The sequence below is a fragment of the Motacilla alba genome, chromosome 2 (assembly GCF_015832195.1).
Source record: "Motacilla alba alba isolate MOTALB_02 chromosome 2, Motacilla_alba_V1.0_pri, whole genome shotgun sequence".
Lineage (NCBI taxonomy): Eukaryota > Metazoa > Chordata > Aves > Passeriformes > Motacillidae > Motacilla > Motacilla alba.
This window is the reverse complement of record NC_052017.1, coordinates 150194235-150262474: the sequence shown is the minus strand read 5'-3', so window position 1 is coordinate 150262474 and position 68240 is coordinate 150194235. Positions and strand designations below refer to the sequence as shown.

The 68240-nt window shown below is 48.2% G+C and overlaps 5 protein-coding genes across 6 annotated transcripts; all 5 read left to right on the top strand.

The window, feature by feature from the left end:
- Positions 1-8476: 8476 nt before the first annotated feature.
- LOC119697471 (lymphocyte antigen 6E-like) lies at positions 8477-12734 on the top strand. The gene is made up of 3 exons (XM_038128277.1): positions 8477-8590; positions 11062-11181; positions 11981-12734. Exons 1-3 carry the CDS (start codon positions 8539-8541, stop codon positions 12187-12189), a joined length of 381 nt encoding a protein of 126 aa, XP_037984205.1. The 5' UTR covers positions 8477-8538; the 3' UTR covers positions 12190-12734.
- A 2038-nt stretch (positions 12735-14772) lies between these two features.
- LOC119698197 (lymphocyte antigen 6E-like) lies at positions 14773-21077 on the top strand. The gene is made up of 3 exons (XM_038129843.1): positions 14773-15980; positions 19676-19795; positions 20461-21077. Exons 1-3 carry the CDS (start codon positions 15929-15931, stop codon positions 20667-20669), a joined length of 381 nt encoding a protein of 126 aa, XP_037985771.1. The 5' UTR covers positions 14773-15928; the 3' UTR covers positions 20670-21077.
- Positions 21078-25831: 4754 nt separating this feature from the next.
- LOC119698386 (lymphocyte antigen 6E-like) lies at positions 25832-31683 on the top strand. Its single transcript, XM_038130236.1, has 3 exons — positions 25832-25883; positions 29876-29995; positions 31472-31683. The coding sequence occupies exons 1-3, from the start codon at positions 25832-25834 to the stop codon at positions 31681-31683; spliced, it is 384 nt and encodes a 127-aa protein (XP_037986164.1).
- A 9629-nt stretch (positions 31684-41312) lies between these two features.
- Positions 41313-47729, top strand: LOC119697682 (lymphocyte antigen 6E). Its single transcript, XM_038128734.1, has 3 exons — positions 41313-41470; positions 45720-45839; positions 46954-47729. Exons 1-3 carry the CDS (start codon positions 41419-41421, stop codon positions 47160-47162), a joined length of 381 nt encoding a protein of 126 aa, XP_037984662.1. The 5' UTR covers positions 41313-41418; the 3' UTR covers positions 47163-47729.
- Positions 47730-58827: 11098 nt separating this feature from the next.
- On the top strand, positions 58828-65697 carry LOC119698339 (ly6/PLAUR domain-containing protein 2-like). Of its 2 annotated transcripts, XM_038130111.1 has the most exons (4): positions 58828-58904; positions 60601-60756; positions 64227-64346; positions 64952-65697. In XM_038130111.1, exons 2-4 carry the CDS (start codon positions 60705-60707, stop codon positions 65161-65163), a joined length of 384 nt encoding a protein of 127 aa, XP_037986039.1. In that variant the 5' UTR covers positions 58828-58904; positions 60601-60704; the 3' UTR covers positions 65164-65697. The 2 variants fall into 2 exon arrangements, with proteins under 2 accessions (XP_037986039.1, XP_037986038.1); XM_038130110.1 differs by lacking the exon at positions 58828-58904 and having other exon boundaries at positions 60523-60756.
- Positions 65698-68240: the final 2543 nt, after the last annotated feature.

Genomic DNA, 68240 nt, shown 5'->3' with positions numbered 1-68240 from the left:
CCCAGAGAATCCCAGAATGGTTTGGGTTGGAAGGGACCTTAAAACTCATCCCATTCCACTCCCTGCCATGGGCAGGGACACTTTCTAGTATCCCAGGCTGCTCCAGACCCCATCCAACCTGGCTTTGAACACTTACAGGGACAGGGAAGCCACAGCTCCTCTGGGAATTCCATTCCAGGGCCTCACTACCCTCACAGGGAAGAATTTCTTCCCAATATCTGATCTAAATCTCTCCACTTTTAGTTAAAAAATGTTTCTCTTTTCCCTATGCTTGTAATTCAAAGCTTTTCCTGGACACGTGGTCCTTGCTGCAGGGTTGGATTACCTGCAGACAGATGCTCTTCCCAAGGTTTGCTGTCTGCTCTGGGGCTGACAGGTTCAGAGGAAGCAGAGCTTGGTGGTTTTCTACACATAACCACATTTCATTCCCCAAAATACCCCCAGCCCCCAAGGTTTGGCGGCGGAAACACAGAAGCTTCCCCTGGATGCAGTCCTGCTTCCAAGGAAACTGGCAGGAGTGGTGTTCCACAACTCCCAGGCATTCCCAAAATGTCCTTTTCTCTTCTCTGCAGCAAGAGGGAGCTGGGTTGGAGGCTGTCCCATCAGTGTCCCCACAGATCGTGTCACCTCCCGCCCCGAATCCTCCACCCTAAATTTGGCACTGCAGGAATGGGAAGAAGCAAACACGTGAGAAAGGTCCTGAGGTTAAATCCTACAGGGAGAGGCTCCAAACAGGCAGATAAACAGCACAGGGCAGGGGATGTCCCCCAGCTGTGAGGACACGTGTCGCAGTGTGCTTGTGGCACCCTTCCCTCCCCAAAACATCCAAATCTGTCTCCTGGGCACGGACTGGGAGGAGTTCCTTGGCACGGGAGTGGGAAAATGCCAAGTTTTTGACTGATTTACTGGTGCAGAAGTTGATTCACAGCTCTTCTTCATTATCAGACAACTCTGTGAACCTGCTCAGGATCCCTGAGTGGCTGAGAAACCCAGAGGAAGCAATTCCTGAGGATTCCTGAGGATTGCTGGGGTGGCGTGCTGCATCCTCCTCTTCCCTGGGCACGCTTCCCCTGGGGAATGGGATGGATCAGATGGGGTGGGCAGGAGCAATCCCACCATCAGGACCAGGTGCCACCTGTCAGCGAGGACAGAGGGGATGTCACGGCTGGATTTTGGCTCTGGAAGTGCCACCAGAGGCACTTGGTGCTGTGGAGGAGAGGAGATTCCCAGGATGTCGCTGTGAAAGCCATTCCCAGGGAACAAGGACAGGAGGCTTTTGGCCTTCAGGTGCTCAGCCAATCCCAAATTTGTTTCTGTTGGCACTTCCTTCATCCCATCTCCCTTTCAGCTTGAAGGAAAGTGGATTTTCTTCCACGTGGGGAGTCAGGGAGCAAAACCTGGGCCTGATGCCAAGAAATGTCATTCCAGAGTGTTGTTCCAGAAATGGAAGGATAAGTTTCTGGAAATTTTCATGGACCTTTATCTCCACTGGAGATCCTCTTTCCTTCCTCCTCCTCTGCTCCTTGAGCCATAATTGGGCTGCAAAGCAAAGCTGGAGGGAGGCTGAGGAACCAAAACCACCACTCTCCCATGACTGTGACTTTGGGAACAAAAGTCAGCTTTACGGCTCTGGAAATTCTTTGCTGAAACATTTTAAAGTCCCCTCAAGACCTGGTTGTGCTTTCCCTGGCAGTTTAATGATTTGGGAATGAGTCAAACCTGGGACACAATCAGCACAGGGCGAGTTGTTCCTACTGTGCCCTTTCCTTGGCATGCAGGTGGTGCCTGCGAAGCCAGGGTGGATTTTGAACCCTTCTGTTGTTCCCTGGATCATGTGGGTGGATTTTGATTCCCATGCCCCTCCCAGGCTGCCATCCATGAGGTTTCCAAGCCCTTGTTTGTCCGCTGGGCTCAGAGGGGATCATCTGCCAGTAGATGGATTTGATTTTGGCACTTGAGCTGCCCTCACCAAACCCCAGGGCTGGTGGGAAGAAGCCAAACCCAGCAGAAATGTGCAGGGATGCACCTGAGCTGGACTAATTCCTTCCCCTCCTTCTGTCCCACCCCGACAAAACCATTCCCTGCCTTCCCAAAATAATAATAATAATTAAAAAAACCCAAACCCAAACAACAACACAGCCTTGAATTTTTGTCCAGCCCTCCTGGGAAAATGCCCATCATCTCTCCCAGTGAAGGACACGATGGAGTTCTCAGATAGGACTGTTTGTTTCTGTGCCCTGGTGGCCACACCCGTGGGGTTGGGATGGTTTCAGCCAGGATTTTTCCTGGCTCCGGAGCTCCTCCGCCAGCGTGGGCTCTCCCTGGGGACAGCCTTGCTGTCCCTGGCCGTGGCTGGGGAGGTTTCAGCAGGGCCATTACACGAGGCGTGACAAGTTTCTGGACGTAACAAGGACCAGCCCAAGCTCGGGTTCTCACCACCCAACCAGGCTTTTGACGCTGTGGCAGTGGGAGTGGGGCAGGAGAGAAACCGGAGCATCCGGATCTTCCCACACGTGGGCTGAGTTTTTCCACTCTCTTTGAGTTTTCCTGCTCTCAGTTGGGATCTACTCATGGAAAAAACCCGGCTCAGAGAAGGTGAAATAAATTAAGAATAGTGATAGGGTGAGGGGGAATGGATTAAAACTGGAAAAGGGTGGATTTAGATGGGATATTGGGAAGGAATTCTTCCCTGGGAGGGTGATGAGGTCCTGGCACAGGTTTCCCAGAGAAGCTGTGGATGCCCCATCCCTGGAAGTGTCCAAGGTCAGATTGGAGGGGGCTTGGAGCAACCTGGGATAGTGGAAGGTGTCTCTGCCCATGGCAGTGAGCTGGAATTCAATGATCTTTAAGTTCCCTTAAAATCCAAAAATAATTCCATGATCCCATGAAGAACAGACAGATTTTCGGTGGAGCTCATCCCACATTTTCCACAGATAAAAATGAAATTATTCATCTCATTTGATCCCCAGCTTTCACCCAACCTTGGAAATTCCAGCTCTTGTCTCCAGTGCAGAGGATCACTTCCATGTCTGGAACATCCATCATGGAAGAGATGAGTCAAGAACCCAAAGCACATGAAAATGGGCAGACATGGAAAATGTTGGTTCTTGTTGAAGATGACCCAAAATGCAGCAGACTGCAGAAGCTGTCTTGGAGGCCCTGGAAACACCTGGGGATGCCCTCAAAATGCCACCACAGCCTTGTCACACCAGCCTGGCAGGTTTCAGTGACACCCTGGATCTTGAAGCTCAATTTAAAACCACCCACAAAATAAACACAGAACCCCCACAGTGCTCACAGAGGTGTTGTGAAGAAAAACACAGCAGGTGCCACCAACTTGTCTTCCTCAAACGCCGGCCAAAATATTCCGTGGCAAAGATTTTGGTCGTCTTTTTGTAAATATTTGTCCTGGCATGGTTGAGATCTATCACAGGCCAAGACTTACAAAGAGGGATCAGAGCTTGTCAGGGCCTGTGGGATCATGTGGTACAGGGGACAATCCCATTTTAGCTCCTGCATGTTGACTCCTCGTGTTATGAAACAGGATCAGGAGGGTTTGACTTGGACAAGGGGAAATTCCCACTTTCAGTGAAAAAAACAATGGCAGATGTGGGATTTGTCAGGGAGAAGGGTCATTTCTTCCCAAATACGGTTGCAGCCAGTGATCCCCTCCTTGAGGGGGAGTGGAATTAATTATTTTTGGGGAATTCCAAGAGCATGCTGGATTTTTTTCCCCCTCTCTTTTCTTCTTTTGCTCCTATTCCCCACCACCCTCTTCACTGCCCTTTCCCCCTCAGACCCTACAGGTCTCCAACATTCCCATTCCTGGCTGTGGAGATGCCACCACCAAACAACAAACCTGGCTCCAAGGAGGATGATTCACATCCATAACTCCACAAACGGGGTGGTTACATCCCAGTGGCTTCCAAGCAGCAGCCCCATGCCAGGGGACTGTCCAGGCTGGGGTGTGCCCAAGCCATGCTGGTGGCCCGATGGCTTGGGTGGCGCTGGGGCCGGGCTGGTGCCCTGCTTGATGACAGAATCTGGATCTGACCTTTCCATCAGGATTTTGCTGGGGGTGTGGATCATGGAGGTTGACTCTGAGCACGATGGTGCTGTTTGATGTCGCTCCAAGATGATGGGGCTGAAATACCTCTTAGGATCTTGGAGGCTGAGGGAATGTGACGGAATGGCTTCGGTTCCCTGTTGGCTGCAGACCCAAAGTGTTGGAACCCTGGTTCCTGCTGGAATTTTAGTCTTTCTGTGCTGACAGGCACTGACCCATGAGAGAACGCTGCATTTGACCTGAGGGCATGGAGAAGGCTTCCAAAATTGAATTATAGAAGTGGGATTATGGGGGGTGTGGTTTGAACAGCAGTGTAATATCACAGGGTGGAAAACTCAGAGTTTAAGGTTTTAGAATATAGTAATATATATAAAGCAAGATGGAGGTTTTAGGGTGGAGGCTGGTCCTTCTTCTCGCTTTATATGCATTACTATATTCTAAAAACTTAAACCCTAAATTTAAGGTTTTAGACAGAAAGTCTAAAATTCTCAGCAACCAGGGTTCCAACACCAAAGGACTCAAATTCCTCAACTCTTGAGATCAACAAGGAGGCTCCTGGTGCAGATCACAGCTGCTGAGTTGGACGTCACAGAATCATGGAATGGTTTGGTTTGGAAGGGATCTTAAAGACCATCTCATTCCAACCTCAGCTGTGGGCAGGGATGTCTCCCACTACCTCATGGTGCTCCAAGCTCCCTGGCCTTGAAGCCAACCTTGATCACCTGGTATTTCATCCACACATGGTGGATTTGGGCTACTCCTATCCATCCCAGCTTTAAGTTTGGTAGCCTCTGTCATCTGCTGTCAACCATCTAAAGCTACTCCTCATAAGTTTTACTACAATACATCTTTCATAGTTCTATTTCTCTAAAATATCTAGTCTTATTTACAAAACCATCTTTTAAAACTTCCAACTCCATTTCTCTCTCAACAATATCTATCTTATTCTAAACATTTCTAAATCAACATTTCTTATTTTAAAGTTCACATACGAATACATACTGTATAAGCCTTCTACTAAACCCTAAAAATTCTCTACAAACCTATTTCCCACAACCTGACATGGGAATGACCTGAGGAGCTGTGTCCTGCTGCTTGGAGCCTGCCAGAACAGCCGTGCCAGATGTGCTTTGGGAAAGGGAGGAATAGAGCAGGCTGCCTGCAACAGGCCTAAGTGGAAAAGGCAAAATGTCACACTCAGCTTTTCCTTTTTTTTTCCATGTGAAAAAAAAACCCCACAATCTCCCACTTCTGCTTCTTCACCAAGCCCTGTTGCCACTGCAGGCCCGGATGAAGCAACCCCACCTTCCCTGACCCTCCAAGGAAGGAGGAGAGGACACAGCCAGACCAGCCTGGTGTTGTTTGGGGTCAGGCTGGACCTCTTGCACCATCTGCATGACTCAGGGACACGGGGAGCACCCTCCATGTCCTCCACCCTCCCACCTTACCCACGGCCCTCTCCTTCCCTCTTGGCTGCACTTCACAAGCCTGAGCTGAAACAGAGATTCCTCCCTGCAACATTGAGGGGAGCTGAGACTGGAGGCACCCTCCAGAGAGGAAAAAGGGGGGAAGTGTTGACATTGAAACATCCCTGGATCTGGCTGCATCCCATCCCCTCCATCCCCCGGTTGAAACCACGCTTTGTCTGGCTCCAGTTACACAAAAAGGCCTGGCCTTGCACAAGGCATTCCCAAAGTCTGGCACAAACACCCTCTGTGGCTGCCAAGCCCCAAGTGGGTGAAGGTTTCTTTTTCCTAAAACTTCCAGGCCCTGTTAACTGTTTCATTCCCCTTGTGACACCCACTGGGTGACACCCAGCACGTGACACCCACCTGGCCCAGTTTCTGCTGCAGGCCTCACCCTGCTGCCCTCCCCTCACCCTGCTTTTTTCATGTCCCTGGGAAATGGTTTTAACACCTCCCTGCCGTGTTCTCCTGGCACCATTTACACTCCCACTCCCTCAGTTGTCTTTGTCCTGGATTTTCTTCCAGCTCTCTTCACCCCTTGCTTGGAAAAAACTGGATTTTGCTTCCAAAGGCACTGTTCTTTCTGGTGTCATGATGCTGGTTGGAGCCCAGACCCTTTGCAGTGCCCCTGGGCGTGACTGCAATGCCAAGAGGACCCAAGAATAGCAGGGATTTGGGGCCTGGCCAGAGCCTGGGATGCCTCCCAGAGCCTTGGCAGCCTCCCCCGGGGACACAGGGATAGGGGTCGGGTGATGCCCTGAATGCTTTCCCCATCCAGGTCACACAGGAGCCCCAGGGATCAGTTAAACTGGGATTTGGGGAATCCTGCAGCTTCCCAGCCCCTTGAAGAGCTGTTTTTAGCACCTGAACAGGGTCTGCACATAAGAAAATGTAGATTTTGCACACAGGAGGGACTTCCCTCCCATCCCATCTTATTCCTTTCCCTCACTCTGCCTGTCCTTAATTATTTCCCCCCAAGCTTTGTGTGTTTGCCTTGAATTATTTTGCTTTGCACCAATATTTCTCCGCTCCCTGCTTCTCTCTTTCCACTTCTGTCTGAAATATTAATCTTGTTTATTATTATTATTATTATTAACCTCTCCTCTCTCCAATCTATTTAAAAGCTTTCTCACATTCCCACTTCCCACAGCCCATTTCTCACTTGACATTTTTTCTATTCAGCTGCACTTTGTTTTAACAGCCTCATTTATTTACTGCTCATTTATTTGTTTTAATTCCAAAGCTTTTCTTCTTTCTTGTTGCGGGCTGTGTTCAAGCCTTGTTCCCTCTTCCCGCTGAGAAGCTGCATTTTTGTGCTCGATTGGTGCCGAGATGAGCTGGATTTGGGGTGATAATTCATTTTCATTTTGGGATTTTTGATGGGATGAAAGGGAAGGAAGTCTCATTTTCCATTTTTCCAGCTGACTGAGACAACCCTGGTGTTATACGTTAAACAAACATGTGGATTAATACCTGTTTTTTCCCCTCCCTGCTCCAGCAGATCCCGTTTCCTGCCTGATATTTTTCATGCCTGTGTTTATAAAGAATCTTGCTCAGAGAGAATGCTTTTTTCCCCCAGATTATTTCTGAAATATTGTTGCTGCATTATCTGTCACGTGAGCCTTTCACATCTTCGCTAAAAGATGAAATAGTTCAAGATTCCTGCTCAAGGTCAGACCAGAGAATGGAATGAAAAACTTGGAAAACTGGGGGCTCACCCCCTCCACCCTCTGGACGCTGAGACAGAATCACTGAGGGTTGAAGCTGCTGCAGAAAAAAAGGAGGAATTAGGCAAAGGAAAAATGATTAGAAGCAAAAAACTCCTATCCTGGGTCCAGCTTCCCAGGATTTTGCCTGACCGGGGCAGGAACTGGCCTCGCTATTCCTTTTCGGTCCCTCCCAACTCAAAGCATCCCGTGATTCTGTGATTAATTTGGGGAAAACAAAGAGCACCTGGATCTTATTTCTTCTGTTTCCACACCATTTGTGACCTTACAAACCTTGACCCTGAGCTCCCCTTGGTCATTTCTCTCTCCAGAGGGTCCTGCCAAGACTTTTTGGCCACGATTTCTTTTATTTCTCGGTCATTTTCACTGCCGTTTGTAGATTTTTAATTCCTGCAGGTGCCTCCATGCACTTTGTGCCTCTGCTGCAGCCTGAGTCATTTGGCTCCCCTGCACCCTGAGTCAAGAGGTGGTGTGGGAGCAGAAGGAGGGAGCCCAGAAAGACTGGAAAGGTCATGGGGGACTGGAAAAACCTGACGGAGTCCAGAGCTGGTCTCCAGGGAGCAGCAAACATTGTCACCTGGAAACCCTGGATGGTTCTGGAGGACAGGAGAACAAAACAAAAGCATCAAACCCCCATCCCTGCCTGGGCTGTTGGAGCCTCTGAGTGACGTCTCCAGGCAGAAACAGTGGGATCAGGGGTGGAACAGGAGGATCTTTGAGGCCTCTTTCAGCCCAAACCTTTCTATGATTCCCTGGCTGAAGGAATGGTGCTGCTTCCTGCTTAAAGCATTTTGTACAAGGGAGATAATTCTGAATGGCCCTGGAAAATCCAAAAACCTTTCCTTGCCTCCTCTCCCACTTCCCAGAGATATAAAGCTCCCATTCCACGGCAGAGAGAAAGGATGGAGGGTGCCAGCAAGCAAGGTGCCATCCCAGCCGCGCCCTGACTCACTCCAGGTTTTGTGGCTCAGCCCAAAAAAGGGACTCCCACGTTTGGATCAGCTCAATTACTCCACAAATTAGCAATGCAGACGGGAGCAGGCCTCGGAAAAAAAGATTGGATGAGAAAGAGAGGTAAGAAAACATTGCTATCTGCAGCCTCATAATAGGTCCCTACGCACAAACACACCCAGCACTGATCACATCTTGGGTGCTGCCACTGCCCAAACCTCAAATTATTGCAATCAAAGGAAGCCAGGGACGAGGCAGGGCTGGTATAAAACCTTCCTGGGGTGCATCTTCCCACACTGCTCCAGCTCCGAGGGCACGAGGACCAACCATGAAGGCTTTTCTGGTGGCCCTGCTGGCTGCAGTCCTGTGTGCCCAGCAAGGTAAGGAGGCTGGGAGAGCCAGAGGAGAGGAAAAACAAGGAGATAAATGAGGGACAAGAGGGTTTGGCAGCTTTTGTTGCAGCTGCTGAGCTCTTGGCGGGGTATTTTTGGTGTCAGCCACGGCCATAAATATTTTGTGTGGTGGAGCCCTCGCTCCTGGGTGGGTTCCCTGTGACCCGGAGGAGATGAATTCTGGTTTCTCACATCCTCAGATATCCAGCTCCAACCACTCACAGCTGAAGACATGACCTGAAAAATGCTGACAGGAATCAAGCAGGGCTCAGAGTTTTTGCCTTTGGTTTGATTTTTGTTCCTGAATGAAACTCGAGGAGCTGTTGTGGACGAAAGCGTGGCCTGTCTTGGCACCACATCTCCTGCCAGCAGTTCACTTTATTCCCCACAAGTCCAATTAGGTAATGAGGCTGCTGGCAGGTATTTGAAAGCCTCAGAGCTCTTTGCTCCTAAATTGGAAGAGCTGCTAAGTGCCTGGGAGTGTGTTTGGAATGGGATGCAGAGCGCTCTGCTCTTGTCCTCTTTAAAAGGAGGCCCAGCCGTACCTGGAGAATTGTGGGGGAATATCCAGTTGGGAAATCTTGGCTCTGGGCACGGATTTGCCAGCCCGAGGAGCACAATTTGCACCGTGAAGGTTGTTTCTGGCTGCATTTGCAAAACTGCAGCTAATGGAGGGTGGAGGGCAGACGCAGGAAAGGCTTTAGAGCAGCTCTAATGGCTCGAGCTGTCATTGTTTCCTGGCTGGAAGGGATTTTCCTTGGATCACTTAGGGAGCATCAGCACTTTCGGCTGCTCTCAGGCACGTGCTGAGGACTCGGCTCCGTCTGCAGCAGGAAGCGGTTTGGGGATTTGGGCAGAAAAGCAGATCAGGGAGAGCTCCAGGGTCTGTAAATTGCAAGAATCCTCGCCAGGTCTGGGTTTTGCTTTGCCTGCAGAGGGACAGGAGCCCCCAGCTGAGGCTGGGAGACCTCCAGAGGAGAGGTGGGAGGCTGAAAATTCCCAAGTGATGGAGAAATAGTGAGGGATGAAAAGGAGAACTTAAATCCAGTTTGCAACAAGGTTGATTTTACCTCCTGCTACAGAGAACCTCTGAGCTTGCAACACCTGGCACTAGAAAAGAGCAGAGAACCAGAAAATGATAAAAGGGTTTGGATTGGAAAGGACCTTAAAAATCATCCCTGCCACGGGCAGGGACACCTTCCACTGTCCCAGGTTGTTCCAAAGCCAGTCCAACTTTCCTTGAAGCATCTGGGAAGGTTTCAGAGCAAGCCAGTCCTGTGCTGAGACACCCAGAGCTCCCCAGATCACAGAGGGGAGGCCTTTTTTTCTCCTCTTTGGGATAGTTAGAGACTAAAAGGCCTTTCAGTTCTCTTTTAAAACTGCTTCTGTAATTGTTTAACCAAGTGTCATGGGCAGAATCAACCTCAGACGAGAGCTTGAATTGAGAAAAAAACTTTGAAGGGCCACTGGGAGGGGTTTTCTTGCTAAAAACAAGATCAAGTTTGATTGGAAGGGGTGTTCTGTGAAAAAAAAAATTAAAAAATAGCCTTCCTGGGCTGAGAAAGTCAGGAAAAACAGAACCAGGGAAGTCTCAGCCTCATGGAGGCTCCTCGCTGGTTTATAATTTTTGTTCACCTTCAACCAAGAGGTCTTCACTGCTGAAGACAATGGAGCAAGATTTCCTGGGAGCAGCCCAGCTGCTTCTGTCACCCCTGCCCCAAAATGAGGAGCATTTCTTGGAATTTTGGGCAGGAGGGAAACAGTTTCCACCAATTTTGAATCCACCTCTGGGGAACGAGAAGTCACATCTGTGTTCCAATGGACAGCCTGGAAGTTTTACTCAATTTACTTCGGCTGTGCCCAACTTTTATTCTGGCTCGGGGATAGATCTGGCTCGTCACTGAGGAAAAAATATCATGGAGAACACCCTGTTCCAGGTGCCGATAGGAATAATCCATGCATTGTCCAGGGCAGCCTCTCCCAGGGAACTCCCTTTATGGTGGCGCCTCAATTTGGCTCCCAGGGGTGTCACCAGGCATTAATTAATTCATGTCTGGGCAGGGTTTTGCAGATGTAGGGTGAAAATATTTAAAATTGACCTCTAGAATTGGGTCGGTTCCTGCTGTCCTTGCCAGGATTTTGCTATTGGAGGTTGGTTTTCAACAAGGCCAACGTGGATCCTGGGGAGAAGAAAAAAAAAAATCACCTGAAAATGTTGCTCAGGCTGAAAAATGTAAATTTAACCTCTTAAAATCTCCAGTCCAGAAAGAAAACTTGGTTTGCTCTCTACATTTGTTTTCTCAGCTCCACTAATCAAACCCAAACTTATTTCACTTGCTGGGAAAAGTTGTTCACACCACACTTTTCCCCTTGCATTTTCCAAGGCCTTTGGCACTTTTTTCCCCAGGAGGGAATTGCTGGGAATCACTAATCTGTGTTGTGGGTGGTTTTTTTTCCAGCTTCCTCCCTGTTTTGCTATGTCTGTGACAATGAACATTCCAACTGGAACTGCATGAAAACCTACAAGTGTGAGGACCATGAGAAATACTGCACAACCACGTACAGCACTGCTGGATTTGGTGAGTCCCAGAAAAATGGGATTTTTTTTTTTTTTTTCCTTCTAGAGATGTTGGTGGGCAACTTTTTTAAAGGGAATTGATGGAAATTGATGGTTTTGTTGGAAAGAAGTGATGATTTTGAGGTTGAAGTGCCTCAATGTGAATGAGGCGTGATGAGTGTAAATCCTTTGAGGTAGAAGGGACCTCCAGGATCATCTTGTTCCAGGGACACCTCCCACTAGACCAGGTTGCTCCAACCTGGCTTTTGACACTTCCAGGGATGGAGCAGCCACAGTTTCTCTGGAAAACCTGTGCCAGGGCCTCACCACCTTGTGGAAGGACTGGCTGGAGCACCCAAATTTCAGGAGCAGCCTCTTGTTGTTTGATCTGAGATGTTTTGGGATGGAGAACAGAAAAGGGGTGGGTGCTAATAACATGGCTTTAAAAAATGCATTGGAATTGGAATGCATTGAAAAAATGCATTGGGAATGCATTGGAATTGCTGTCCTACAGGAACCACAGAATCATTTAGGTTGGGAAAGACCTCCAAGGTCTTGAGGCCAACCTTTGACTGCCTTACCACCTGGGCAACCAGATCAGAGATTTAGGCTGGTGTGGGTTTCAATCAAGGACTTCCCAGTGTCCCACATTTGATCCAGGTCTTGTGGATTCACACCCAGCCCTGTCAAACCCCCTGAGAGGGGTTTTTTTTTAATTGCTGTGTGGAAAATTAAGGAAGCTGCAAATCCCTCTCCTCTGGTCAGCTCTTCCAACAGAATCCTAAATCCCAGCTCTCCTTTCTTACCCCTTCTCCACCCAGGCAAGGACGTGGGACACCGCATCACCAAGAAATGCTCTGCGGACTGTCCCGAGACCAACGTGAATTTCGGGATGGCCGCTTATTCCACCAAGTGCTGCAGCTACTCCCTGTGCAACTTCAGCGGCGCCAACAGCATCCGGATCAACTACGCCGTGGTCCTGCTGGGAATCCTGGGAAGTTTGATCTGTGTGCTCAGGGTGGGATTGTGATCAGGGCTGGCAGAAGATTGCGACCACCCGAGAAGCCACGAGGTATTCCCCAAGTGAGAAACCTCAGCTGAGTGTTTCCAGCAGCGACCCTGTTGTATTCCAAGACATTGCTTCAGATCCCAACACGACACCTATTTTTTCCCCCCTGTTGTTTTATACTAATTTTTCCCTGGAAAAGCTCTTTTGATAGCACGTGTGTGATAATTGTCAGACAAAATAAAGATTTGTGTTATTCTAGAGTGTGTTTGTTGTATCCACACCAGGACCAGCCTGAGAAATCAGCTCTGCTAAAAGGAATTCCTCTTTTTAGCACTTGGGAGCCTTCTCCAGGCTGCCTTTCCTAACTTTCTTCCATCCAGCAGCTCCAGACACTCCACAGAGCCAGATGGTGCCCTCTAAGGAATGGTGTCAGTGTTTGTGTTGCTCCCATTGCAAACAACAGCAGGAATTGTCTTATAGATGCTGAGACAGGACCAGGAATTTGGTCCTGCAGGAATTTGGACTGGGAAGTTCTCCTGGGATCTCTGCAAGGTGGGTTGCTCCAGCTTTTGAAACAGGTAAAGGTCCCACCCCAAGATGCTCAAGGTAAGGAAAACACTGCTGGAATCTGTCCTCATGGAATGGAGATGCCCGTGCCTGCTTGGAGAAGCTGCCGAGTGATTGCTGCTGATTTTCCTGTGGGAAACGGGCAGGAAGAGCCTGGAAGAGGTGATGTTGTCTGAGCTGACTGGGGAGGTCTCTGCTCCATCCCTTTCCAGGGTTTCTGGTGCATTTCCAGGCTTGGGGATGGTGGGAATGGGATGGAGATCCCCTTCAGCTCTTGGAGGAGCAGAACTACAGCTAAAATAGGTGAATAAAATAATATTGGAGCTGGAGAGTGTGGAAAAGTGCAGCACTGAATTTTGGGGAGGGTCTTTATAGCAGCACCTGGAAAAAAGGCCTCCAGCCCTGTTTTATTTGAAGGGAATCTGGTGCTGGATTTGAGGGGAATCTGGTGTTGGATTTGAGGGAAATCTTGTGCTGGATTTGAGCAGAATTCTGTGACAGATTTGAGAGGAATCCTGCACTGGATTTGATGGGAATCTGGTACTGGATTTGAGGAGAATCTTGGCCAAGATTTAAGAGCAATCCTGTGCTGGATTTGGGAATAATCCTGTGCTGGATTTGAGGGGAATCCTGCTCCACGAGCACTGCAAATTCCATGCAACGGGGAGAAACCGCAGTGCTGGGTGAAGGTTGTAAAAATGGGATTAGGTTTAGTCATCCTATAAAGATCCAATTTCTGGTCAGGAAGGGTGTTCTGGAATTTATTTCAATGGGATAACTGAAGTGGAATTGCTGTAGAATTTCCGAGAGGAATATTTCCCTGGAAACTTGGGGCTTTGCATTTTTTAAAATCACTTTTAATATAAAATCACTTTATGTTAATCACAATCGTTTATGAGACGCTTCTCAAAGCTTTTGGCCAACTTGAAGTTCCACATTTAGTAACAACATCTGAATTTCTCAGCTACTTTTGCATTTCAGCACTTGTTTGATGAAAATTGCATTTTCCCCCCAAAATAAACAATTGCTTGCCCTTCTCACTGACGATTTCAACCAGGTTTAGAACAAGATAAGCAAAACATTCTCCTTCTTTCCTTCTCCACTCCACTGTGTCAAGGGAAATAAATTTTTCCACCTCACCTTCCACTTTCACCTCCAGTTAAATCCCCTGTTACTCCTTACAAAATCGTCCTGAATTTCATGAATTCCAAACTCTTGTAAACCGGGATTTTAACTTCTCCTTTGCCTCAGTTCTTCTCGTGTCGTCTGTGTCCTTCCTGTCCTCATGGGCTCCTTTCATTCTGTCACCTGGTCCTGGTAGGGACAAAATATCAGAGGGCCATATGGATCAGCTGGAAGATTTCAGGAGCATCTCGTGGAAAATCTGTCAGGAATCCTGCAATAAAGCCTTGAAGAAATCCATTCTGTCCCTCTCCAAATCTCAGCAGCTTGCAGGAGACAGGAGATATTTTAGGGTTTGGCATGGATGAGATTTTGAGGGAAGGGGAAAAAAAAAAAAGCAGTGCCTGAGTTGCTATTTCTGAACCTGTCAGGGGACGTTGCTGTAGATAAATCCCAACATGGGCTGGCTCTGGAATGGAACAGCATCTCCTTGGGATTGGAGCCCTCCGGAGAGGCCCCAATAAACATGGATTTACCACTAAAAACTCATTAAATCTATTCTGGTTTGGGGAAAATAAAATATTTTGCAACATTTTGCACTGGCATGGAGGGAGCTTTGTTTTCCTCCTGCTGGGCGCCATGAGGAGGCCGACAGAGCCAAACCTCGCCCTTCCTCGGAGCTTTTCTGGCTAATTGCCACCTCTGGTCCAAATTAGTTTCGTGCTCTGCCCATTGGGAAAGCCAAAATTCCCTTACTCATGCAGGGCTCCAGAGGGACAATGTTTACAAGTCCAGCTTGGAGGTGTTGGAAAAACTGACATCACTTCAGGAACCTGGTGTGTTTTCCCAGTGAGAGGAGGGCTGGAGGTGGGACACGTCAGAAGCCCTAAATATTCCATGGGAGATGGGAATCTGAGCGGGTTGGAGAGAAAGAAAAAGGGGATAAAGCAGATGGAGAGCAGCAAGGGTGCTGGCAGAGGATTTGGGGCAGCTCCTGCAGCTCCGAGGGTCACGTGAGAGGATCCAGCTGGACTTTTCCTGGGATTTTGCCTCTGTTCTGTGACTCGATGGCAGAAAGGCAACAATGGGAGGGAAAAACAACAACAATCCCCAAGAAGGTGGGAAAAGTTCTGATTTTATTCATGGAGATTGGATGAAACATGATATAAAGGAAAAAAAAACCAAAACAAAAGGAGGAATAAAGAGCACAATCTGGGAATCCAATGGAATAATCCTGTCTGGCATTTCACAAATTTTCTTTTTCTGAAGACTTAATGAGTTTAGATCGTTGATCAGCCAGCCCCTCCTTCTCCGTGCTTTAATTGGTTTGTGTTTTTCTCCCTGACTTTTTTTTTAATGAATTTGTGAAAAAATTCCCAGCTTGTTCCATGCCATGGGAGTGGGTGTTATTTCTATTTTTTAACTTATATGGCCATTTTCCTTTGCTCTGTGGAATTCAGTTTTTAATAAGATAACATTTTATCCTCATAAAAAATATCTCAGAAATATTTCTGATTTTGAACTTAAGAAGGAGGCAGAAAATGGTGCCTGGCCCCCTGTGAAAAGCAGTGGAAGGATTCTGCTCTTCTGATCTCACTGTCTTGACAATCCCGGGAGACATTTGGGAGAAGTTTCCATCCCAAATTCAATTTTAAATTTAAATTCCCTCCATTTCCATATGTGACAGGACACGATCTTGGAGGACGCAGCCTGCTCCGAGACCTGGAAAAGAAAACCTTATTCTTTTGCGGGGAAAATTGCTTTGTTTTCGTGTTTTGCTTTTCCCCCACTTCTCCAGAATTAGAAACAGTTGCAGAGTTCACGTCAGCTGGAGCAGCTGCCTTGTGAAACAACCAGGAAAAGGAGAAGTTGTAGGGAAAAACACACCTCCCTCCTGATTTCCAAAAAAACGCCCTTCTCCATACAAGCCCGGGCACGCTGCTCCCAATTATCCATCATCTGACACAGCAGCCTCTGGTTATTATCTCCGGATCAAAGCAAGCACTGCAGAGGTATAAAACCTGCCCTGCCCGAGTCCTGCTTATTTTGGAGGCTCCCAGACCTCTAAAGGATGAAGCTTTTCCTCCTGGTCGTGCTCGGCGTTGCCCTGTGCACGGAAAGTGGTGAGTCCCGAAAGGATTGGGGAACCATCCCAAAGCTGGGGCATGGCTTTGGTATTCCAGGATTTTGCAGTGTGGATGGTGAAGCTGAAGGGTCGGGAAGGAGTTATTCCAGGAGAAGGGGACAGGGGGTTTAACCCCATCTGAAGTTGGAGGGGTGATGAGGAGTGGGGGGGTGAGATTCCCACCTCAGATGATTCCTGCAGACCCAGCCCAGTCCCTGGGATGGCTCAGTGGCAGCTGAGAGCTCTGTGGGAATAGGGATATCCATGAGGAATATCCAGGGCAATATGTGCAGTAAATCTCTGGATTTGACACTAAAGCCTGGTTTGTTTTTTGGGTTTTTTTTTTTTTGTTTGTTTTTTGTTTGTTTGTTTGTTTGTTTTTTTAATTGGCTGTACATCAAACCATCATTTCCTAATTTGACAGAGGTGGTTGAGCCACAAGAAGGTGCAATTCTGGCTCCCAGCCCTTCCTTGTTGCTTCCAGGTGCATCTTTGCTGATCACAGAATCCCTAAGGTTGGAAAAGACCTCTAAGATCGTGAAATCTGATATATTAGGGGAAAAATTCCATCATGGAAAGGGTCCAGGCTGCCCAGGGAAGCGGTGGGTTCACATCTGTGGGAGTGTTCAGAAAAATCCGTGGATGTGTGCTTAGAGCCAGAACCTGGACTCGATGATCTTGGAGGTCTTTCCCAGCCTTAATGATTCCATGATTCCCAGCTGATCCCAGGTTTGGGATGGAGACACAGAGTCCCATTCTCATTCTGATAATTGTCTGGGGGATTTTTTGGGGGAGCGCTGGGAAGCTGCACCTCAATTTTCCTGGCTGGACTCTGCCAAGGACCACACCTTGTGCTCTGGGTCAGGCAGGAAACAGAAGGTGCAGCCTGGAATATCCCTCTGTTTTAGGGGAATGGTTGATATCCTCAGCTCGGGGGGCTTTTGCCTCTTTGCAAATGGAATTTTTCCCTGTAGGATTTGACCTGCAAATTCCTGGCCATTCTGGTCCTGGACTAAGAGATCTTTTTGGCTCCCACTTAATTTGAGGAGGGAAATATTCCTGTTGATGGATTTCACAGGCTTGAAACTTGTAATTGTGCTCAAGCTCAGGATGTTAAGGCAAATAAAAGGATCCTTTCCTGCAGCTTTACTCTCATTTTTTTTTAAAGATCGAGGAATGAGACAGCAAATTCCTTGAGGAATGTTTCTCTTCAGTTAGAGTAGAGGTCCTGGTGAGTGTGGAGACATCCAAAGGCAGGCTGGATTAGCTCAAGGTTTGCATCTGGAAGAATAAAATTCCCTTCCCCTCTCAGCCCTTGTTGCAACAGATACCTCAAGGAATAAAATTAAAATGTTTTTCTGTAGCTTGACCAAAATTGTCCTCCCTGACTTCAGGGTGTGCCAGTTTAGGAGCCAATCCCGGAGTTCTGGATTAATTGGTGAGTCAGAAATGCCTGGAGCACAGAGAGAGGTGGAAAAATTCATCCTGGAGTGGTGCTTCCACTGCCAAGGAGGCTCCCAGGGCAACTGGAATCTGAAATTAGGAGCTTTGGGAGGTTGGGATGAAACAGGATTTGGGCATGTAAGCAGCTCCACCGTTTCCTGCACTGATTCAGGAAGCTTCCCTGGGAATGGGCTTGGATTAAAGATGCTGCATTTATTAAGGATTAAAGTGAGATCTGTGTCTGGAAAATCCAGTTTGGGAACTGAGTGTTTCTGTGAGGAAAGGGTGGTTCCCAGTGGGGTGGAAGTGAAATATCTCATATTATATTCCATAAAACAGAATTTTGCATGAGGAAAGAGAATGGAACCAAACACTTTGGGCAGGGACTATCTAAAGGAGGGTCACAGACTTGAAAAAATAAATTTGGGCCTGAAAGGTCAGGACAAGGCAAGAGCCAGGCAGGACAAATGGAGCTTCTCGAGATGGGAATGGCCATGATAGGAAGCAAATTGAAGAAGTCTGGATATGAAGTCAAAGAGAGCCGGGTGCCAAGTCTGAGGCTTTTGGAATGACCATGGGAATGTTGGGAGGTGGGATCTGAGTTGTCTGGTGGCCTCTGCTCAGTGCTAGTCAGTGAGGAAGAGTGGGGAATGTGAGGGCTGTGGGCAACAAGAGGAAAGGCCATGGGAAAGACGGGAATGTTGGCTGGAGTGGGAGAAGAAGGCAGAGTTTCCACACAGGCAGGGGAAGAATAGAGAGCTAAAAGCAAAGCAGTGATCCTGCGGGCATGGGCTGAGCTGGAGCCAAATCTGGGCTAGCAGAACACTCAAGGAGTCAGATCTGGGCTGGCAGGACACTTAAGGAGCTTGTTCGGGCCAAAAGGACTTGCCCAAAGTCAAACGAGGTTGGGACAAAGCCACAAAGAAACCTGGGCAAGGGCAAGGAGCGAGGAAGATGAAGAGCAAGGAAGGCAAAACTAAAGGACAAAGCTGCTGCAAGGATTAGCTGGGCATTAACTTCCAGTAGCCAGGGATATTCCTGAAATGAGGATGAGTTTAATCCCTGGAGGGTGACACTGCAGCCAGATAAACAGATGAGGAGGAAATTCCCCTTATCATGCAAAGAATCCTTCCCCAAGGATCTCTTTGCTCTCAATGATGCTTCAGCCTCGTGGAGTGCCAGCTGTTCTCATTCACTGATTTCAGCAAAGCACTTTGCAGATGCAGAGTGTTCCAGATGTGCATGTTTTGTGGAGCAAGGAAGTTATTCCCCGTGGATGGCTGGGAAAAGGAATCTGCTGCAGCCAAGGCAGGGATTTGCTGAGTCCGGACTTCCAGAGATCCAAGATTTTCCTCCTGGCACAGGAGAGCTCTGAAAATCAACCCAAATCATAGAAAGGTTTGGGTTGGAAGGGATCTTAAAAACCATCTTGTTTTAGTGTTTGGTATTCAGAGCAAATGCTGGACAGTTGCTGCCTTTGAATGGGGTTTTTTTGTCTTTTTTTTTTTAATTTAGGGGTTTTGGTTTTTTTCTTTTTTTTTTCTTTTTCTTTTTCCATGGCACATGTCCACACCCCATTTAAGACACAATTTAGACAGTGACAGAAATCCTAACTCAAAATTTTCCAGGGTTTTGCTGGATGACCTGAGTGAAAGAACCATTCTGATGCCCACACAGAATAAATCACAGAATCCTGGAATGATCTGGGTTGGAAGGGACCTCAAAGGTCATCCAGTTCCACCTCCCTGCTGTGGGCAGGGACACCTTCCACTATCCTAGGTTGCTCCAAGCCTCTTCCAGCCTGACCTTGGACACTTCCAGGGATGGGCCAGCCACAGATTCCCTGGTCCAGTGTCTCCATACAAGAACCAGTGGCCAAAAACTGAGGCTTGGAGGGGCCAGGCTGGAGAGAAAACCCGAGAGCTTCACACTACAAGTGGTGGGAGATTGGGCTGCTCTTCCCAATAACACAGTGGAGATGCCAGATGGTTTAATGGATTCAAGGAAGAGTCAACCAAACATCCAAAGGGAAGATCCCTGAAGGTTCCTAAATGAACAAACCACAGCTGTGGCAGCAATTTGAGCTTAATCTGGCTTCTGGAGAGTCCTTGCAGCCAAGTTTAACCTATGCAGGAATTTTTTGCCAGTGGCCACTGTGCTTGTCAGATCCTCCATCCATCCACCCTCAGTTTTGTGCTCCTGAGGATATTCCCAGAGGTGCCTGATGGATGTTTTGTGCTTCTTTTGCAGCTTTCTCCCTGACCTGCTTCTCGTGCAAAGATGCAACTTCCAACATCCATTGTCTCAGCACCACCAAATGCTCGGACAACGAGAAGTATTGTCTGACAACCTATTCCACCTCAGGAACTGGTGAGTGTGGAGCTTTCCCAAGGCCCTGAGGACAAGGTGGGGCTCAGGTGGGGCTGATAGCTCATCCTCCTCCCACCAGGGAGTACAATGGAGGAATTAATGAGGATTTTAGCATGCAGAGAACAAATCTTTGGAAGGTGGGAACTCGGCCTGGGTCTGTTGCAACATATCATAAAAGTACTTCTGATTAAACTCAAAAATTAAATACTGCTGATTAAACACTCTCAGGACAGGGAGATGCTGGAATAAAAATAACTATTTTTATTATCCCTGCACAGGCTTCTTGTCTCCGAGCTCAAGTTTATGCCCACGAGGTGGTGCAAATGGAAAGTACCGGGTGCTGTGGAAGCAGCAATCCCGAGGCGTGGTGCCAAAGTCTTGCAATCTCACCTTGTACAAATAAGTCCCAAATTCTTGCCCTCAGCTGGCCCTGAAACCAGCAAAGGATTTGTAAGGCCTGGAGAGGGTGTCCATAGGTCACACATACAAAAATAATGATGGAATGTGATGAAACCCAAGGGAAAACCCAACGGCATCGAGGGCAGAATAACAAATTCCCCACGGGGTTGCACAGCCAGGCTATGACTGAAACTTTAAAAAAAAAAAAAAAAATTTGAGATGAAAAACTGAACTTTTCCTGCTGTTTTCTTTCCCTCCCACTCCAGGCAGTGACCGGAGCCAGCGAATCACCAAGAAATGTTCTGCATTTTGCCCAACAATTGACCTGAACATCGGCATAGCTGGAGTCGCCACCAGCTGCTGCGAGACCTCCTTGTGCAACATCAGTGGGGCCAGCAGCGTGAAAACCAGTTCCACCATCCTCACCCTGGGGGTCCTGGCCAGTCTCGCCTGCATCCTCAGGATGGGTTTTTGAGGGTTTTTTTGGGGGAAAATGAGCTGCTTGGCTTTGCATGGCACGGTTCAAGCTGCGGTCCATCAGGTGGGAATGCTGCCCTGTGCCTCCTACCTGGAAGGTCACCTCCCATCAGGAGGTATTTTTTGCTCTTTCCACGCTCTGATGGCAACACAAAATGATGTTTGGGAGAGAAAGGGGTAGAATGGAGCCCTGCACGTGCAGAATGGCCCCATGTGGCCACCATCTCTCCCACTCCTGGCATTTATAACTCCGTGCATTTTTTGCCTTTCATTTTATCCCCGCCATTCTCTTGTGCCAATTTTTTTTTTCCCCATTTTCCACCCTGTATCATTTTGCTCTGAGAAAGCCTTTAATATTCCAGTTGTTAAACAGAAACTGGGCACAATAAAGTGTTATTTTATTCTATTGTGTGGCTGCGTGGTGTGGCACACTGGGCGTAGCTGCTGGATGTATCCATGTTATGGGATAAAAGCGGAGGCGTTCGCCTGCAAGTTGAATGGGAATAATGCTGAAATATATTAAAATTACTCTGCATTCACTTCAGGAAGCCTCTCCCCAGATTTTATTTTTTCTGCACTGGCAGAAATGGCATTTTTGTGACTCCATTTTGGAATAAACTGAATTCTATTTAACTTCCTTTCAATTCCTCTCCTGGGTCAGCTGCCTGGGAGGAAAGGGCTCTTGAGCTCTCCAGGAAACAGAGGGGACAAGGCAGGGAAGGGATCTGGAGCATTTTTTTAAAAACTGGTATAAGATCTCCCAGTGAAAATTTCTTTAGAAGCGTTAGGATTATTTAGAAAAGGGAGAAAAATATCTTGCACAGTGCTTAAAGGAAAATCGTAGGAAAAGACAGATGGTTTCTGGAAAGAAACCTGGAATTTTTCAGACTCGTCTGTGAAGAAATATTAACACTACAAATAAGCCTTTTATGTTTGCTCATCAAGTTAAAATTGAAGGGACTCATTACCCTGCTCTGACCTTCCTTGTGGATAATCTTAGGAATGAGTTTTTTGCTCCCTCCGACCCTTCCAGGGAGGCTGAGCTGCTTTCTCCTGGGAGGAAGAAGCTCTGTACAAGGATCATCCCAAGGGAGATCTCCCAGGGAAACCAGTTGGGTGCACCTCACCCAGCTGGTTTTCTCTCCTTAGGCTCCTTGCACAGCTCCATGTACTGCTCATTCTGACAGGCATTTTCTGGGATTAGAGGATCAACAGCACTCGGGAACAGACACATCGTTGTTCTTTACAACAGCTGTGCAGAGGAAACCTGGGCTCGTGGCTCCAGCTCATCCCAATCTGCTCTTACCCCTTCCTGTTCACCTTCCTCCCATCCACGTCCAACCCCAGCTCTGCATTCCCTGGTTGTTTTCTCTCCCAGATTTCCTCGTTGGCTTCTTCCTCCAGGCTTACTCTGGCTTTTTCCATCCAAACTCTATTTCCTTGCCTCAACACATTGTTTCCTCCTCAGTGTAAATGCAAGATTGGCCAAGGATACTTTGTTTTTGGCCACGAGTCTCCTCATTTTCCTCATGGATTTTATTGCCTGTCCCAGCTGAGCTGGCTCCATCCATCTGCCCGATTTATTCTTCTCACCTGGCGTCCCTTCCTGCCAAATTCAGGGATAGTCAAGAGACACAGATCCAAAAACCCCAAACAAGCCAATTCTGTGACCTTGGCTGGCCATATTCTGCCCCACACCCCGCTCCTAACATGGTGACAACTGAACTATTTGGAATAGTCTTCGTCCTGTGCTATCCACAAGTTTAGGATTTCTTTGGGACAATGGCCTGGCACAGGGAGAGGCCAAGATGGGGCTGGTACGGCCTCAGGTCTTGTTCTGCTAAGCTTGGGAGTCCAGACCTGCCCTTGGCAGCCAAGTTTAAAATTAAGGTCATGTCTTGAGCTGCCTGAACTTGGCAGGTGCCTCTGTTTTGGGATGGGAAGGATCCTGGCATGGCAGAGGGGATGGAAGCACGTGGGACACCACCCCTGGAGGATTTTATGGCTGTTGCAAGGAGAACTTATAAACAGCCCTGGGAATCCAGAAGTGCCATCCCTAAGGGAGCAGCTCCATCCTGGCTGGCTCCTTCTTGCCTGATTTCCCCCCGACCCCATAGGTTTTTCCCTAGCGCCCAACAAAATGCATCCATGTGCTCCAAAGCTGACCCATGTCCCGAAGCCCTTATCTGGAGGCGGGAGCAGCAACTTCCCCGAGGCACAGGAGGTCCTAAAAACATGAGAGCTCCTGTGGTGAACCCTCCCCTTGGATTGTTGTGTAAGAGGAGACTCTGCCAGCCTTCCCAAGAAATCTTGATTGACACCTCCCACGCAGGTGCTGCTCCCTAATTCCAAATCTTTCCATCACCCTGGGTTTCTGGTGCCTCCCATGGCTGCACGCTCCTCACATGGGAGCGCGGAGCTGCCCCATGAGCAGAGACATCTGTGATGCCTGGAGGGCTTTTGGGAAGGAGATGGGAGTCTCATTCCAGTAGCTGGGATTGATCCTGGGAGGTAACTGCCTCTCTCTCCCTGTGGATTATATAAAACTCATTTTCAGAGCTCTGAGTCACTGCACCAGGACCTGGATCAGCCAAGGAGGCTTTTCCCTGCCTGAATGAGGCATCTGCAGAAGGTGCTTTAACTCTGACCCTTCTTTACCCTCTCTCGAGGTTTTCCCACCATTGGTTTTGAAGGATCTGTGCTGCCTGCTGATCTCCTTGAATAATTCCCCTGCCTTTTCCCCCACAACACGAAATTTCTCCCCCTTTTCCCTGTTTATTTGCCCAGATCCAACACAGTGCCTCAACGCCAAAGCAAGAGCCAGGATGGATGCAAGAGGTCAAAGCAACACCCTCAGTAGGTCTAAAAATCTTCTGGAAGCCATGGAAAGGGACAAAAGCAACCTTTTTTCCAAAGCTGACTGCTGCTTTCTTGTCACAGAGCCAACCCGTGTCTCCAATTTGAGTCCATTGCCAACTCCTGGCTCCAATTTGATCCACTTTAATTTTCCTGCATGGATAATGATAAGATTACTCCAGAGAGGTGACTCAGCTTCCTTGTTTTTGCTTTTTTTTTCCCCCCAGTCTTCCTCAATCTTACTCCTCACTCGGTGTCCCTGCTCCAGGCCCTCTTCCAGGCTGTGATCCTGGGCTGCAGGAGACACCCTCTCCATGCTGGATCCTTGAGTGATGCCTCTGAGTGCTTTTGAGTTTTGTAACCTGCCCTGTTGGGAAATAAATCTCTTTTCCATGCTCTCCGTGCACCGGGAAGAGGGAATGCTCCAGCATTCCAAGGTACCTCAGAACCACAGTACTAAGGAAGACATTCATGTCCTGGAGACCGCTCCCAGAAAACTCAGAAAATTTCCCATTTCCCACCCAAATTTCTCTTCTTAGTACATATTTATTGGATGTGCTGGGAATGTTTTAGCCTCACTGCTCCTTCAAAGTCTAAGTCTAAGTCTAAGTCAAAGTTGACTTGTGCTGATCCTATTCCCAGAAGATTCATGTGGGAATAAAATGGATGTTGGAAAAGTCAACAAAGCCAGGTTGGATGGGGCTTGGAGCAGCCTAGGATAGTGGAAGGCATCCCTGTCCATGCCATGACGTGATTTTTAAGGTCCAAGGTGGTTTTTAAGGTCCCTTCCTACCAACCCAGTCTATGATTCTATGGATATCAACAGGAGCAGGGATATGGAAGGGGAAAGGGATAAACACAACAAGTCTGTGGGATAAATAACACCAAAAATAAGGGGGGGAAAAATGGTTCTTTCACGCTCACAGCAAAATGCCAGCAAGGAGCCACACCCTCTAATGAGGGAGAAAAACCTGTTTATAAAACACTGGGGCAAAGGACCAAGTTGTCCTTTGTGAAGCACAAGGCTCATTTTGGTCATCACCACTGACCTCACCAACCTCCAAAGCCCAGGGAATGTCTGTTTGGACACAGGGCTTGAACAACTCTGGAATTCACCACCTGATGACGTCATTCCAGGAGCAGATCAGGAGGGCCTGAAAAAAAGGGTCAGAAAATCACACGGACCGGGAAATCATCCAGTGTTGGAATGATTCATGTTAGAAACAGACAAAAATACCCCGCTGATGGCTACAAGCAGGGAATTGCCAGTTGAGTTATTCCATAATTGCCAGAAAAAGCGGGGTTTGACAATCTTTTCTTTCTGCTGTCCAGGACTGATCTTGTTTTAGAAGAAGCTCTGTGGACTTGGCAGCTCGAGCTCTTACAAGATGCATCCTGAATGAGGGTCTCTATCCCAGACTGTCAGGAACAGATTTTAAGGAATTCAGAGGAGAGGAACAACACAGAGGAATAAAAGCAAAAGGACTGATTTAAGAGGAGAGATTGAAAAAAATGACACTTTGAGGGATGGCTCTTCCCAGAGCAGAGCTGCAATTCCAGGGTGCCAATTTGTGGGCTTGGAAATGGAGGCCCGATTTCAAGAAACTGTTGGGCGTGGAGAAAAGCAGCTTCTCTAAAGAATCCCTGGATAGCAGCAAAACTTCATTAAATCAAAATTGTACAAGGTATTTGAGGATTACAAGCAGGAAAAAGAGCAGGCAGGGGGATTAACCAGAGGAAAATTGATAAAGAAATGAAGACTGACGTGAAAATTTGAGGAAAATCTTCTGTTTAACCAACCATTAGCTAATTTAATTTAGTGTAAAACACACTGATTTTGAGGTAAACCAGCTTAGGCCTGCTCAGAGGCAGAGTCTGGTGCTGTTGAATAATTAAAGCCAACGAATGGCACAAATCCTGGAGCATCACGTGCTGTCTATGCAAAGGGACTAGAAAAATTCATTCCTAGGACAATCTCCCCGTGCCTTCAGGCCCTGCTTTCATCAGAGCAGGCGGCTGTGGAAGGGAGGAAAGGAAGAAATTCAAAGGAGGAGAGAGCAGATCCCAACTTCCCATCACTCACACGACCGGAAGAGCAAGAAATGTGTGGCTGAAAGGGCTTTTCCCCAAGGTGCCAGCCCATTCCAAGGGCTCTGGTGTGGAAAACTCCCACATGAACATTCCACACCCTCGGGTTGATTTCATGTCCACCTGGAACCTGTAAAACTGCTGCTGTTGTTGGGCCGGGGTATAAAACCTGCCCTCCAAACAGCTTCCTGGTGCTGCTGGGAGGATCTGCTGGAGATGAGGACTCCTCTTGTCACCTTGCTGGCTGCCGTGCTCTGTGTGGAACAAGGTGAGCCTCTCATGCTGATCCTAAAGACAAGGATTAGGGGGAAGACGGTGACAGTTTTCCACGTGGCAAAACTCTAGAGGGCTGTCACCACGTTTGCAGTGTTGTGATGGTGTCACCAATGTCCTTTTGCACTTCAGTCAGTGATTTGATGCAGAAGTGAGAATATCTGATGAATTGATTCTTCTTTCCAGTGCTGGAGGCTCTGGTGGTGCTGGATGCCAGGTTAAATCCGCACTGTGGTCCTTGGGATCTTCCACAAGGAGGCAAGCTGGGATTGATAGAAAGCATAACCAAAATGGGTTTTTTTCCTTAATAATTTCAGTTTTTGAGTATTTTAGAGACTTTTCCGTCCTGCTGCTTCCTCCCTTGTAGTGGTTTGCCACGCGTCTTCCTAGAAAATGCAACACTGGGAATTTCTGTAGATTAAATCAGCAGCAGAGTTGAAAGAACTTTTCATGTTAAAGGCATCCCACTCCCAAGTGTTGTCCTCCTTCTGGGAGTGAGACACACGTGTTGCTCCATCGCTCCTGGCTCACGGGAATGATGACCAGAGTGCCAAAATTCCCCCCACACATCATGGTTTCCCAGAAACCATGATACGAATCTGGTTGAGAAAGAAGCATCTAATTAATCAATTATCACTGATGTATCAACCCCCTACTCCTACATCCTTTGGAATGGTTCTCCAGCGTGCCTGGAAGAGCAGGACCTTCGGCCGGTTTTGGGTGCAGGAAAATGACTATTCAATTAAAAAAAAAAATAAATGTTTAGTGCCCACAATTCCTGATTGAAGCAAAGTAACATGGACAGAAGAGGAGAATTTTCAAAGGCAATGTTCTCAGTGTGACCCAGGATGAATTGGAAAGCTCACAGAGATCCAGTATCACGGGCTCATGGTGGGATTCCTCACCGGTGACGTTTGATATTGGCAGCAGATTCCCAACAGATTTAAGGACAGGCTTTTACACAGCGCATTTCTGTGGCCTAGCCTAGATCCAGAATAAGAGATTTCAGCTTTCTGGCCTAAAACTGGGACATAGGAAAATGTGGAAATTGGCATTTGATCCTTCTCAGGTACCCTGGGTTTCATCCAAGACCCTAATGACCAAATTTTGGTCAAAACTCTTGATGTCTCAGCCAACCAAAGAGGGTCTTTCACCTTTTCAATCCATAAACTCACTGTTTTGTGAGTTTTGTGTCCAGCAGAAATCATAAAAGGTCTCGATCCTCTTCACAGAACCATGCTAAGGGTGGAAAAGACCACTAAGATATTCAAGTCCTTGCTGCAATGTTGGACAAGACCAGGCAGATATTTGCTTAAGGTGTCCCTGAGAGTTTCCAACAAGGAAGATTCCACAGCCTGGAATTGCTCAGAGGCTGTCATCCCTTTAGGAATTTAATTTTAATATCTCTTAGCATCTGTTTTTGTTCTGTTCTCCTGTATTTCCACCACGGGACACATAAAATATTTCATTACTTTCTTCTTTGCTGCGTCTTTTTTTCTTGCATGGAGAAGATTCCTGCAACTTTCTTCAGCATATTCTCATTTTCAACAAACAAACTAAAACCCTTCCAACCTTTTTGACAAGTTCACATTTCCAAGATCTCTGACCTTCCCTCCTCCCTCTCCTCTGGTCCCTCTCCAAGTGCTCTGCATTTTTGGAAGCGCTGCGGAGAGATTTGGGCACCGGGGCTCCAGCTAAGGCCTTGCCAGGGTGGAAAGGCCACTTTGTGTATCTTGCACATGACATTTCTGCCTGTGTCCCCTTGGGTTATGCCTGTTTCCATGGCTGGAATGTGACGCTGTTGGCTCCTGCTGTTGTCACTGTGGTTCTGAATTGTAACTGAACCAAACACTTGTCACCCTGCACTTAAGTGTCTAAGTTTTGTCTATTGTAATTTATTTATCTTTATTTAACTGCATCCAATCTTCTTTTACACTCTTTTGTTGCATCCATCTGTCAAAATCACTTAAAATCATGGGATGGTTCGGGTTGAAAGGGAGCTTTAAGATCATCTCATCCCAACCCCTGCCAGGGGCAGGGACACCTTCCACTATCCCAGGTTGTTCCAAGCCTCATCCAACCTGGCCTTGGACACTTCCAGGGATGGGGCAGCCACAGCTTCTCTGGGAAACCTGTGCCAGGGCCTCACCACCCTCACAGGAAAAAATTCCTTCCGTTGCTCCAGTTGGTTTGACCAATAATCCTTGGGAATCACCCTCTGAGGGTGTTTTCATGCTTGGCTTTGTACCCATTCACTGGAATTTTCAGCAGCTCGTGTTTCCTGGGCTTGATCATTCAAAGGTGTTGCAAAAATTCCTTAAAACCTTCTTGAATCTCCTCTAGTCTGCACATGAAAATTAAACTTCTTTTAGAGGAGAAAAAAACCAAAAAACTCTGCACAGGATCAACAGCTGGGGACTTTTTCCTTTCCTCCTATCAGAAACTTCTCATTTCATGGCGTGACCTCTGCTGTCCTTCCACCTTCTCACTGCCAACTTCTTATCAGGCAAAAGTACACTCACAGGGACGTGTCCTTTAGTTGCTTTTGCCCTTTCCAAAGTGACAGACTGGCCCCAGACTCAGCAGGAACTCAGCAAGCGTTTGCCTTTGTTTCCCTCCAAAAATTAGCTTTGTTTTGAAAGGAACTCAGTCACAAAACCGCACACTTCACTCTGGGTGATTCACAAGCTCTGAACTCAACCACCACTACTAAACCTTTCCATCTGCCCGGCTGGGAAGTGCTCTGCACATATTTCGGGGTGTTTTTTTCTTCTTATGATGCCTCAGGTTTTAGCTTTTATGTTTTTCAGATTCTGTGCTGCTTTAGTGTGTACTTCTGAGCTTCATATTGGGGGATGGTGAGCTCTCTTCACAGAGTAGGGAGACAAAACAATTCCTTCTCTAGCTGGGGATGAAGGACAACTGATCCAAATCTCAGGCCCAAGAGCACAAACAACAGCAGAATGAAGAGAGAAAAACAAGAAGGATGTGACTTCATGGGCTAAAGCTGTGATGGGACAATTAACTCCAATATGCAAATGGACCAGAACTTATAAAAGTTCTCATAAAAGTGAGACCTCATGGCCGGTCATCCATTTTGCGACCATTTTGGTTCATCTTGGGTGTAGCCCTGGCTGGGCTCTTGTGCTGCCCAAGGTGTATCCATTGAGGCCTTCTAATAAATCCCTACTTTATTTTTTAACTCTGTCCAGTCTCTGTTCTAGGTCAGCTTTCACAAGGCATCCCTTCCTTTTTTTTACTACTTTCCAGAGGTATGGCCTACCACGTTCTGGTTTTGAGGGCAGACACAGACATTCTCAGCAGGAAACGCTGTGTGACCTTCCTGCCGTTGCTGCAGATGTTGGAATTATCTCACCAAATCTGCCTTTAGCACTTAAACCAAGCTTTTGGTTAAGATTTTCCTTTCATTCCCGATTTTATGCTGAAAACAGGAGTTTGACAGAGCATCTGAGGGCTCTCACCAGACCTTCTAGAACTGAGGTTAGGCCAGTTCAGCGACGTTCAAGCACAAAAAAAGAGATGTGACAGCAGTCTCTGAGCCAGATGAAAGAGAAGTAGGACACTGGGCATTGTCCACCTCCTCGAGAGGCTACGGGCATCTTTAAATTCTCCCTGCCAAGCCCTGCCCAGGAGAAACCCTGAGCAGTAACTGGCAATTCCCATGGCCGAGCCCGCTATGGCTCAGCAATAATCTCCTTCATGAAAGCCCCCAAATCCTTGAATTCTGCTCACATCTCCTGCTCCCAGGGATTGCAAACAGATCGATAACACTTCGCAGCCTGAGCCAGAGGAGACAGAGAGGGATTTAGCGCTGCTGCCACGGGTCAGGAGATAAAGAAAGTCACTGGTCATTCCCACAAAAGCATTCCTCAGGCCGTAAGGAGGGAAATGGAGATCTCTGCATTGGGGTTTTTGTGGGCTTTTAAACCTTGTAACGTGCTTTTTCCCATTTTTTTTTGGTCCCAGTTTATCCATTCATGTGCTACACCTGCCAAGAACAGGAGTCCAACAAGGACTGTTTGACCATTTCCATGTGTGCCAAGGAGGACAAACACTGTGTGACCATACGGAAGGACGTCGGGACAAGTAGGTTTGGGAACAACACCTTGTTTATTTTGTAGGAGAGCAGTCCCAGGAATGGGATTTCATCCCAGTACGGGAACAACGGGCCTTGATGACCAACTTTTAGGAGACACTGACCTTGTAGATGCTGCAGTGTCCAGACACACTTGATGTTCCTGCTGGAAATTGGGGAAATGATGAGGACACACAGAGCAGCACCAGGGAGTGGATTCACACCTGGAGCTGTGTGTGTTTCACCCCCAGAACTGTTTTGAGAAGTGTTTTGGCCAAACCTCACCGTGGCTGACTCCCTGTGCCAAGCACAACCCTTCAGGTCTGTCCTGGGGGCTCTGTGCCCTCAAAGACTTCCACGTGGTCTTATCCCAAATCTCAGGTCATGCAGAACGTTCCCCCTGTGTTTATGTTGCCAGAAAAACCATCCTGGTGGGAATGGCCCAGCCTGAGCATCACTTCAGGCAGCTGGAGCTGAGAGCCACAGGTGGTAATTCCACGTTAGGATTGACAAAACCTAAAAACATGGAGAAGTCCTGGTTGGACTTGATGATCTTAAAGGCCTTTTCTAACCTTAACAGTTCTAGGATTCTGTGGCACTGTGGCTGCTCCATCCCTGGAAGTGTCCAAGGCCAGGCTGGATGGGCCTCTGAGCAACCTGGTCTGGTGGGAGGTGTCCCTGCCCGTTGGATTACTCCTGGCTTTTATAGAAACAGGGCAACACCTGAGAGGTGTTTTAAAAGATTTTATTCCATCATCAGTCTCATAGAAGGGTGAGACATAAGAGATGTAAAACTCATTGCCATTCTATCAGAAGCCAACCCATTTCCTGGTTACAATACTTTATAAATGTTTATAAATGTTTTTCTGCCTATTGCTTTTGCCACACAATGCTGCTAATACCTCTAACACAAATCACCTATATTTTTACCCTACGTGGTGCTGCTACAATGCATCTTTCACAGTTCTAATTCTCTAAAATACCTTGGTTTTTTGCAAGGCCATAGTTTGAAACTTGTTGAAACTTGTTTCTAGTTCAGTCTCTCTCTCAACAATGTCATCTCTGTTCCACGGCCTTCCTAAGTCAGCACACTTTATCTCAGTGTTTGCATGCAGAAGTCCAAGACTGCATCAGCTTTCAGTCAGGCTTTGAGAATTCATTACAAATCCATTTCTCACATCTCCCCCTCTTTTTTTGGATTGTAAAAACTTTTTGGATGGTCTTATTTATCACTTGTTGTACGTAGTGAAGTATACAAGTATCCAATTCATTACAAATCCACTTCTCAAGTCTGCCCATGGATGATTTTTAAGGTCCCTTCCCAAGCCATTCCATAATTCTATGATTAATTCCATGAAATTTGCCTTGAGGATTAGTACCTGGCCTTCCTTTACTCACCAAAACAGATTTAGCCAGAAAAAATATTTAAACAATTGTTTTTCATCCTCCTTTTTCTCTTCTTTCCCCCACTTTTCTTCCTGCACTAGAGCCCAACAAGCCTAAATATGTCATCTCCAAGATGTGTTCTCCAACGTGTCCAGCAACAGATCAGCAACAAATCCAAAGCTCCCAGAATGTTTCCTGCTGTGAGAAACCCCTGTGCAATGTGAATGGAGTCAGCAGCAGGCAAAGCAGCCACGGAGTGATATCCCTGGGTGTCCTGGCCAGCGTCACTTACATCTTTGCCTACGGATTGTGATAGGTTTGGAAGAGCTCCCCGTGATGGCTGAAATAAAAGTATTGTTCTGGGATAATTTTCCACTCTCAAAGATTCGTGTTTTGTGGCTGAGCTTCCTCCTGGGATTTTTGAGAGAGCCCGGATAAGTCAGGTGCTGAACTCCCATTGATTTCCTGAGCCTGCCTGAATCCAAAGTGTCCCCAGACATCCCACTCACCTAAGAAAACACACAGAAAATGGCCTTTTTGACATGTTCAAGCTTTAAATCATTATTGCTCCAAGGAGATCCTTGAAGGAATAGTTTTGTCTCTTACTTTCAAAGCTCTGTGAGGAATAACATCCCACCCTCCCTGAAACACGGGGAATGGCTCCACAGTTGTGTCAGCACAGGGGATGATCGGTGAATTTGTTCACAGTGAGTTTGGGTTATCAAACATCTGTTTATAAACAAGCAGCTGGAAGTAAAGTTGATTTGTGGCAGTGTTGTGGACTTTTCTCCAGCCTCAGTGGGGAGCAATTTCTGGCTCCTCGGGGTCTTTCCTCCCATTCCCATTTTGAAATGAGCTTCTTTCATCAGAGAAAAGGGGGAAAGGCAGAGAGGGAAAGATGTGGCTGAGAGAGGAAAGGCAGTGGGAAGGTGGGAGGGAGAAGGGAAGGAATGTGGGCAGCCCGCGGAGCTGGGAGTTGCTCTCACACTGCCTCCTCATGGACCTCATCCAGCTGGAAAAGACATCCCCATATCTATTCCCCTCTTCTTCCCCAGGGCCAAAACAACCTCACACAGCTGTCACCAATCCCTGTCATTCAGAGGTTGTGAGAGGCTTTCTACAGACCCACGTTCCTGGCAGAGAAACCATCGATTGTGTTGAGCTTTGTTTGGTTTTGCCCTCCACGCTCTCTGCTCCCTCCTCTCCCCACGGGAGCTGCAGCTGAAGGGAGACAGAAAAGCTCTGTAGGAGGCCTGGGGGGTGTCACAGAGAAGAAGAAGGGCAGCCATCCAGGGACTCACACAAACAGCTCAGAGCTTCTTGGGTCACAGCCCCAGCTGCAAGCTCCCATTCCTGGAAAACAAACAGAAAAAAAAAAAAAAAGAAAAAAAGAGAGAGAAAAGGAAAAGCTGGCAGCATCCCTAGCTCAGCTGTGTCCGGGGAGAAACCAGAGCTGGTCCAAACAATTGAAGGGTGTCGGGGGTTTTTTTGTTGTGTTTGATGGTTAAATGAGATCTTTGCTTTCTCTGAAGCATTGCCCTGGAACTCTGCTGGGTTTTGGTGGCACATGTGGAAGGATGTGGATTTTTGAGGCATTTCACAGTGCCTGGATTTCAGTTTTCCAGGAGAATGAAAGATTCCACATTAACTTCATGTTTTGTGCTGTGAGCTCTGGATCTGGTGACTGGTTTTAAATATTTTGTTTAATGGATGGAGGGGAAATGAAGGAAATTAAGGAGGTGACACCACAGTGGTGGGCAGGGACAAGAGGACACTGACACCCCACTGAGCTGTGCCTGGAGATGACAGATGTCAAAATACCAAATCAACAGCAGAACCTGCTGTTAATTTTCTCTCACCAAAGACAACCTCAAAAGGGAAGGAAAATTAGGATGGAGAAGGGGAAGAACAAGTTTTTAAACCAAAAAGAAGGAAGAGATGTCCAGCTGCTCAGGGCAGGCACTGCTAGGGCTGTGGTGGCTGTGCTGCATCCCAATTCCAGGAGCAATTCCTCCAGGAGCAAGTCCTCCATACCCTGCACAGTTTTTCCCTGCAGGACCTCAGGTGCTTTTAAAAAACTCCAAGAAAGTTGGGCTCCAGGCCAAAGCTGTTATTGTTTTACCACCTGTCATATTGGCAGGAGAACGAGGAGTGGAAGGAGCAATTTGTATCTTGACCAGTTTTGCTGGACACGAGAAAGCAAAATCTTGGTGGAGAGACCATCTGGAGGGGAAGGAACAAGCGGAGGGTTGAGATAAGTCCAGTGAGGGTGTGAGGAACCAGGATGGACACAGTTCAGGAGGGAGAATGAACTTTATCCAGATCTTTTGCAGACCCTTACTCCCAGCTTTTTCCCCAGCTTTCACCACAGCAGTTCAAGTGCTGCCAAGAGGTTAAGTGAGAGTGGTTTCCTACAACTGTCTACAAATTTAAAGCTCCCTTTCTTTCCCTGAAATTTCTGGATGCCAAAGCAGCTGAAGTAGCCAGGATTATACCGACTGATTCTTTGGAGGTGAAGGGATTATGATTAACAGGATTTACTCGTTGTCTTGTCCACCCACCTAGCTCCTGGACTGAAAGCTCCTGGTTGTGGGAGCTGAAGGTCACAGAAAAGTAAATCTGGAGGCGGGAATTCTGGATGGACTTTGTCAGCGCTGAGCCTCTGAGTGGGAAATCGCTGGAACTCTTTCAAATAAAGAAGGAAGAAGGACAATTTAAAACTCTCCTTCTTGATTGGAGGTGAGGAATAGAATGATTATGAGGGCACAGATCCTTTTCCACTCTGGTTCCTCCCCTCCCTGGGCTGGAGGAAGGTACAGGTAGAAGATGAAGGCGGCTCAGCTTTAGGCAAAGCCTAAATCTCCTTTTTTTTCCCATGGGTTCAATCAGTCCCATTTCCCTTTCCCAGTGTGAGGTGTGGGTGCTGGTGCTCTCCAGGCTGAGCTGTCTGGGAGAAGAATTCCAGGTGATTCTTGGAGCCTGAGTGTAGGATTTGTTTTTCCAATGCCACAACTTTGAGCTGCACTTGCAGAGTCAGGAGTTGTGTTTGGGCTTCCACACGTGGAGTAAGAGGGAAAACAGGTGTGGAGACACAACCACATCAAACACAACAGCAAGAACCACTTTGCTGACACAGATATTAATGAGATGAACTAATTAACACATCAAAAGTGAATAAAATTAGTCTTTTCCATATAAATATGCAAATCAGTGAGGGTTGTCAGCCAAAGTGGTGGCCAGGAAAACTGGGAAAAGAAATCCATCACAGCCACCAAACCAAATCCTGTTTCTCCTGCTCCTGTTTCTTTGCAACAGGGAAATTTGGGTGTTTTGGGAGACTGGGTAACAACAAATCACAGACTCACTTAGGTTGGAAAAGACCTCCAAGATCATTGAGTCCAACCTGTGACCAATCCTCACCTTGTCAACCAGATCACAGCACTGAGTGCCACCTCCAAAGCCTTTCCATGAAGAAATGTGGAAATAATCCATTATTATAAAAAAGGGCATAGGGATACACAGAGCAGCCAACCCAGAGTGGGAAAAAAGCTCTGAAATCAATCATCAATCAACAGGCTATCAAGGAAGCAGGGATGATCAGCAAGGATTTTGTGACAGGTGGGTGATATCCCTCCCTGTGACAAGATAAAATCCGTGAGGGTAAAAGTGGTACCTGTCACATAGCTCAGCCTTAATAAAGCTTTTGGCACAGTGTCATGTGCTGGGCTCAGAAGCAAAACCAAGGAAACCCAGTCGGGCTGAAATCACGAGCAAACCACAGCCAGCAATTTGCTGTCAGGCTGGAATGATCCATTAAAAGGCTCCTCTTGGCTCTGGGATGATGCAAAGTTTTAATTGCTGGTTTGGATGATGTATTAGACAATAAATTCACTGAGCTCACGGGTGACGAGCTGAGAGAATCTGCAAACAGGAGAATTCTGGGTGATTCCAGTAAATTTAAGTGGTAGGTTGAGAAAAGAGGGTGCAATTTAGGAAGGACAAGCACAAAAGCTCTCCAGTTAATGTGGCACAAATATGGGATGAGGGAATCTCCCTCGCAGCAATCTGGCAGGAAAAGAAGATGTGCTGGATCACAAGTTTAACACGTGTCAAACTTTGGGAAAAAATGTGAAACAAAGCCTTGCTGGAATTCTGCACTCCATGGAAAAATCTTACACATTGCACTGGGAAGTGTGAAGTGGTGTGTGATGGGAGGAGAACCTTCCAGATCCTCCAAATGGAAGGCTTGGGCTGCTTTGTTCTTCCCACTTTTTGTGTTGGGGTTGGCGCAGCAACAAAGAGGATTTTAGATAGGATCAGAAGGAATTCCTGGCATCCGAAGTAGGGTGAAGAGCTGGAAAACTGCCTCCAGAAGCAGCAGCTTTAGTAACATTATTGGGACTCATCAAAGCATGGAAAAGCTCTGGTCTCAGTGTCTCCTCTGTGTCTCCACTGGGGCTGAATGAACTCATTCCTGGTCATTCCCATTCCTGCCTCTCTCTGTCACCTTTCTGCCATTCCCACATGGAGCTGGTTCCCTCCACCAGAGCAGAATCCGGGTGTTCAGGGCTGGGCTTTGCTTTATCACAGAATCATGGAAAGTTTTGGGTGGGAAGGGACCTAAAAGATCTTGTTCCAACCACTCTGGCCATCGGCAGGGACACTTTCCACGAGATCAGGTGGCTCTAAGACAAAGATTGAACAGCAAAAGTGACCCAAAGCTCTTCCAGTGATGTGGAAAGAACTTCCACGTAGGAACTTTCACTCCAAAGGATGTCCAGCTCCAGCGGTCCCAGGATTTCAGTCAACATTAAAGCAGTGCTGAGGCAAAAAGGGGAGAAAGCTCTGCATAGGAATGATGGTTTCCCCATTTTCCAGCTGATTCCTTACTCAGACAAGTCCTTAAATTCCACACAAAGAATTGGGGGTGCCAGGGGCACAATTTTCCTTGGTCCAGGAGAGGCAGGAACAGGCCCTGGCTCTGTGCCCAGTGCTCACAATAGCTCACCTGGGACCTGCCTGCAGCTCCAGGATGCAGAATTAGATGTTAATCAGCAATTAGATAACGAGCAGACGCTGCTCCTGGGAATGAGAAACCCCCTTCTGCAGTCACAGGAAACTGGAGGAATAAAACTCCCGACAAGATCTTCGGGGAGAAGAGAGAGGAGATTTTATATTTGATAATATAAAAACCTTAGAGAAAGTGGATTTTTCCTTTCACACTCTTCCTTGTGGGTTTCATTGGATCACGAGCAGCAGTGTGGGTGTGCCCAGATCATCTGGCCCGTGTCACTTCTGTGCCACCAGCAGCCAAAAAAGGTGAAAGCCCTGCAATTCTCCTTGTGCCTTTAAGGTTGAGCACAAGGTGAAGGTAAAAGCTGAAAGGCAGAGCAAAAAAACCCCAATTTGGGACTGGCTCTTTACAGCTTTTGGCGAGAAGATGCTGTCTTTGCTCACTTTCTCTTTCGTTTTTCCCCGTTAGGATGAAATTCCTGAATATTCCAGCCCTTTTGTTTACTTTATCTGGGCGTTTTACGGCTCCCACCCTGCTCTTAGTCCTCTGGAGTTTCCTATCCAAGGTCAGCTTGTTCCTTTTCTACTTTTGAATGAACACAGGCGCTCAGCAAATGTGTGCTTTCCTTTCCTTTTACCTTTTGCTCTGCTGGTTCTTCTGGTTTTCTTCCACACCCGGGAACATTCCCATTCCTATTTTTTACACCAAGTTCAACATTTCCACTACAAACCTCCATAAGTCTATCACCTTGCCCACAGCTTCAGCATGTTTTGGTGCTGCCTCCTCGGAGCCTGGTGAATTCCTTGCCTATAGAAAAGTGCATTTTTTGGTGAAAGCAGTAAGGGAAAGGACTGAAAAGCCTCTTCCCACCCCAAAAAACCTGGAGATGAGGCCCCTGTTGCGGGAGAGGAGGAGCCCAGAAAATTTTGCGGGTGGTCCAGAACCTCTGATGGCACAAAAAAGTCCAGGATTGGGAAACATGCTATAAAATGAGTCCAGAGTTCACCCAGGAGATGGAACTAGGCCTGGAGACAGAGATAGACATGATCTAGTTAAGGATTAGTGTTGGAGAAGAGAACAATGAAATCTCCTGAGTTGGAAGATCAAAAGGATCAGCAATTCCAACCCTAAAAGTCACAACCTGAGGCCAGAAACTGATGGAGACAAACCCAGCACACAGCCAAGGTCATCCAGGACATGGCTGGAGGTAGGGACTCTTAATTAAAGGAGGGTCCTGGAGCCACAGGCACAGTCCGAGGAGGGCCCAGCTGAGACTGCTCAGGGAAATGAAAGTTTTTTTGCCTGGGAAACAAGCTCTTCTTAAAGAGTCACAGTTGTTTTCCTGTGAAAAGCCTAAAACAAGCATGGCTGAGGGTGAGTCACTCAGACTTTGGAAGGAGGAAGTGTGAGAATTCTAACACCAGCTGAGCATCACCAGACACCAATCCACTTTCACCTTAGGCTCGGGGAGAAAAGGGAAAAGGAAATGTGGATGTCAGCCAGAAGTGAAAGCTGATCAACCTGACAGCCAGATTCTGACTGCAGGTTGTGGCTCGAGGGGGCAGATGAAGGTTTTATTCCTTTTTCTGTAAGAAAAAATTAAAATGGTGGGGCCCAAATGTCTGGTTGGGCACCTTTATTTCAGGAATTTTCAAGAATCTCGGAGCTAACTGAGAGAAATCCCAGGTTTTTCCCCACAGGATGCAGCAGAGGTGGTAGAGGACAGTGACCTGTTTGGCACCACAGACAGCAAAGAATAACCTGCAGCTTGGTTTGGCCACGGAAAATCTATGTCTGCAGCATCCTTGGGTGCTCCAAATACGATCCTGAGGGTCTCCTGGACAACTCTGATCCAAAGAGATCAGGAGGGACTTCAGGAGGGGAAACATCCAGGGTGGGATGAGGAGGAAGGGCTGGGATATGGAGTCGGGCCTCTCATTCAGCCAGATGCAGCAGGATGGTGGGAGCAGGAATTCCAGGGATCCCAGCTCTAGCATTCCATGGAGTGTTGGGGGGCTGTGCCAGCACCTGGAAAAGGAGGACCTTCATGACCAGAACTATGTTGCAGCAAAGTGCTCTGGACAACGGGAATTCTGGGGATGAGAGGAAGCAGCAAGGATGGAGATGCCGGGTTCCTGCTCTCTCATGTCCTCCCAGTCCTCTGCCAAACTGATTCTCCACGTTTTGGCAGGTGAGGCAGGACTCTGTCACAGAGTAGTTCCAACCCTCTCTGGAAGAAATCTGAACAATTACCAACTCCAGAGCATGATGCAATTACTAGAAAAAAAAAAAAAAAAGGGCTCTGTCCCCTTCCTGTGTCATTGGAGGAAAGCTGTTTGAGCAGTTCTGCTCCACTAACAGGGGAAACTCATTTGCAAATTCCTCTGTGGTTTTGGTGCCTCACGTGCACAGCCGGGCCCGGGAAGTCTCACACAAACCCTGAAATAGAAGCGTGGTGGGGAAAGAACCTCTCTGGTGTCCCACCTGACTCCACAGAAGCTGAGCAAGCTTTTACTGACCCTCAGTTACAAGCTTTAACTCGTCTAGTGCCTGTTCAACATCAAACCCTTGCAGGCCTAGTTCATCTAGGTTTAATTTCTGCACTGTCTCTGCTGCCCTGACCCATCAAGGGTCCTGTCACACTCATCATTTCCTGATTTTAGCTGTACCCATTCCTCCCCAGCGTGCCACAACCATGAAGTATTTACCCCAGCACCAGTTTGCCCTCTGATCCAGCCACTTCCTTATCGCCTTCTCCCTCAAGTGTGCTTTTGTAGCTGTCTCCGCCTTTTCCCAGCACATGCCACATTCCTGGTGCTGGACTCTAACCCTGCTGCCTCTCTTGCTTCACCCTTCTTTTTGTGAAGAAATATTTTTTGGCCTCGCACTCACAATATTAAGCCAGTGGTTCAATAAAGTCCTCCCGTGACCTCCAAACTTGCAAGAAGAGGCTGGAGCACTCGGGGCAGTGTTTTGTGGGCTGGACTAGAACAGAAATCTCTGCCAGCAGTGTTGCTGTGTTGAGTCTGTCCCACACAACAACCTTGGGGGGGGGGGGGGGCTGGGAGATGATCTTAGGCCATAGAATATAAAATATCCTCAGCTGGAAGGGATCCAAAAGGATCATCAAGTTCTCAGAAGGGCTTCCTTCCTTACCTGGTGTAATTCCCATCACGGAAAACTGGTCCTTGGTGGCTCTGGTCACCTCTTCCTTTTGCAGCATCCTGTCATTAGTGCTGTCCCCACCCAGCCAGTCCAGCAGTATCGGGATGACTCCAGATCTCGTGCTGGGTTGTGACCTCTGTGACCCTTAGGTCCTCCCTGTTCCTTCTTATCAGCAGACAGACCCTCCCCAGGAAAAAAAATGGGGCTGATAATGTTAAATTTAAGTGTGAGAGAAATCCTGGAAGCTGTAGATCCTGGGGATGAGGAGAGTGTAACATAAAATCCCAAATCTGGGTTGGGAAAGATCTTAAAGATCATCCAGCTACAGCCTCCTGCTGTGGACAGGGACACCTTCCACTATTCCAGGTTGCTCCAAGCACCATCCAACCTGGCCTGGAACACTTCCAGGGATGGGGCAGCCACAACTTCTCTGGGCAGCCTCTGAAAGGGCCTCCCCACCCTCACAGGGAAGAATTCCTTCCCAATATCCAACCAAAATCTACTTCCTCGGCCTATATAAAACAGGGGCTTTGTAAATGTGCCTGAATTACGTTTCCTCAAGTTACCACAAAGCTGAAACTTCTCATTTTTTTAGTATTTGGTTTGTCCCAACAGCCTGTTACAGTGGAAGATATGAGACCACAGAAACTGCTCAAAAGTCAGTTCCTGCTAGAATACCCGGCAGTGACAAATAAAACTGAGCCACAGGAAAGGAAAGGGAAGCAGGGCTGTGCAGGCATGGGTCTGCTTCCCAAGCAGAGTGCTCTGAATGCCTCCAACAAGACAGGAGCCGGAATTTCTCCTGACAGATGCATTCGCCAAGAAATGCTGACTCTGCAGAATTAAACCCATCTGTGGCACAGACTTTGTCAAGCCTGCTTGTTTCCTGCTGGCTCACCAGCCTTATCCTCCATTCCCAGGCTTTCCTTACAGCCAGTTTCACAGGGGCCCTCCCCCACTGCCCCTCCTGCAGCTCATTTCCTAGAGGATTTAGTTATTTCCATGGGACCTACTGAATTTGGGACACTCCAACATCAGGGGACTTATTTACAGTCTGAAGACTCATCCTGCCAAGCAGCCCGTGCCACCCCAGCTGCTGGGCTCTTCAAGCTTCCCAATCCTGTATGTCTAATCCAATTTAGGCTCTGGTCAACAGATGGGAGAGTGGGCTCTTTATGTGCTTGGATCGTGAGTGGGGGCTGTGCGTGCAGAGGGGTCAGACCTGAAGAGGGGGTGTTGAATGCAGGCACAGGTTCTGTATCCGGGGGAGTCTCGCCTGCAGGAGATCCGTGCAGGGAGTCCTGGATACAGGGAATGTGTGAGTACAGGGTGGTTTGGAATGTGTGGAGGACGATGTGTGTGTGCACAGGGGATGTGTGAGAGAAGATGCACGGAGGAGGGAAGAGAGGCAGGAAATCAGCAGGTCCTGTGGGTAGGGGGAGTCAGAGAACCACGGAATCCCAAAATAAGCTGAGCTGGAAGGACTGGACTTGGATGAGTGGGGGTCCAGCATAGAGGCAGCCCGCTACTCCCGTCTCCTCCTTCAGGGAAACAGAAGGGACCCGAAAGGGAGCTGGAAAAGGCCTCTTGGGGCACGGCTAGGGGAAAGCTGGCTCTGTTCCCCCTCGGCCAGCCGCTGCCACGCCGACGCGCGCTCCCCCCGCGCCCCTTTCCCGGCCCCGGTTCTCCCAAGCGGGGAAACGAAACCAGGCGTGGCCGGGGAGGCGGAGGGGGGAGGCGGCGCGGGGGCCGGGCTTGGCCCGCGGGGCGGAGCCGACGCCCTTTCCCCACCCCCGGCGCCCGGCCCTGCCGCCAGCCCTGCTCTCCTCCAGCCGCCCTGCGCAGCTCTCTGGCCACATCGTCCGCACCATGAAGGCGCTCCTGCTCGCTGTGCTGGCCGCGGTGCTGTGCGTGGAGAGAGGTAAGGGAAGGGGATGCCCCCGCCAGCATCGCCTGCCCCGCAGGTCCCCCGGTCCCTCTGCCGCCCTGCGTTAGAGAGCAAATTGGCGGCTGGGGGAGTGATGCGTGTGGCAGGGTAGGCTGTGGAAGTTGGAGGTTTTTGGGGGATATAAGGGTTGAAAAAGGGCCGGGAGCTCAGCGCTGAGCCGCGTTATGGTTCGGAGCGGGATGCGGGGGTGTCGTTCCAAGACGTGCCTCGCAGCAATGTCCCTCCTGAAGCAGGAACTTCAGGGCTGCCCCGCCTGTATGAATAGGTGAGCATCTCCGGCTGTGCGGGTGGATATCCTGGAGCTTTTCCCAGTTGCAGCTCGAACAAAGAGCAGGGCCGGCTCCGCTCCCCTTTTTCGGCGCAGCCAGCCGGGATAACGGCGCTGGGATGGGCTGAGATGCAGCCGAGAGGAAGGGGGGTGTAGGGGAGAGGCAGCCCAGCCCCGGCGATAGCTGATGGAGCAAAGTCAAGGCAGAGCCACTCGTGATTCTGGCTCCTGCTGCCCCCTCCGAGCATCCTTCGGGGCCGCCTGCGGAGCGCGATGACCCCCAAGGGACAATGCCCTGCGGGGCGCATCCTGGGGCTGCCGCCGAGCGTGGCGACAACGCGGTTCCTGTTGCTGCGTGTTAAGCTGCCAAGTTACCCAAGTCGCAGGGCCTGCCATCGCGTCCTTCCCCATGGACACCATTCCTCGCTATCCAAACTCCTTGGGGCCGTGCGAAACCACGTATTGTTCCCATATGTCGCTGCTTGGAGAAGCCAAACAAAGACCCAAATGGGAGAGTTCTGAGCTTTCCCAGCCCCTGCCCAGCAAACAGGGTCCCTTCTTGTTTTCTGAGGGCACCGCTGAGATGAAAACTGGCTGTTTGCTGCCCTTTCCAATTCCCCCTTCCCAGTGGGATCCGGGAAGCAACTGGCGATTGAAGCTTTGGGTCTCCGGCAGAGCCCAGCTGGCTCAGTTCCAGCGGGCAAGGCCAAGGCAGCGCAGGGTTTCATCCCCTCCAAAAAAACCACAGCCCCTTCAGCTTTAAAAGTAAGTTTTTATCCAGGCAAAAGGCTTTGCTGCAGGTGGTTTTATCCCCAAACGCTTCCAGCATATCCTGGGGGGATTTCACAGAAAAGCTTTACCTCCTGCTCAAAGATCTTGCCTGTGGATCTTGATAAGGATTTTGCCTAAGAGAATGGAAAAGCAGCATCGGGGCTGGATGGAAAAGCTGCCGAAGCAACAGCATTTTCCTGGTGCTAACGAGCTCCAAAGTGGGCTTTTAAGGGCCTTTCCCCCCCCCCCCCCCCGTCTTTGCAAGAATGATTCAACCCCTTATCTGAAGGAATTCCCCCAAATGCCCTGCTCTGTTTTGGGAGCTCTTTGTTCCTCCCAGAACCTAAGCTGCAAACAAATAAACATATGAATTCTTCCACTGGTGAAAACAAGGCTTCTCTTTTGCATTGTTCAGTCTTGTGATTTTCTTTTCCCCTTTTTTTCTTTTCTTGTAACCTTGAGCTCCAACTCTTCCGCTCCGTCTACAGCTGCATGAAATTGTTTCTGCCACCCCTCTTGTGCCTTTTGTCTAAACCACCCGCCTATTTGTGCTCTCATAACTCTGCAGTGGGTGTTTTTTTGGGGCAGAAAGTGCCTGAATATTTCCTTTCTTAAATTCTGCCTCTCCTGGAAGGTTTTTTTTTTCTGTTCAGGGGTAATGGATAGGTGTGACAATGAAAAACATGGGGACAGGTAGGACATGCAGTGGCAGGAGCAGGGATTGAGTCACGTGGCAGAGAATTTCATGCCCAACAGCACTTTTATGTCATGTCCGAAGATTTCTGGTGTGTTTGTTTCTGGAACCTTAAATGAACAGCATTGCACCACTCGTGCCTTCAGTGCAGTGAGCAAATACATGTGGGGACATCTGTCCTGCCAGAATACCTACAGGAAGCCTGTAATCCACTTCATTCCTGATTGCTGAAGATTCCTGGGATGAGTCAATTCACCTCCTCGGGGTGGTTGTGAGGTAAAGAGTTTGGGACAGGTCACCTGAGACTTGGGAGCAGAGCTGGGCTTCACTCCCGAGGTCCCACATGGAGTTGTGGCCAGCCCAGCGAGGGGCAATGACTCAGTGGCTGGTCCCATCCTCCTCCCCATCTCCTAAATGCAGAGAGGAATCTCTCCTGGAGGTTTTGACTCAGCTGGTGGCCCTGTAATCCCAGTGCTGTGGGTAGTGATGGCTGTGTTTGCGTGCCCAGGTAACCCGGGTTTGTTGTGGGGGTTGGTTCCAGAGTGAGGATCCTTGGAGGATGCGTGAGCCAGTCCAGGAAATTCCTGCTTGGGGGGTTGTGGTCTTGGCTTCCATTCCAAAGCAGAGATTTGGCTGCTCTGCTGTGACATTCAGGATCTCCTACTAACCCACTTTAATCTGTTTCTCTGAGATTATATTTTGTTTTCTTTCCCCTCCTCGGCTGTGGCTGCTCAAAAGTCATTCCTCTGAGAGCAATTGTTATTTTTTTTCTCATTTTTCTTGTAGAAGCCTTTTATTTTCCTGAGAGAAACAGGAATGAGAAGAACAGTCCTGTGGCAGAGTGGGACAGATGCTGAGCAATATTTGTCCAAATAATAATTCTTCAAAATATCCATGTCAGTAACTGCTGTGCCTCAGAGAGCTCTCCCAGGGCTTCCCCTGCCTCACTTCCTTAGCAAAATATTCCAAGGGGGTCTACAAGAAAGCTGGAGAGGGATTTTTTCACAGGGATAGGACAAGCAGGAAATGGGTTCAAACTGAAAGAGAGTAGGTTTAGGTTGGATATTGGGGAGAAATTCTTCCCTGTGAGGGTGCTGAGGCCCTGGCACAGGTTGCCCAGAGAAGCTGTGGCTGCCCCATCCCTGGAAATATCCAAGTCCAGGTTGGATGAGGCTTGGAGCGATGTGGGATAGTGGAAGGTGTCCCTGCCCATGGCAGGGGGTTGGAACTGAATGATCCTGAAGCTGCTTTCCTACCCAAACCATGCTGTGATTTTTGATAATCCATTTGTGGTGGGGCTGAAGGAGCAGGGACGGGGCTGCCTCGCACTTCCCACCCTCCATCAGCCCCCGCTCTGTTTTGCATCCCATAAATACAGAAGGGGAAAGGCAGTGCCTTGTGGAAGGGCTGCCTGGGAGCTCCAAAATCCCGAGTCCATGGAAGACTGGGAACAGACCTGATCTGTCTGCATATGTAGGTCAAGAACTGCAGCGTGGATGTGATGCTCTTGTATGTAAAATACAGAGATCAAAGTGCCTGTGGCCCTGCTGAGTCTCTGGTCCAGGCTGCCTCCACAACCATTTCCCACTCCAAATGCTGTTTTCCAATCATTCCTCTTTGTGAGGGATGAGGGATGGGAGCCAGCTAGTCCATCCTGCTGCTGTAGGATAAGCCTTAAATGGCCTCAAGTTGCTCCAGGGGAGGTTTAGTTCGGAAATGAAAAATTTCCTCACTGGTCAAATTTTGGAACAGTGGTGGAATCACCATCCCTGGAAGTGTTGAAAAAATAGTGCAGCTGTGTTGCCTGAAGATTTGGTTTAGTGCTGGAATTTGGCAGTGCTGGGTTAATGGTTGGATTCAAAGATCTTAGAGGTCTTTTCCTGAAATGATTTCACGATTCCATAATTTATGGGACCTGCTGGTCTTGCAGGTCTTGAGCTTTCATCAGTTCTGCCTCATGCTGCAGCTCAAGCATGGCCTGATCTTGGTGCACAAAGCTGGGTCATGGAAAGTTTGAACCCATGGTCACACCTGGAGCATTTCCCATCAGTGTCACAGAATCGTAGAATCAGAATGGTTTCACTTGGAAGGGACTTTAGATCATTCAGTTCCACCCCGCCCCCTGCACCCATGTCCATGGGGGCTGAGCTGAATGAGCCCAAACCTCAAAAATTCGCTTTTGGAGTTTGGTTTGAAGTTGGCAGCTGTAGCTCAGACACATTCTTGGTGCAAACAGCACGGTGACAGAAAGTACCAGGCTGTGGTTGTATCAGCTTTAGCTGATAAGAGCTTGAAATGCCTCCCTGAGGCTTGAACCCTTCGCTTGGCCAATTTTTTTTGGGAAAAAAAAAAATCCCCTGTTGCAGGTTGATAAAACTGAAAGTGGTGCTGTGGGCAGATGCGAGACGTCCCGTGGGACAGAGGTGGGGACCTCCAAGTGAGGACATCTTCCCACCAGCCCCTAAATGAGGTTTGCCTTTCTCTTGCAGCCCACACGCTCGTCTGCTTTTCCTGCTCGGATGCCTCCTCCAACTGGGCCTGCCTGACGCCTGTCAAGTGTGGAGAGAATGAAAACCACTGCGTGACGACGTACGTCGGAGTGGGACTCGGTGAGTGGTGACAGCACCTCCTCCTGCCCCTCCTGGCTTCTCTCCTGGGTCACCTGCTGAGCTGCAGCGAGGCTTTGCCGCCTTCTGGCTGGGGGGAAAAAAAAAAAAAAAAAAAAGGGAAAGTTCTGCTTAGCAACTGAGTGTCGGACCATCCCACGGGAATTCTGAGGAGGGACGCGCTGCCAGGAGGAGTCACGTTAAAGTCCACGTGCCTGCACCGATGCCCGCGAGTCTGGGGGGAATTTCAGGCTGGGGGCGGGGAGTTTGCTGATGAATAAGTGAAAGTGTGGAGGATGCTGCAGGCTCCCTGTGTGGGAAGCTCCAGGGTTGCTATTCCTGCTGATTTTTTGCCTCCTGTTTGGGTTCTTTGTCCCTGAGTCCCACCTTTGCTTCACTTTCCGTGGATGAGGCGGGTAGGGAGGGTTGTGGGTTTCCTTCCTGAGTGCCTGGAGAGATATGGGGGGTTCTTTCCTTCCCAGCTGCTGCTCTGAGGGAGGCAGGATGCTCTGGCAGATCTCCTGGAGCCTTTACAGGAACCAGAGCCCATCCTGGCTCTCCCTGGCAGGAGGGGGTAAATTTTGTGCCCGAGTCTGCAGCATGGGTGGGTCAGATGTGCACAAACAGAGACTGGGAGCTTTTATAAACTTCCCTTCCTAGCCCAGTGCTAATGCTTTCCTCTTTCCTGCCTCTTAACACGGGCTGTGCCTCTCTGGAAATGCAGACTTGGCTCCCAAGTGTCTCCCTAGTGCTCCCTGTCTCCCTTGAGGAGCCCTAGAGTGAAGCTCAAGAGGGATTTTTGGGATTCCTCATGGGAGCTGTTGCGACTGAACATTGACCAATACGAAGGGGTGTCCCTGGGGTGTTGTGTGGTCTCTGGGGTGTTTGTGTGAGCTTATCATGGCTGATACTTGATAAGATGGTCTGGCTGGGATTCCTGTCTCCGAGAACCACTTCATCCTCTCCGCAGCACTTCATCCTCCCTGTGCCACCTGCGCCGCCCCGGCTCTTCCAGTGCTGTGATTCCTTTGCAGAGCAGGTGATCAGAAACCCCCCAACAAAACCCCATTCTAAACCTGCCTCTTTTCCTTCCTCTCCACTCCACCCCAAAATCCAGGCGGCAAATCCGGCCAGTCCATCTCGAAGGGATGCTCTCCCATCTGCCCCAGCGCCGGGATCAACCTGGGAATAGCGGCCGCCTCCGTTTACTGCTGCGACTCCTTCCTCTGCAACATCAGCGGTTCCAGCAGCGTCCGAGCCAGCTACACCATCCTGGCCTTGGGAATTCTCATCAGCTTCATCTACGTCCTCCAGGCTCGCCAGTGATGGGGCTGCCTGAGGAAGAGCCGCCTCCCACGGGTCTCGTTAGCCAATATCTTCTCTGTTGCTGTCTGCAAGGAGATCCTCTACTTCTCAGCAGGCTTCCAAGGTGATTGTTTCCCAGACTTTTTTTGCTCTTCCAAGCAAGTTGGAGAACCTGGGTGGTTTGGCTGAGCTGTTCTCCTCCTCCTGTGGACGTCTCCCGCTGCACTCTCGCTCCTCCTTTGCCAAGGCGGATGATTTTGGAAGGGTTTCTGCTTTTTCTACCTATTCATAATCCCCCCTGCCCCCTCATTTCTAAGTTTGGTTAAACCAGGCTGGGACTCGCTGAGAACAGATTCACCCCAAGCACCACCAGGTCTGCTCCACTACATGGGTGGCACAGGCAGAGGGAATGCAGGATCCAAAGGGAGACACATTCCTGGCCCCTCGCAGCTGCAGTCTCTTTTTATAAAATTGTCTCATTTCTTCTGATCCTGGGCTGACTTTTCTGGAAAACCAATGCCGTGTACCTTGTCCTTCCAAGTTCTGTAAGTGCCAGACCTGAATAAACTTGCTCCTGTTGTTACCCGAGATGGGACGTGTGTGTGTTTCCTTGCTCCAGGGATTAGGAACTGTTTCATGGAAAATCCCGATACTGTACCCAGCACGAGGTCCCTCACCCTCTCGAGCAGCTTTTGGGTGCTTCATCTCCACATCCTTTCCAGTTGTGAGCAGCAAATCCATCTCCTCCCTGTTGCTGTCCTTCCTGATAAAAACCTCTGGGCCAGCTTGTTCCACCTCCCTTGGGAATGACTTTTTCCAGGTGCATTTTAGTGATAAATGCCAGGTTTTGGGGTCCGAGTCAACTCTAACGGAGCAATTACCCTGGCAGGAGGACTCTGAAGTGAATCTGCATTTTGCAAAGACTTGGTGCCTCAGTTTCCCCACTTTGGACTTGTCATGGTACCCGTCACAATGGTGATACCTGAATGACCATGGGCAACAGGTCTGAAAGATGTGAAGTCAGAGGAGAAGATGTCAATACCCAGATCTTTAGGTCCAACCTTCAATGCCTGATGGTGCCCATGGACTGCTGGAGGTCACTTCACCACCCATCCCTCCACATCTGCTGTCCCTCAGCTCCCAGGATCTTCCCAGGTGTTTTGGCTAGAAGTCCTCAGCTGTCCCATGGGAGATGTGTCCTCCTGCCCTCTCTGTGTCATCTGTCCTGCCTACTCTGCTTGCCTGTGGACCTGCTCGCCACAAACCAAGCCAAAATTCAGCCTTAAACTGTCAAGTTCAAGCTCTTTGTCGCTTCCACTGATTGATCAGAGGTGCACTGGGCTTTTTTTTTTCTTCTATTTCTAGCAGCAAAACCCAGGTGTTGGCGCATTTTAGCCATGCCTGGTACCTGCTTCTCCTATTCTGTGTCAAAACCCAAACAAAAGCTCCACAAACTTGCAGTTCCACCTCTGCCGCTTCTTCAGGTAGTGATAAATGAAAGGTGGTTGCAGTTGTACAGAAATGCTGGTAACAAAAGTGGTTTTATGTTTTTTTCCCCCCCCTCCCTTCTCCCCCTCTTTTAATTAAAGTGACAGAGATGTTAATGACAGCTTTTCCTACAGGAGGGATGGGCCAGTGCGATGTGATCTGCAATTTGGTGGTTAATTTGGGAAGAATGCATCACTTGTGCTGGTCCTGGGATGTGCCTTCCTTTGGGTAATGCATCCTCCAGGGACCTTGGGGCCCGAGGTGCCCCACAAACCTCTGCTATGCACATGGAGCACAGGGAAAACTGGGGAAAAACTTCCCAAACTGAGATAAATATTCCCCAGCTTCCCTGTGCCTCAGCTTTCCTCCCAAAAGGGTTCAAAACCTTGTTTTTTGGGTTCATTTGTCCCTCAGCACTCGCTGTGACACCGAGGTGGCACCCAGAGCACTCTACATTGAATTTAGGGGGCTGTGTCTTTTCTGGCCATCTGGAAAAAGATTTTGGGGTTAGGTTGAGACTCAGCTAGCAAAGAGCTGAACTTCAAAGCCATCAGCTGTGTCCTGATGTCCATCCATGCTTTTATGAGGATCCTGATGATGCCACACTGGAGAACCCCATAGGCTGAAGACCTGGTTGTCTCCTCCAAGGGCCCTGGTTGTCTCCTCCAAGGGCCATCTCGTTCCTTTCTTGGGGTTCCTTGGCCAGTGCCAAGGATTTGGTTGTGCCAGGGAGCAAAGGCTCGTGGGAGGAACATCCAGAGGCTGCTTATCTCAATAAATAACAAATTACATTCATGGAATTGCCAGGGGAGTGAGCTGAGGGTTGGTTGGATGAATTTCACAAGGAGATTTGTTTTTTCTTCCTCGCTCTCTTTTTGTCTCTTCCTTCCAATGTACTCTAATCTAGAATATGGAAAAAGGGATATTTTCAGCATTTCCTTTCCTGGCAAAAAAGATCTTTTGGATAGATCCATGTGTGTTTGAGAGAAGGAGGGGGTTGACAGCTTGTCACAGTTGAATCCCAAGCACTTTCTCATCAGTCATGCCAACGCTCACTATTCCTGGTCCTACTCTAGGTTTATTTTTTGTTTCCAAATCCCCAGAATGACAAACCTGTTGAGAACCTCGTCTGTTGTAAAACCCAGGCCTAAAAATGGCCAGGTGAAGTAATTAAAGTCATTAATAATAAGTCAATAAGTAGGAAAACCAATGGGATTTATGAAGTGTTCAGACTGGTGCGCGGGTTGTTGATCCAAATGCTGGATTTGGAATTTGAGGGCTGTGGTGGGACAGCCCTGAAGTGCTTTCGATGTGGACTGTGGAATTAAGAGATCAAAATCTGAGCAGAAAACTCAGATATTCACCTGTTCTGACAAGACAAGAGGTTATGAGGGGAGGAGGTTTGGCTCCCTAGAAGCATAAAATATCCTGGAAGAGTTTTTACTGGAAATTAAGAGCTGAAGTGAAATACCTGCCCACTTTATGAGTGTTCCTGAGAAAATGCTTTCAGTGCTTCCATCCTGGAAATGGCTGTAATTCACCAGCAGCTGCTGCCATCTCCCACTACCCCTCCAAGGGCTCAAATTTTTGTGGATTGTTTAAAAATGCTCAAAATCCATCGTGGCATCAGCGCTTCCCACCCAGGATCTGGGGGGTTTGCTGTTTGCCCAAGAAAAGGACTTCAAAATGAGCACGGTTCTTCCAGCTGGTTTTGAGAATTTTCTTTTTTTAAGGGCAAAATTTCTTTCGGAAACCACAAACCTGATGTGACTTCCTTGCAGCGGGAGAGCAAATGATCAGTTGCTTGATTATTACTCCAAGGATCCACTTTGCTGCTCCAAGGATGTCCTGGATTGATGTTGGTTTGCTCAAGTTGGGTTTTTTTTGAAGGGATTTGACTCCCACGGACTTTATTTGCCGTGAAAAAAAGGAGGCTGTGGTCCCACCACCCCTGTGGGAAGCTCTGGTGGGGGAGTCTGTGTGTCCATGGGATGAGTTATAGCATCCGTGCCCTCTGGAAAAAGCAGATGTGGTCACATCTGGATGCCTGGAGGTTTAGGGCTCTTTCCCTGGCTCTGGTTGGTCTCAGCTGTTTGGGAGGAAGGTGGCTCTGGATCCTTGATCCCGAAGGAGTTATTTCACCCCTCTCTGAGGGAATGGGAACAGAAACGCCCCGGTTTTGCATTTTGGGAATGCCCATGGTGCCCAGGGAAGCGAAGCCCTGGGTTGGTCCTGCCACCTACTGGCTTCTGCCAGACTTAGTGGAGGAACTTTGAAGCCCAAATCCCCGGAATCAAGGCAGATGGGCTGCCTCAAACCAAATAATTGCACCCAAAGCAGAGGGTCATCAGCAGAGAAAGGTTGAAGGTTTTAATTCATCCAGCTTTGCTCTGATCATGGAAATTGAGAAATAAAAGGTTTAAGAGGCGTCCCAAAGTCCAACATTTTCCATGGGAGCACTTTTTCCCAGCCCTAATCCTCCAGTTCCATCAAATGAAAATACATTAAGCCAACGAAATTTTGCAGAAAAAAAAGTAAGTTGGCACGTTTTATTCCAGCTTTGTCGGATGATCCAAGGTGGTTTCCCTGAAATGCTGATTTTACTAATTCCTATCTGTGAGATTTGTAACTGTGTATTATCTTTATTGTAACAGGATAAACGGGATAAAGAAGCATCCATCCCTTTAAATATATTAACCTAAGTATAAGTGAAGTGTATGTTCCATCTTGTTTCTTATACTCTAATAAAAATTATATGGAATTAATAAAAAAAAATATACACTCGGAAAGAGATTTTTGGGTGGTTCTGCAGATATTCCAGTTATTAACTCCTGTTTAGTGTGGAAGGAAAATGCCTGGATTGTATTCCAAGCTCAGGGCTGCAGGTTGTGGGCTGGAAAAAAAAAAGGACAGACCAAACTGAGGGACTAAAGGAGGGTTAAATTCCTGCATTTTGTCTCAGGGTCATTGGAATATCTTCCTGGGGATGGATAAAGAACAGGGATTGTCTTTGCCTTCAATAGCTCATAAATATCCTTGACTTGCCCGTGACCCTGCTGGGAATGGAGATGGGATTTGGCCTTGGAGCCTGTGCTCTTCCTTGTGGGAGAGGGCTGCTATTTCGGGCACAAAAAGGGCCCTGTGTGGGTGTCCGTGGGCAGCTGCTCCTCTTCCTGCACTCTCAGGGATCCAGCCCTGCTCCCACCTCCGGACACACGGATGGACACACGGACACAGGGCTGGGTGCTCTGGAGATTCTTGCCCCTCTCTCCCGAGCTCTGCAAAGTTACACCACTCCAATTTTTGTTTAAACATTTTATGGGATCCCATGGGAGAAGGGAATTATATCCCCTGGGGAATGTAAGACAAATGCGGAGTAACAGCAATGGGCTTGGGAGTTTCATTCCTTTCCTCAGGATAATTCCAGGTTGGACTTCCCATTTCTGCTGCAATCCATATTTTACAGCCTGATTTGCAAGTGGTTTTTGGGATGGGAGGGCTCCAGTGGTGACAGGGAACATTTTGGAGACTGGGGGGACATTGCATAGAAGAAACCTGCACATCCCTCCTGCCTGGTGTTCCCATTTCTCCTCACACTGTCACCATGTCCCAGCTCCTGCTGTTCCCTAAGGATCTGCCTGTCCCTGCACAGGCCCAGGATGGGCTTTTCCATATTTCAGCTGTTTGGAAAGTCGAGGGAAATGGTGCCACATCTCCTATTTGCTCTCACTAGCATCCCAAGGTTGTCCTGATCATCCCAGGCTGGGAGATCCCAGATGGGGCTGAGGTGGGAGAATTCCGGCCTTCCCATCACAGGAGCCTGGAATGGTTTTTGTTGGAAGGGACCTTCAAGATAATTTCATTCCAACCTCCTGGCATGGGCAGGGATGCCTTTCACTATCCCAGGGTGCTCCAAGCTCCAGCCCACCTGGCCTTGGACACTTCCAGGGATCCAGGGGCAGCCACAGCTTCTCTGGGAAGGTTGTTCTTCACCACTCTCACAGGGAAGAATTCCTTCCCAGTATCCCATCCAGTCCTGCCCTCTGCCAGTGGGAAGCCATGCCCTGTGTCCTGTCCCTCCATCCCTTGTTCCAAATCCCTCTCCGGCTCTCCTGGAGCCCCTTCATGCACTGGAAAGGGCTCTGAGGTCTCCCTGGATCCTTCTCTTCTCCAGGCTGGAGATTCCCAGCTTTCCCAGCCTGGCTCCAGAGCAGAGGGGCTCCATCCCTTGGAGCATCTCCATGGCCTCCTCTGGACTTGCTCGTGCAGATTCCTGCCATCCATGTGCTTATGACTCCAGACCTGGATACAGTATTCCTGATGAGATCTCATGAGGGCAGAGCAGAGGGGTTATATCCTACCCTTTGCTGTCTCTCTGGACAGGGCTCCTCTCTATCCATGGCAAATACTGGTTTTGGAGGAGGAGAAAGCTCTGGAACTGAAGAGGAGTCTCTAAAAAGCTAATTCATTTGGGAGTTTTGACGTTTTGGAGGAGTCAAGGAAGGCGCGTAGGAAGGGAGTTTGGAATTTAAAATTGGAGTGGTGCTAAAGGAAGAAAAAAAAAAAAGATTGAATCAAGAGCTCCACCTTCCTGTCCTCCTGTTTCCTTTTCTCCCCATTCCATGGATTTTAAGAGATTGTGGGGGCAAGGGGGGAATGGCACCCCGAGGAGGAGATGGAAAGGTGGGAAGTGCTTTATGTGGCTGTGGGAGCATGTCCCAACCTTCCTGCTTATCATCTCCCAAGAAAAAGAGATTTCAGGAGTTGCAAGTTGTGCCTGGGTATCCGTGATGTGACTGTCCTGGGATACAGGGAACACTCAGCCACCCGGGCTGACATTAATAACTTGTTAATAAAGCTGCACAGAAATGTGACACAAACAGCACCAAACTCATGGGGGTAGAGGTGTGAGCAGCTCTGTGCTCTCTGCTGCGCTCCAATTAACACCAGCAATGGGGTGGATTGAATTTTGCACGGATTCTTGTCACACTTTGTCACCCAGAGCTGAACCAGGTGCTTTCCACAGGTGCCAAAAGTGCTCCTGGCTCAGATTCCATCTCTCATTGCTCAGATTGTGGTGATTCACTCACCCGTTGTTGCTCCAGAAGCTGAGTTTTGCACCTGAGCTCAGACCAGTAAAACCTGCTGGTTCCAGGAGCAGCAGCACCCATTTAGTACCAAGCTATGAAAGATGCCAAAAAACCAAAAAACTGCAAGTTCAATGCACTCAGTAGAGAAAGGATGGTGGCACCTTGTATGTGACCACTCAGGTTCTTTACAAGGACAAGGTGGAGCTACTCCTGCTGGAATTTAGCTCCTGGGTTGTTCATGGCAATTTAGATAAACTGAATTTTTCTCCTTATTTTATTTTCACCTGGAGATCTCTCATCCTCAAGCTGGCTGGAACCAAGTCACTACAAACCACGGATTTTGGGAGCAGTGAAACTTTAAAAATACCGAAATTATCCCGGAAAGTCCTTCCTTCCGTGGGAAATGGGCAGGGAGGAGGAATTTGCATTTTCTTCTCTTGTCAGGAGGTGGCAGCGGCAGGTCCCAGTTCCGACAGTGCCTTCCCTTGGGAAGGACTGGGATGGGAGTGTTGCCATTCCAGGACTACAAACCCCTTCTCCTACGGGAAGTGACGGAGAAAGGAGTACATTTGGAACCTGTGGATGAGGAATAAATCCATCCCAGACCTCTCTTTGACCCTTTTCCATGCCAGATGCTATGGGGGCCCCTGAGCCCTCCCTTCCCAGCCTGTTTTCCGGGCTGAAAAATTCCATCTGTCTCATAACTCCTCGTGTTGCCTGGGGTTAAATCCATGTTCCAAGCCACATGAAACGTTGGGATGACAGGGACGTGGTGGGATAGCTCAGAGAATTGAGTTGTGCTGTGGCTGGGCTCTGGTTGGGCAGGGAGAGGGGGTAGATCAGGACAGGTGGTGATGTTGTGGGTATCTGATAACAGCCTGATCAGAGGGGAGGAGATAAGGCCTTTTCCAGACATCTGGAACAAACCTCACGTTCCCAACTGCCTTCTTTTGTTGTGAAGCCGTTCCCTCTTGTCCTGCCACTCCAGATCCTTATCCAAAGTCCCTCTCCAGCTCTCCTGGTATCCCTTTAGGCACTGGAAGGGGCTCTGAGGCCTCCTCAGAGCCTTCTCTTCTCCAGGCAGAAAAATCCCACTTCAGCCTTTCCTCATAGGAGAGATGTTGGTTTCCTCACCTTTCCCAGGGAGATATGCTCTGGGAGCCACAAGTTTTGGGAGCAGAAACATCCTGAAATCTTCAAGCATCTGGAGGCCATACCTCAGCTGTTTTTTGGTGCAGGGCACACTGAGCCTCTCACCTGGAAAGGGGAATCTTCCTTTAAGTTTTCTACTGGTTTGAGCAGCTCCCAGGAGCTAAAACCATGGATATTTCCAGCTCCAGTGCCAAGCTTTGCAGGATTAGAGGGAGATGAAAAGGGCCTGGAGGCAAAGCTGGTACTTTTCAGTGGGGTTATTTAGTGTTTTACACGTGTTGTCCTTGTTCTTTCCTTCTGGGTCAGCAAGAAGTGACTCAGGTAGGAAAGTATCTCCTGTTCCTTGGATTAAGCCTGGAACAAAGGCAAGGGATAATTAAGGCAGGTGACAGCTACACTGAACGAGTGATTTACATTCTTGCATCATTAACAATGCCTTGGAAAGGCTGGATGGAGCAAATCATCTCCAAATAAGTGATTGCTGCCTCAGTCAGAGTTGACAGGAAGAGAATTTCTCAGCTTAGAAGCAAAAAGAACAAAAGGGAGCGAGAAAAGAATTGATAAGGAAGGAATTAAAAGTCCCACTAGTTATAAATATATGATCAATCCTTTCTATGCACAACATAAACACAATTAAGGAATTATGAATCCTCTAAGATTTTAGGAAATATGAATCCTCTAAGATTCCCCTATGAGATCACTGTATCCATGTGCTGGCCACTGGCCAGGGAAGCAATGGACGTGAAGGTCTCACCCTGAAAGAGTTAAGAGCTACACAGACGTTAATCTAAATAATAACCTGGAGATAAGAGGTACCTGCATGGAATTCAGAGAGGGAGAAAAACAGGTTGGGAAAAAAAAAAAAAAGAAGGCAGGTGAATGATTACCCGGAAGGAACAGGACTCCTTATAAAAATAAATCATCTTGTTCCTGCCTTCTTCTCCTGGGGAACATCCAAAGTTTCTCTGAGCCCCAAGTGCAGCTCACAGCACATGGCTGGGGCAGGGAAGGGGACATGGCGAGGTCTGGTGGGAATCTGGGATGAGTAGCAGATTTAAGGAACCCTTTGTGGGGTGGTCTGACCTCCCTGCCCTGGGTCTGGCTTTAATCACATTGTCACAGGTCTCTGTTGGAGCCAGGAGACAACAGAACCCTAGGATGCATCAGAAGGAATGTGACCAGCAGGTCCAGGGATGGGATTCCCTCCCTCTTCTCCACTCCCTCCTGGAGTTCTGTATCCAGCTCTGAGGGCCTCAGCACAAGGACCTGGAGCTGCTGGAGGAGGTCCAGAGGAGACAAAGACAATGCTCCAAGAACTGGAGTTCCTCTGCTCTGGAGCCAGGTGGGAAGAGCTGGGAATGTCCAGCCTGGAGAAATGAAGGCTCCAGGGAGACCTCAGAGCCCCTTCCAGTGCCTGAAGGGACTCCAGGAGAGCTGGAGAGGGACTTGGGATAAGGGATGGAGGGACAGGACACAGGGCATGGCTTCCCACTGCCAGAGGGCAGGACTGGATGGGATACTGAGAAGGAATTCTTCCCTGGTGAGGGTGGTGAGGCCCTGGAATTCCCAGAGAAGCTGTGGCTGCTTCATCCCTTCTAGGCCAGGGATCAACCTGGGATAGTGGGAGGTGTCCCTGCCCATGGCAGGGGTTTGGAATGAGATAATCTTGAAGGTCCCTTGCAGCCCAAACCTTTCCATGATTCTTTGTCCCAGTTCAGTGCCGAAGTGAAAACCAGTGTGGAGAGAGCTGCCAAACTTCCTGCAGCTCCAGTCTGTGTCAAACCCACCTGCTCCCAGGTGTGAAAGCCACAACTCTCTGCTCAGCTGGGTCCTTTGAGCCTTGTCCCACTGAGGGGACACAAGTCCTTTCCCTGAGGGCACCTTCCAGAAGCTCAGTTACGGGAATCACCTGACCTTTATACATTCCAGAGGCTTGGAAGAGGGATGAAGTGTCTCCAAAGCTGTGCCAGTGTAATGGTTTTTAAGCCAGGCATGTTGGATCCTGGCCATACATTGTAGGGGACTGTAGTAAAATCAATTAGGAGGAATAAGGCTGCTGTGACTAATGAGCTAATGAGTGGTGCCTTAGTGAAAATGGCTCTGAAAGAGCTGCAGGGTTGGATTCCTGACTCATCATTCATAGGGATAGGCCATAGTCAGGCTTGGCATTCTTCATTTTTTACTTAGTGTTTTCAGCATTCTTTTTAACTTTTAAAGACATCCCTCATCAGTGGAGGAGATGGAGAAGGGCAAGGATACCTGTTTAATTCCTCTGTTTTTGGTGCAAGAATCTCAGCCCTGGAGAATTTTGGTTTCTGTGAGGGACAGGTGGGGACTGTGGTGTCCCAGAGGCAAAATTCATGGTGATTTAATCCCTGGCATCTTCCCAGCAGCAGTTCAGGGCTCAGAGTAACCCATCCTTGGTGCTTCCCTGAGCGCCTTTCATCCCTGACCTGTGGAGCTGCTGGAGTGAGTCCAGAGGAAGCCATGGAGATGCTGCAGGGGCTGGAGCTCCTATGCTCTGGAGCCAGGCTGGGAGAGCTGGGAATGTCCAGCCTGGAAGAGGGAAGGCTGCAGGGAGACCTCAGAGCCCCTTCCAGTGCCTGAGCGGGCTCCAGGAGAGCCGGAGAGGGACTTTGGAAAAGAGGTGGAGGGACAGGACGCAGGGAATGGCTTTAAACAGGAATTGCGTATGGTTAAATGGGATATTGGGAAGGAATCCTTCCTTGTGAGGGTGGGGAGGTCCTGGAATGGAATTCCCAGAGAAGCTGTGGCTGCCCCATCCCTGAAGATATCCAAGGCCAGTTTGGAGCAAGCTGGGATAGCAACCCATGGCAAGGGTTGGAATGGGATGATCTTTAAATCCTCTTCCAAAAAACTTAGCACTAGCATGTGACAGGGTCATGTCAGCACCCCTTCACCCTTAAATCCAATCCCATCTTTCACTCCTGCATCTGCCTGCTCTGGAAATTTGGGATTCACTGGAGATACATCAAGAGCTGATTAGAGTAATGAATATGGAGAGTTCAAGATCATTAAGTCAAGCAGGCTCTCGGTGCCTGCAGCCCTTGGTCCCTGAAACTCTGCCCTGGAGGTGGATGGGGAATTTTAGGATTTGCAATGGAATTGGGCAGCCTGGGAGGTTGTGGGATTTGGAGACTTCCAGGCTTGGATGCAAGTGAGGCAGGGCTGGTGAAGGTGCCTCCACCCTGAGACTGCCTCAGCTGGCGAGGTAGGACAGGAAAAGAGTTCGTCATGGGATTCCCAGGCTGGAAGTAAACATTTGGCTGAACTTTTCCTTTTGTTTACGACAACAAACTCATCTGAAGTGCTAGAGTTGTAATAATTTCCCTTTGAACCGATATACTAAATAACATATATATATATATTTTTAAATCCAACTTGTGGCGAGGCAGATTTATGCAGATTGTTGTCTTTTTAGGTTTTTTTTTCTGTAATTAGTGGGAACTCTCTTCCCCTACCCCCCGCCCCGTAGGACAGGTTTTGGTTTTCTGGTTTCCTACAAAATAATAGAAGGAATTCAACAAAACAATGTTTGAATATTCTCATTAGTTCTTGTTAATTTTTTTTTTTTTTTTGTGAGTTGCCAGCAGCACAGGGCGTGCATAAAAGAGGAGACATTTCAGGACTCAGATAAGATCAACTGAAACCATAAACAAGGTGTGTTGACACCCCCCCAAAACCACCCTCTGGAGCGAAGGAGGGAAGAGGATTTAGAGCAGGGTGGTGGCGGAGATTCTTCCATCCAAGATTTTCTAAGGCGAGGGAGATCACATTTCAGCTGTGCAGGTGGAACCAGTCATTTAACACATATTGTTTGAGGCCACTTAATACCAGAAACCAGAAGCCACACCCCATCCATGTTTTTTTCTTTTTCTTTTTTTTTTTTTTTTGTTCCTTATGAACAAGGCAAACACCGTCAGAGGATTTCGCCTTTTTAATAGGATTATAATATTTTCTGCTGAACACGAGGAATGCCAGACGTGGAATATACCTAAACGTCTTTCCCTAGGTAATTCTTGGGGCTGGAAATAACTGCTTAGCTCTCATAATCCACATAATTACTGCGTTAGAGAGGCAGCAGTGAAAACTATCCGTCGGAATTCCTGAGGATGGAAGTCTCCCAGAAGTGGTGTTTGGAAAAGCAATAGGGATTGCTGAAATGCTGAGACCACCTTTAGATTGGATATTAGGGACAAATTCTTCCCTGTGAGGGTGGGGAGGCCCTGGAATGGGATTTGAGAGAAGCTGTGGCTGCCCCATCCCTGGAAGTGTCCAAGGCCAGTTTGGACAGGGTTTGGAGCAGCCTGGGATAGTGGAAGTTGTCCCTGCCCGTGGCAGGAGATTGGGACTGGATGGTCTTTAAATTCCTTTCCAACCCAAGCCATTCCATGATTCTGGAGCTTTAGATTTGGAGAGATGATGATTAGATTTTTTTATCCAGCATTCCTAGAAAAACTTTTGACATTCCAAGGCAGGACAAAACAAAGTGGCCTCAAGTTGCACCAGGGGAAAGTTTGGATTGGATACTAGGAAAAATTTATTTGCAGAAAGTGTTGTCAGGCACTGGAACAGGCTCCAGGGTAGCGATGGAGTCACAACCCTGGAAGTGCTCAAAAATGGCACTTGAGGAGAGGGTTTAGTGGAGAAAATGGTGATGCTGCTGGTTCAACTCTGGATGTGATGATCCTGACATATTTCCCAACCTTAATGGCTCTATCATTGCAAGAGTTCCAGTGAATAACCCTGGATAAAGTTCCTTCGATGGCAGAATAACAAAAGTGGTGAGGATAGCTCCAACACCATCTTGGATTCAGCTTTTCCCCCTTCCTTAGTAAAAGTCTGTGTTGGGAGGGTGCCTGGCATAGCCACCAAAAGGCACTTCCTAGTTTTTTGCAATTCCCCACTTTGCTCGTCCCTCTGTTGGAGGAGAATTTCCTAGCATGGAGCTGGCCTGAAGTGCAGGAAAATCCAGCAGATGCCTGGGGCAGCAGGGTTGGGAATGGGAAAGGTGTTTGGGAAGCAAAAAAGTCATGAGCTTGCAACCAGGCTTGGAGAGGGTTAGCTCAGAGCAGAGGGGCTTCTCCATTCCATCCTTCCTTGGGATAATGAGCCTGAGAGATTCCTTTGGCCCAAGCTTTTGGGTCCTGTTTTTTTCCTTGTGCTCCATGCTTTTTCCAGTGAGTGAGTGACTGTAAGTCAGATTTCCACTTCTAGACCAGGCTGGACAAGGCTTGGGGCAACCTGGTCTAGTGGAAGTTGTCCCTGCCCATGGAGAGGGTTTGGAATGAGATGATCCTTTGCAATCCAAACCATTCCATGATTCTCCTCCTTCTGACAAACTCTGGACCCCACTGAAAGTGAAAATGCCGAGGAGAAATATCCATGAGGTTCACTTGATATTCACACCCACCAAGGTGTTTTTACCCAGGATTTCTTGAAACCACTCCAAAAAAAAAGGAGAAGCAGATATCCCCAATCTGCAAGACAAGACCTGGACACCAGGATTACTTAACACCCCGGGCCTTCCATATCCTCCTTGGACACAAAACACCAGGCTTAACCAATCCCAGCCATTGTCCACCCTGCAAAAACAAATTTTCTTCTCCAAGGAACATGAAAAGACATGACGGAGTAGCAAGAGGTGGGGCCTGCTTTGGAGCTCCTTCGATTCATTTATAGCTCAATGAGAGTTGTTTTTCCAGTAGATTTGGATCCAGGAACGGAATCGGTGCATGGCAAATCACCAGGACGTGTGACATCGGTGAAGAGTGGTGACAACTCAGGGACCAGACAGTGAGGGCTGTGCAAGATGAAGGTGCTTCTGTCTCTTCTGTTGGCTGCTGTCGCTTTCATGGATTTGGGTGAGTTCCTGCTCAGATTTATCCAGACTCCTTCAGGAGATGTGGCGTGGTGTTATAGGATGCGCCCTGTTCCCTCTGAAAGCCATGTCTCTGACTTTAGGCAGTTGACAGGAAAAAAAAAATCTGTCTTTGGAATTTTCCATATGTTAGGATGGTGTTGGTGTCATTGGGGTTGTCAGGTCAGGCTCTTTAGGAAGTTTCACAAGGCAGAGTGTGATTAAACCCTGCCATTCCTTTAATGCAAATTCCCACTCTCACTTTTTCCATGTTCATGCTCTATCTCACTTTTTTTTTTTTTTTTTTAAAGCATTATTTTTAACTTTCTGCACTTTTTTTGATACTTAGCCCTGGATGTCTGTTCCATGCAGTGTGTGTGGGAGCTCTCCAAAAATGTTATGTGTGGGATTTATCCAGTTTTAGCTGTTAGAAATGGGAAAGATGGGCTGGGACACTGCTGGGGGCCCAGGTACTCCAGGACTGATGTTTATCCTAGAATCATGGGATGGTTTGGGTTAGGAGGGGCCTTAAAGATCAAAGTGAGGCGCTGGAACAGATTACCCCAAAAAGTTGTGGATGCTCATTCCTGGAAGTGTCCAAGGCCAGGCTGGGCTGGACTTGGAGCAACCAGGTCCAGTGGAAGGTGCTGCTGCCCATGACAGGGGGTGGAATTCCATGATCATAAAAGTGCCTTCCAACCCAAACCATTCTGTGATTCCATTCTGTGATTCCATGATCCTCCCTCCATCCTTTCTGTCCCCTGTTTCTACCACCACACCAATTTCTTGGACAAAAATTGATGATCCCAGGCTTTGTTGGCATTCTCCTGAATGTCCGAGGTAATTCATGAGCAGGATCAGTCCAGGATCTGTGACTGTTCATTGGGATATTCCCAGATCCAGACAGTGCCAGGTCTGATTTTATCCGTGCCTGTCCATGGAGCTATGTCAGGATTTTTCAACTTCTATTTATTTCCTTCTTTTGCAAGGACATTTTTGGTTCTTCCCTCCTTGCTGAGCAGACTCTGCAGGGGATAAACAGGTGGTGGCTTGTTTGGTTTTCTTTTCAGAGAGGAACACAAATCCTGGGGGTTGGATTTGTCCAGCATCCTGAAATGTGAGACTAAAAGAGATGCCTCCTCCTAAAGATGAATTTCACAACTGTCAGACGTGAATTAGTGCAAACAAAGCATCAGGTCATGATGGGCAAAGCAAGAGAATAAAGTTTGCTTGAGTAGGAAAATTGCTGTGTTTGTTTAAGGAGGGCTTTTTCTGGCTCATTAATGAGGATGGTGTCTGTTTTCACAAGGTGACTTGTTTGCCTGAGCCTGCTGACATCCCATTGGAGCTGTGCTGGGAGAAGCTGAATAATTTCTCCTTTTTAGTGAGGTTTTAAGGAATTTCAGTGGGAATGTCACACAGACAGGGTGACGAGGGCTTCCCAGACTGAAGAGGGGCTGTTGGGGTGTGACGGCACCAAAATACATCAGTGTGGTTGTAACACACACTTTGAGGTGTCTGCTGAGGAGGTGGAAAAGAGCACTTAGTGGAGAGGACCCAGATCAGATGTTGGGTTCCTCAGAAAAACTTGCAGAGAGAAAAATGCCCTGAAAAATTTGTTAAAAAATAGCTTTTTTTTGGTGATAGGAAGAACCAGACACTGTTTTGATTTGATATCTTTAGCTTCGAGCACTCTGTGTCACAAAAATCTGAGTTCTTCAGTGGTTTCTTCCAAAGAACCTCCATCTTAGATGACTTTAGGCACTGAAAGATTTGGGCTGTGGATATTCTGTGAGAAGCACCTGCAGCTCTCAAGGGCTTTGCAGCCTAACAGGGATGAGGAACATCTCCGAAGTAGTGAGGGACAAGTCAGGAGGAGCTGGCTCAGGATGGATTTGGAGTCTTGAGTAACAAATTTTGTGTCTGTGGTCTCTGCCTAGAGCAGAACTTGTCACACCCAACCCATTCATGGTGCTGCTGTCTGGTTTAATTCTTTGTGGGGGTGGTGAGGTCCTGGCACAGGTTTTCCCAGAGAAGCTGTGGCTGCTCCATCCCTGGAAGTGTCCAAGGCCAGGTTGGGCAGGATTTGGAGCACTGGGATAGTGGAAGGTGTCCCTGCTCATGGCAGGGGGGCTGGAACTGGAAGATTTTAAGGTCCCTTCCAACTCAAACTATTCCACAATTTAAAATAACCCCTCACACATTTTTCTCACAAACCCAGAATCTCAGCACAAGGGGAAGGGTTGTGCTCAGTTTGTTCTCAGTTTGATGGAGACAAATCCCTTCTGTCTGGGACACCCTCCCAGCCTTTGGGAAGAGCTGGTCGAGTGCATGGCACCAGAGGAAATTCTCACTGCTGCAACTCATGCCCAAGTCTGACTTTTTCCTGTGTGTATCCAGATCCTTCACCAAAGGGACAAACCTGACCAAGTTGACAGATTTCTGTGATGAAGTGATTGACCTGGTAGACAAGGGATGAGCTGTGGGTATTTTCTACCTGGACTTCAGGAAGGACTTGGATGCTCTCTCCTGTAACATCGTGGAATCAGGGAATGGTTTGGGTTGGAAGGGACGTCAGATCATCCAGTTCCACCCCCTGCCATGGCAGGGACACCTTCCACTGTCCCAGGCTGCTCCAATCCCTGTCCAACCTGGCCTTGGACACTTCCAAGGATGGGGGGTCCACAACCTCTTTAGGAAACCTGTTCCAAAATCCTCATGGACAAGGCATGGGCTGGGTGGACATTTCTGAGGAAAAGCTGGGACTTCTCAGGCTGGAGAAGTGAAGGTTCAAATTGGGAATCTTATGAATGTCTGTAAATTCCTGAAGGGAGAGAGAGCAAAGAAGACAGAGCCAGGATCCTTTCAGTGATTCCCAGTGCCAGGACCAGGCAAAGGACACAAACTGAAACACAGGAAACATCAGGAAACATTTTTTGACTGTGAGGTTGACTTAGCACTGGCAGAGATTTCCCAGGGAAGTTGCGGAATCTCCATCCTTGGAGATATTAAAACCCCACCTGGAGACAGTCCTGAATTAGAGGCTTTAGGTGGTCCTGCTTGAGAGTAGGGATTGGGCTGGTGGAGCTCCAGAGGCCACTTCCAACCTCCCCCATTCTGTGAGCCTGGGAGTTTGGGAGTCTGGAATTTTTTTCTGATGCTCTACTGAAGTCAAGGAGAGGCGTAGATCCAGAAAACAGAGAAGTAAATCAGCCCAATCTCTTTCCTGTGTCACGGGGTCTCCTGTGTGTGTGTGGCTCTGTCTTGTTTGACTCATCACAAGGGGTCTGAACCCAACCTGAGGCTGTGCTTTGATCACCAGACCTTTGTGTTTCTCAGTCCAAACATGTCCTATTATTCCATTCCCATTCTCAGCGTGATTATTTTGGAAAATCCCTCCCGAGAGATACCTGGACAGGATCCACACTGAGGCCCTCCTCATGTTTTCCATCCTCCTGTTTTCCCTCCTCACAGGACACTCCTTGCAGTGTTACACGTGCAGGGATTTGACCCCCGTTCAGGAGTGCCAGAAAATTGAGAACTGCACAGACACTGAGAACATATGCAAGACTACAATCTATTCCCTGGAGGATGGTAAGGACAATTCCTTCTTTATCCATACTTCGAACAGGAATCAGTGCTTCGACAGTGCTGGTGTGGAGACTGGTTCCTCTTTCCATTTAAAAAGTGGAGAAGAACTTCCATGGGAGCCCCAGCTCTCAGGCTGTTGTGGGAAGCAGTGTTTGTGTGAGGGAATATTCGGTGAATGCAAGCTCCTGGTTGATGCTCAGAAATGAGATTTTAACTTTTTGAAGGGTCATGTGGTGATAGGAGAGCAGGGAGTGGCTTTAAACCTAAAGAGGGTGAGTTTAGATTAGGATTTTAGTGAGTTTGATTTAGGATATTGGGAAGAAATGGATCCCTGTGAGGGTGGGGAGGCCCTGGTAGAGGTATCCTGGAGAAGCTGTGGTGCCCCATCCTTGGAAGTGTCCAAGGCCAGGTTGGACAGGACTTGGAGAAATCTGGGATAGTGGAGGGTGTCCCATGGCAGAGAGGTTGGAATTTGACAATCTCTCTACCCAAACCATTCTATAATTCCATGACACCAACTCCTGGTCATCCGAAGACAAAAGACAATGGTCATGCTCTCCCCTGTTTTTCCCATTCCCAACTGCTCCTGCTTTTTTTCTTTGCCGTAGTTTATCCCCACACGGGCATCTCGACTGTCACCAAGATGTGCTCCTCTGTCTGTGAACCCTCTGATGTGGATGGCATCGGGATGACACGTCCTGTCTCCTGCTGTTACTCTGACCTGTGCAACTTTGATGGCGCAGCAAGTTTGGGGATCAGCGTTGTGCCAGTTGGGATCCTGGCAAGTTCCCTCTGTGCCTTTTTCTGGACTAGACTGTGAGGGGATGATGGGAGTGGTTTATTCCAAAAATTCCATGAAGAAAATAAGCCCCCTACCAACCCAGCTTTCCATGTGGATGCCTCATGAACAACACTCAACAGCTCCCAAAAATTGTTTGGTTTCTTTTTATTACTTTCCCTACAACTAAGAGAGAAGCAGAACACAGGAAGGCACAACTCAATTTTTTAAATTGATTTTTCAACAACTCTCACAAAATTAACTATGGAGTTTCTTTGCTGTGCTGGTCTGGTTGGGTCTGAAGTAAAATATTAATGTGTGAAGTATATTTAAGGCAAGAAATCTTGAGAAGGGCTTTCCCTATCTCCTTAGAGCAGGTCGTCTCCACCCTATCATTTTCTGTTGTTCTTCCTTGATCTCCGTCTTTGTACCCAAAAAATTAAAGGGGACATTTCTGTGTCCAAAATATGAGGCAGGAGACTGAACTTCCCATGCCAATGATCTGTTCCAGGGAGGTAAAAATCTCATGTTCTCTGTATCCTTTTAAACAGAATAAAAAAGATTCTTGTGTTAAAATTGTTGTAATCACATTTAATTTTTCTTTTTTTTTTTTAATTTTTTATTTCCAAACTCCATATTTCAGTATTGTTTAACAGTTAATAGGGTTGGGTTTTGGAGTCAGTTGCACAGCAGGTGGATGAGACATTTCCCATTATCTCTCACTGGAAGTGACTTTCCATCAACATTTCTTCCATCAAGTCTACTTGTACAAATCTATCTTTACTGGGAATAAAAATCTATCTTTACTGAATTTTCCCTGAATTCCCTGAATTCCTTGTGCATTGCTCTGAGCTCCTACATTTGATCCCTCCTGCTCTGGTTCTGCATTTTCCTACAATCCCCTTTCTAAAGTCCAGCAAAAATATCCTCCTCCATTTATCACCTTGCTCCTGACATTTGGAATAATCAATCCAACTGTGATATAAACTCTTCCATGTGGCAGATGTGGTTTCCAAGACAGGTGGCACAATTCCTATCCTTGGGAATATTTCACGGCCTAGATGAATGAAGTCCTGAGAAACCTGGGCTGACCTCAAAATTGGGAGCTCGGACCAGGAACTTGGGTTAGGAACATTTTGAGGTTGCCTTTCCAACCTGAGCACCCTGTAAATCATGATCCCACTGGGATTGACTGGAATACGAGCACCATCACCTCCAGGAATTCTACAGGGAACACACACTGGGAAGAAATTCTTCCCTGGAAGGATGATGAAGCCCTGGCACAGGTTGCCCAGAGAAGCTGTGGCTGCCCCATCCCTGGATGTGTCCAAGGCCAGGTTGGACAGGGCTTGGATCAACCTGGGATAGTGGGAGGTGTCTCTGCCCATGGCAGGGGTTGGGATGAGATGATCTTGAAGGCTCCTTTCAACCCAAACCATTCCATGATTCCATGAAACTCTGAAAGCTCCTTGGTGGGGATTTCTCCAGCTCTGCCAAAGTCACAGATCCTGGAGCCACGTGGGTTGACCCCAGAGGTGCCACCTGGGATAAAACTGGGAAGTCCCAACACTTGCCCCATGATTTCATTTGGGGTAAGAGGTGAAATGGTTTTCAATTTCCTTCCTTGTTTCAATTTCCTCTGTCCTTCAGCCCTCCCACTGATGACTCCCTTGAGCCACTGAGATTTTTTTGAGGTCCACACCCTCCAAAAATGATCAGGCACGGTTGATTGCAGCCACCTCTCAGGCGGCTGAACCGGAGCGGCTCCGTAGCCGTCATTGCTTTGAGGAGCCGCGTGCAGAGGAGCTGATCCTCCCCTCCCTTCATTGGCCACAGGTGCTTCACCCCTTTGATCTCCAGCCAGTTTGGCGGCGTGTTTCCCACATTCCAGCTGTTCCCTGCAGAGATCATGGCTGTGGGGGATATCTGGTCTGAAAGGCAGAAAATCTCTGTGGGTGAGGCTTTGCAGTCGATCCCCCTGGAGTGACGTGGAGCTCTCCAAGCACAGGGTGATGCTGTGTGGTTAGACATCAACCTGAAACCTCTCTGTGGTTTGTATCTTTTCTGATATAAAAATTAATATATCAATTAATGTATTAGCTCTGTTCTACCTGGTGCGAAGCTGTCCTCAACTTCCTGCTTCTGGAAATGTATCTGATTATTTATTTTCCCCCAAGAGCCACAGAAAGATGTTTTTTGGTTCATTTTTGCTGAAGTTTAATTCCCTCCTCATCCAGTTGACCTCCAGCTCCATCTGTTTTTTCTGATCCTCCTCATTCCTGGGGGCTGCTCGAAGCTGTCCCTGAAGGTTTCCCTGGATTTGTTTAAGAATGAATCTTTTGCTCCCTCTTTTTTTTCTCTCCAAGCTCTCCAAACCCTTTGGGTTTACCTCTTGTCTGTCATGGTGAATCTTTGCAAAAGTTTGGCTCAGTCTTTTCTAGACCTTTTTTGAAATACTTGGACAGGACAAGGGTCCATGTTTCATACAAAAGGCGAGGAGAACTTCAGGGAGAGATGGATAACTTGTCCAAAAACTGTCTGAGGAAATCAGGCAGGGCTTTACTTGGTCAGTGGGGACTGGCTTTGGAGCAGACATCCACCCCACACCTTCTGACTCTTGTGTGGAGCTGGGATGAGCTGCCTCTTAATTTTTTTTGTTATTGGGAATTAGTAAAGTGATCTGTGTTTTCCTCCTAGCTCAGCTCAGGCATGAATTTTTGTAGAACAACCTGGCTCTGGTTTGTTGCTTCAGCTCCCAGCCTGAGAGACCTTCCCAAGGGCCTGGATCTGTCTGAACAGATTCCCTTGGGAGCAGTAGGATTCAGGCAGGACTCTGGATAAACACAACCTCGCTGTACACAGAGCTAAGCTCCCTACAACATTTCTCTGAATAGATTTTGTTTTTTTTTCCCTGTCCCCAGAGGCAAAAGCAGGTGAATTCCCTCTTGCAAGCCCTCCAGGTAAAATCCAGCTGGTGACTGCAGGATATAGCTCAGGAATCTGGGAATCAGCAAACAGCCCTGCCCGAATGTTTCGCATAGGGATCTGTGTCGTGCTTGCAGTCCTCACAGAATAGAATCAGTCCAGTGTGTTTGCTAATTCTTCCTTGGAGGAAGTGT

Bases quoted from the DNA above. Each gene is read 5' to 3' on its own strand.
- LOC119697471 (XM_038128277.1), top strand. From the start codon at position 8,539: ATGAAGGCTTTTCTGGTGGCCCTGCTGGCTGCAGTCCTGTGTGCCCAG. The intron at 8,591-11,061 runs GTAAGGAGGCTG...TTTTTTTTCCAG, and splicing joins AGTCCTGTGTGCCCAGCAAG to CTTCCTCCCTGTTTTGCTAT. The intron at 11,182-11,980 runs GTGAGTCCCAGA...TTCTCCACCCAG, and splicing joins GTACAGCACTGCTGGATTTG to GCAAGGACGTGGGACACCGC.
- LOC119698197 (XM_038129843.1), top strand. From the start codon at position 15,929: ATGAAGCTTTTCCTCCTGGTCGTGCTCGGCGTTGCCCTGTGCACGGAA. The intron at 15,981-19,675 runs GTGAGTCCCGAA...CTTCTTTTGCAG, and splicing joins TGCCCTGTGCACGGAAAGTG to CTTTCTCCCTGACCTGCTTC. The intron at 19,796-20,460 runs GTGAGTGTGGAG...CTCCCACTCCAG, and splicing joins CTATTCCACCTCAGGAACTG to GCAGTGACCGGAGCCAGCGA.
- LOC119698386 (XM_038130236.1), top strand. From the start codon at position 25,832: ATGAGGACTCCTCTTGTCACCTTGCTGGCTGCCGTGCTCTGTGTGGAA. The intron at 25,884-29,875 runs GTGAGCCTCTCA...TTTTGGTCCCAG, and splicing joins CGTGCTCTGTGTGGAACAAG to TTTATCCATTCATGTGCTAC. The intron at 29,996-31,471 runs GTAGGTTTGGGA...TTCCTGCACTAG, and splicing joins ACGGAAGGACGTCGGGACAA to AGCCCAACAAGCCTAAATAT.
- LOC119697682 (XM_038128734.1), top strand. From the start codon at position 41,419: ATGAAGGCGCTCCTGCTCGCTGTGCTGGCCGCGGTGCTGTGCGTGGAG. The intron at 41,471-45,719 runs GTAAGGGAAGGG...TTTCTCTTGCAG, and splicing joins GGTGCTGTGCGTGGAGAGAG to CCCACACGCTCGTCTGCTTT. The intron at 45,840-46,953 runs GTGAGTGGTGAC...CCCAAAATCCAG, and splicing joins GTACGTCGGAGTGGGACTCG to GCGGCAAATCCGGCCAGTCC.
- LOC119698339 (XM_038130111.1), top strand. From the start codon at position 60,705: ATGAAGGTGCTTCTGTCTCTTCTGTTGGCTGCTGTCGCTTTCATGGAT. The intron at 60,757-64,226 runs GTGAGTTCCTGC...CCCTCCTCACAG, and splicing joins TGTCGCTTTCATGGATTTGG to GACACTCCTTGCAGTGTTAC. The intron at 64,347-64,951 runs GTAAGGACAATT...TCTTTGCCGTAG, and splicing joins AATCTATTCCCTGGAGGATG to TTTATCCCCACACGGGCATC.